This window comes from Rutidosis leptorrhynchoides, chromosome 10 (genome assembly GCF_046630445.1).
Source record: "Rutidosis leptorrhynchoides isolate AG116_Rl617_1_P2 chromosome 10, CSIRO_AGI_Rlap_v1, whole genome shotgun sequence".
Lineage (NCBI taxonomy): Eukaryota > Viridiplantae > Streptophyta > Magnoliopsida > Asterales > Asteraceae > Rutidosis > Rutidosis leptorrhynchoides.
In genome coordinates this window covers 17,596,208-17,668,296 of record NC_092342.1, presented here as the reverse complement: position 1 = coordinate 17,668,296, position 72,089 = coordinate 17,596,208, and the positions used below count along the sequence as shown (strand labels likewise).

The 72,089-nt window shown below is 34.4% G+C and overlaps 2 protein-coding genes across 5 annotated transcripts; one reads left to right on the top strand and one right to left on the bottom strand.

Moving 5' to 3' along the window:
• The first annotated feature begins 30,911 nt into the window (after window positions 1–30,911).
• On the top strand, window positions 30,912–41,621 carry LOC139872659 (uncharacterized). 3 transcript variants are annotated; one of them, XM_071860588.1, is made up of 13 exons: window positions 30,912–31,128; window positions 31,385–31,455; window positions 34,683–34,748; window positions 34,859–34,928; window positions 35,108–35,146; window positions 35,273–35,319; window positions 36,434–36,735; window positions 39,844–40,060; window positions 40,184–40,262; window positions 40,556–40,594; window positions 40,714–40,915; window positions 41,201–41,275; window positions 41,385–41,620. In XM_071860588.1, the coding sequence occupies exons 3-13, from the start codon at window positions 34,700–34,702 to the stop codon at window positions 41,436–41,438; spliced, it is 1,173 nt and encodes a 390-aa protein (XP_071716689.1). In that variant the 5' UTR covers window positions 30,912–31,128; window positions 31,385–31,455; window positions 34,683–34,699; the 3' UTR covers window positions 41,439–41,620. The 3 variants fall into 3 exon arrangements, with proteins under 3 accessions (XP_071716689.1, XP_071716687.1, XP_071716688.1); XM_071860586.1 differs by having other exon boundaries at window positions 34,596–34,748; XM_071860587.1 differs by lacking the exon at window positions 31,385–31,455 and having other exon boundaries at window positions 34,596–34,748; window positions 41,385–41,621.
• Window positions 41,622–51,436: 9,815 nt separating this feature from the next.
• Window positions 51,437–57,707, bottom strand: LOC139872025 (uncharacterized). Of its 2 annotated transcripts, none has more exons than XM_071859811.1 (4): window positions 57,386–57,707; window positions 57,119–57,208; window positions 52,125–52,486; window positions 51,437–51,817 (listed from the first exon to the last, which is right to left on the bottom strand). In XM_071859811.1, the coding sequence occupies exons 1-4, from the start codon at window positions 57,648–57,650 to the stop codon at window positions 51,629–51,631; spliced, it is 906 nt and encodes a 301-aa protein (XP_071715912.1). In that variant the 5' UTR covers window positions 57,651–57,707; the 3' UTR covers window positions 51,437–51,628. The 2 variants fall into 2 exon arrangements, with proteins under 2 accessions (XP_071715912.1, XP_071715913.1); XM_071859812.1 differs by having other exon boundaries at window positions 57,119–57,205.
• Between the last annotated feature and the right edge of the window lie 14,382 nt (window positions 57,708–72,089).

Here is a 72,089-nt window from a genome sequence, read left to right as displayed (position 1 = left end):
GATCAAGGGGGTCCGATGATGGTATGTAGGGAACAGGACGAGACTTTAGGTTTGCAGGTCTATCAAGGTGCAAAGGTATTGACTCGGAGATGCAATCAGGCAATACAATATCAGGGCAACCATTCACAGGTAGAAAGAGGTTCGGATGAGGAGATGGAGGAAGCGGATGACATTAGAGATGTCATTAGGGATAGTTATACTGATGTTTATCAGCATATGTATGAGGTAGAAATGAATAACCAGGCTAGGCATCATCAGTATGAACAGTGGCACGCCGAGAATGTGTACGAACATTCCAGGCAACGCCAGCATGATAGATGGACCTATCATCAGCACCAGATCATGAGCCAGCTATCATATCAGGTGCCACATAACTACGTCCAGACTCGACCTGCTTACTATCCACCACATCAGCTCGATATGCGACCACCCTTTACCCTGTATAACCCCAACCAAGCCTACCAGGACACCTATCACCAACCATGGAACCCGAGCAATGACATGAACTGAAACCCCTATCCAGATTGATACAATTCCGTTGGTGATTTTTATATTTTCATTATTTTCATTTACTTATGTTTAAACATATAATATTGTGATACTTTTATGTAATTTTTAACATTTTTATTATTTTGTTACTAATATTTCATTTATAATTTGAAAGTGGGATATTAAGTCCTATTTCAAATTGCCATGCATGTTTATATTTGTATGTATGTATATTGTCAATTGTACAAAACAGGGTAAAGTAGCGAATTTTCAAAGACTGACATTAAGTTCAGCAAAAGCTACTAATTTTGACGACAAAACGAAAAACAAATGTGATGTAACAGCAAGACAAAATGAACAAATGATGTGCACCATTTATCATTCAACAAACAAACACAAATATGTTTGGAAACTTTGGTAAAATTTAATCATTTTTCTACGCTAATCACCCTCAATAATTTAAATTGTTACTGATTTCTTGCAAATGAGGGCATTGCAAGATCTTAAGTGTGGAAAGGGGTTAAATTCTTTTGGTTTAAACATCTAATTAATACACTTAGTTAAATTGCCAAATTTTGTGAAAATTTGAAAAAAATTTCAACTAAATGAATTCAAAATCATGTTTATACATATTTATGAATGATAAAACTAGGTGTTAACACCGAAATTATTGTTACCTCGGAAAGGACATTAATTGAGAAACAACCTAAAACGCTTGAATTCATTTAAGAATGGAATAGAGGAGAATAAAAAGGCAAATAAAAATATAAATAAAAGCTAAGTGTGGGAAGTGTGACGACCCGGAAATTTTTGACCAAATTTAAACTTAACCTTTATAAGATCTTGACACGATAAGCAAAGTCTGTAATGTCGAATCTCGAAAATTTTTTGAAATTTATATTCATGTAATCAATTACTTTTGACTATGTCCGACGATTCACGAGCAATTGTGTGTAAATAAATATGCAAATGTACATATCAAAATAAATATAAGGGTTTATATATAACAAATTGAGATTTATAAAATGCACCTTAATCAATCGGATTTAAAAGTGTAAAATGATAAATAAAATAATTAAGTTACTATTAAAATGAAAATATATATAAACATATATGATTTATATTAATAATTATTATATTGAAATATACATAAAATATATATATAAAATAAGTATTCAAATATGTTATTATGTAAAATAGGTATTACATAAGTAATGAAATGTAAAGCTAATATATTATAAGTGATTACAGGATAATGTATAAATGATGTATTATGATCATTACTTTCATTATTCTAACTAATAGTAACATTAATATTGTATTATTAATAATATTGTCTAATATAAAATATATATATATATATATATATATATATATATATATATATATATATATATATATATATATATATGCAATTTGATATGTATAAATTGTTATATTATTATTATTATTGATATTAATATTATTTGTATTATTATGATTAGTATTAATATAACTAGTATTAATATTATAATTATCATTAATAATATTATTATTATCATTACTTTTATGCTTATTATTATTAGTATGAATTTTGATAAAATTATTATTTATACAATTATTATTATTATTAGTTCTATTATTAATAGTATTCTTATTAAAATTAATAAAATTAATAAAATTAATGGATGTTATTAATAAATCTATAATCAGTGATATATGTATGGAATTTAATACAACATATATATATATATATATATAAATATAGATATACTCCGTATATACATGAACATATAGAAATACTCCGTATATAAATACATATAATTAGGTATTCAGTTGATGTCATAATCTTTCTATACAATTTGTCTAACTAGCTGATATAATGTCGATTTAAATTCACCATCAGGATCCAAAGATTTGTTATAAGTCTTTATCTCCTTTATTCTGCTTTTGTTTGTTTTCTCCTGGAATCAATTCGGACGACACATTATTCTACATGCCAGCTGTGATTGAATTACAGATGCTACAACAACCAATCAGTTATTCACATAAATTTCTCTGCTTCCATCGACACTACAAAACAATCTTGAAACATTATTGATTGTTACATCATCATTCAATTAATGATACAAAGTTTCTGCTGACTGCTATTCGGAAAAAGAGAAACAGAAAAGTTAAAAAGAAATAAAACTAACTAGTTATTCAAAGACTCAAACCCAAACTCTCACCACCATCGACCTCTTTTTTTTAACCTGCTGTTTTCACATACAATACTATCAAACAAACTTCCAACCTCTCACACAAACACCATCGAATTTTTTTTTTTTACAATAAACAAATCGGATCTGTTTACAAATCATCAAAAGAAAGAAAAATACTCCAATCTTTCATATATGAACCAATTACTACTCTAATCTTTCTATTGATTCGGTATCGATGATGATGATGATGATGATGAATCGATGACTTACAATATATTAATAAATGTTACCTGATCGATCTATTGACTAACAAATCGAAGAGACCTTGATCTATGATAATCTCTGCGTTTGATTTACTGCTATGATCGACCCACTTTTGGAGCCGACAACAGAAAAAATACGGAGTACAAAAGAACCTGTTTTCCCAGCCGCCCTTTATTTTAATCTAAATGGATCGAATTTTTCTTTTTCTTTCTATTGGGCCACGCAAGTGTTATTAGTTGGACTAAGATCTAACTTGGGCCGTTAACCAAACATCTTAGTTGGGCTGCTGTCTTCCTTTGTTTAGTCGAGCTGATATCGGGCAAAAAGTCACGTTTTTACCCCCTAAATCAGGCCCTAAAACAATAAAGATTAAAACTTTGCCGGCAAAATTATCATTTTTTTATTTGATTTTGTAGATTAAGTAATCACAAAGGCGATGCAAAAAGAATCAAGTAAAACGGAGCTAAAACGAAGATTCTAGAGCGAAAACGGTGAAAAACAAGAAATCAAGTTACGAACCAGTGAATCAGGCCCTGATCAGCAAGCCATACGGCCTGCCACTATGGAAATGGCCTGCCATATACGTGCCAACACATGAGCCACCAAACGGCTTGCCAAGTATACGGCCTGCCAAATACGGCCTGCCGTACGGCCTGCCAAACGGCCTGCCAGGCGTATTTGGCAAATTCTCAAGTCTATTTAAAGGGCCTTTCTCCATCCATTCCAACACACACTCAACTTGCAATTCAATTTATATTTTCAATATTTTAGGTAGTTTTTAGTAGTAGTTAGCTTAGCTTTTATTTTTCGGAGGATATCCCGGCGAGTCCCTGCGATCCCGGGCAGATTAGTTCGGCTTTTTCAGGTTTTATTCGAAACACTTGTCTTTAGTATTAAACATGTATTCTTATCTTTTATATTTAATATTGCATTCCGATATTGCCATGATAGCTTAATTTATCTGTATGTTGCCATGATAGAAGTTTGGGTTAGCGTAATTATGTTAATTTAGTACGATTACTGTTATAATACTGAATTAGGAAGTCTGATAGATTTATATGCTAGCATCTTAAGGATTGACCAACTTAGGTTGTGATCAGGACTTGTCCACCTATATGAAATTAGCTACTTCATAGGATTAAGACCCCTGGTTATACTGTATCTGTAGATTCTGTGAACTCGGTATGGCTGGAGTTCCCGAGAGGCATCTAATGCACTTTTAGGACACGGAACCTAGGAATTGAGACATGAATGACCTAGTATGCCTATTGACTGTTCCGAAGAGACCTCTTAGGAACTGTTAAGATCTAGTTAGTGCCTTCAATGTATGATCCAAGCCTATTGCATGTTCTTGTCTTATTGTTGCCCTATGTCTTAGTCATATCAACTGTTTAGGTACTTATTAGGTTTCTATCTTCTTTACTATCAGTATATTAACTATAATGCTGTATAATGTTTGATTTGTTGTGATCTCACTAGTATGATGAAATGGTTGTTAGTTTTCATTTAAGGTTTTGCCAACTTAAACCGACGGACTCCTTCCGTTTGTGATCAGTGTTCAATCAACACGGCACGTTGTTATTCAGTTATCTAAACTGATAACGAGGGTTAGGATTAGAGCTTAACTCACTAATAAACCTAGTACTCTACTGAGGATAACCTCCGAGGTATTGTTACACTTCAGTTATACGACCAAGTGACATACTTCTCACTGCTCAAAGAGAACTCCGAGAGTTCAGAGATAAGTAGGTCTGTGTAATTGGCTCATCCAACCAGATCAACATCAATCCAAGCATAGTCTTAACATAAGCATAATTACCTTTCCCTAACCCAATACTGATATCTTGGTCAACATTTCCTTGATTTGCATACTCCGGATATCCTCCCACTTTATTTACTTATTCTGCATTTAGGACCTTTAGCTAAAATCAACTACTATCTTTTATCCAGGTAATTTAACTAAAAGACAATTATCCACTTGATCTTCAATTCGTTAATCAGCATAAAATTCGACACTAGGTTAACTTACACCTTCTACACCTTAGAAAGTAAAGTAAATTTAGGCCCCGCAAAATATAAATAAACGAAGACGCTATGTGCTACCGAATCAGACACCGTGCGACCTAACGACACCGCACAAAATAAAAACCGTTCGTTAGTGGCATATCAGTAGTAACACTTCTTCTTTGGCACCGCTGCCGGGGATCGAATATTTTGATCGAGAAAGATTTTAAGTAGACAAAGTATTGTTTGGTGGTGTCTAAGAAAGACAATTATACACGGACTTGGTTATTGGATTTTCCGAACAGTCTCCAATTATATTGGAACCAAAAGGATCCTACCTCTCCGTAGTCGGCCTGGCCACCTCGATACAAGTAATCTGTGAGAAGTCCTATCAGTTAAGATATCCAAACTGGTTAGCGACCGAATTTCAAGAATAATTGTTTTTTATTAAATTATCGATCCTTTTAGTAAATTAATACTTTCTAAAAGTTACTTTTAAGTCTTTTTACTAATAGAAAATTAGAAAAAAAAATGGAACAACAAGACGCCCTTGCTTCTATGCATAAGTCATGCTTAGAGGAAAGAGGAGGACCAATCACCTTAGGAACCGAAGGAATTCCTGAAATCAGTTCACACATGATTAAACTAGTCAGTATGATCTGTAAATTTCAAGGATTACCGACTGACGACCCTAATTTTCATATAAACAAATTTATCAGTCTGGTTGACTCTTTTAAGAAGGAATCAAACGAGAAAAACATTTTAAAACTTCACCTTTTTCAATATTCACTTTCTAAACACGCTTCACCATGGTTTGACGCACTTAACCCGAATTCAATTCAGTCATGGGAGGATTTAGCCACTAAATTTCTAAACAAATATTATCCACCCTCCCTACAAACCTGTTTAAGAAATGACATCACTAACTTTCCCCCAAAAAGAGAATGAGTCATTGTGTCTAGCATGGAATAGAGTAAAGATGATGCTTAAAAGATGTCCGAATCATTTGTTAAGTCGGGCAGACATAGTCTGTACGCTTTACAATAGTTTAACCAAGGATGATAAGTCTCTCCTAGACATGGCCTCGCAAGGAAATTTTATGTCTCGAACAACAGATGAAGTATGGGATCTCTTGGACACAATAGCTGCACAACAGGAAGAGTGGAACAATGAAGCTGCTGAGAACGATGATGTCTTCGCTCATACGCTAAAAATGCTGGAAACCAGGTTACAAAATCTCACCCTCACTCTTCAAAGTTTACAAATTCCTAAGAACTCCGATGCTACTAGAACCAATCTAAGGTATCCTTACCCTAGATGGGTACACAAACAGCAAAATAGCTCAGATCATAATATAATTTTTCCATTGCACAAACCTACTCTCCACTCTAAGGAAATTTTAACTGAATTTATGAAGAAGCAATACATGATAAACCTTCAAGTCATAGAATGCCAGAATAAGTTCGACACGTTGATAAAGACTTTTGAAGAATTAATCACTAATTTTCAGCTTACGCTTAAACGTTTAACCACTAAAATTGATATAGAGTGTAGTGAGTTTGATGCCCTAGTAATTACTAGAGGAGGAAAAGAAACAACTATTAATATACCCATACAAGATTTTTCCGATAAGGAACCTGTGCCAATTGACCTAGTCGTCAATCCACCGGAACCTATCTCTCCTAAAGCCTCGAAAATCATTCTGCGCGCCCGCATACCTTTCCCAGGTAGGCTTAGGAAGGAAAAACAAGAAGCATAATTTGCTAAGTATTGGGATATTATTAAGAATTTGCATTTGAATGTACGTCTAGTAGATGCTTTAGTAGAAATGCCCAACTGCGCTAAATTTTTCAAAGAACTGCTTTCAAACAAAGAGAGATTAAGAGAGATAGTTAGCTTGCCCTTAAGTGAAGAATGCTCGTTAGTGTTACAGCATGGAATTCCCCCTAAGTTAGGAGATACAGGAAGATTTAAAGTACCTTGCTACTTGCAAGATGTCCAAATTAGTAATGCGTTAGCAGACTTAGGAGCCAGTGTAAACCTAATGCCCTATTCATTATTCAAGAAGCTAGGATTAAATAACTTAAGGCCAACCAGAATGACTATCCAACTCACAGACAGATCAGTTAAAATCCCTAGGGGAATAGCTGAAGATGTCCTAGTTAGAGTGGATTAGTTCGCATTTCCCGTTGATTTTGTCATTATGGATATTGAGGAAGACACGAAGGTCCCACTCATTCTTGGCAGACCATTCCTAAATACTGCTAAGGCCGTAATTGACGTTCACGAGAAATCATTAAAGTTAAGGGTTGGAGGAGAAGAAATCACATTCAATATTGATCGCCTCATGAACCATCCTAAGGAAGAGGATGTGAATCTCTCTGATTCTTTTCAAGAACTCGTCAACGAATACCTTGAAGAGACTATGGCTATTTGTGGTCAAGATTAAATTTCTAAGGATCTGTTCTTTACACCTCCTGAAGGAAATCTCGAAAACCATTCAGCCATAGACCTTGGTCATCCCATATCTCCCCTCTCTGAAAGTAACCTTCTTGGCCATACTATTCAAATAGCACCGCTATGACAAGGCATTCCTTTACCTCTACTAAGGAGAAGACCGAATGAAGAAACGGATTTCATTCTGGTATATCAGGAACCCCAGTCAAGGGAAGACTGTGAGGAGTTTCCTGAACCTACCTTCGAAACTAAAGAAGACGTTTCTGAAGAGGAAGCATTAAGGAGGACAATTTCCAGAAATGAAGAACAGATAGCATCAGTGACTGCTACTGAAGAATCAGAATTCCAGGAGAAGTACGACTCGTTAGACCGTAAGGAGATAGCTAGGATGAAGCCATCTATCGAGGAGCCTCCGGAATTGGAATTGAAGAAGTTACCCGATAATCTGGAGTATGCATTCTTAGAAGGAGAATCGCAACTCCCTGTAATCGTATCGAAAGACCTCACGTCAAGAGAAGGCGAAATTGATTCAAGTGCTGAAATCACATAAGAAGGCAATTTCTTGGAAGATCTCCGACATCAAAGGGATCAGCCCCAACTATTACACCCATAAGATCTTCATGGAAGACGATTTCAAGCCATCAGTTCAGAGGCAAAGAAGGGTCAACCCTATGATTTAAGAAGTCGTCAAGAAAGAAGTAATCAAACTTCTGGAAACCGGTCTGATCTATCCCATCTCTGATTCACCATGGGTCAGTCCTGTTCAAGTGGTACCCAAAAAGGGAGGGACGACCGTAATTCGAAATGAGAATAATGAACTTATTCCAACTCGGGAAGTTACCGGTTGGAGGGTTTGCATAGATTATCGTAAACTAAACGATGCAACCCGGAAGGATCATTTTCCATTACCTTTCATTGATCAAATGTTGGAACGTCTATCAGGAAATGAGTACTACTGTTTCCTAGATGGTTTTTTCGGCTACTTTCAAATTCCCCTCGATCCAAAGGACCAAGAGAAAACAACCTTCACCTGTCCTTATGGAACATTTGCCTATCGACGTATGCCCTTTGGGTTATGCAATGCACCAGCTACATTTCAGCGATGCATGGTAGTAATATTCCATGACATGATTGAACGTTGTACGGAAGTCTTCATGGATAACTTCTTAGTCTTTGGCAGTACCTTTGATTCGTGCCTATTAAACCTTGACAAGATGCTCACTCAGTGTGAAGAGTCAAATTTAGTTCTTAATTGGGAAAAATGTCACTTCATGGTAAAAGAAGGGATAGTTTTAGGACATAAGATCTCTAAAGCAGGAATAAAAGTTGATAAGGCTAAGATTGAGACCATCACTAAACTTCCAGAACCTACCACGGTAAGAGTAATAAGGAGTTTCCTAGGACACGCCAGTTTTTACCGACGCTTCATTAAGGATTTTTCAAAGGTCACACGACCTCTCACTCATCTCTTAGGAAAGGAAGTCCCGTTTGTCTTCACTGAAGAATGTTGAAAAGCATTCAACTATCTGGAAGAACCGCTAACACATGCACCGATCATGATAGCTCCTGATTGGAGTCTACCATTTGAGATCATGTGTGATGCGAGCGATTTCGCAGTTGGATCAGTGCTTGGACAACGGGTAGATAAACACTTTCATCCAATCTATTACGCAAGTAAAACCTTAACCGGAGCTCAAGAGAATTACACTACCACGAAAAAGGAGCTGCTAGCAGTAGTATTCACCTTCGACAAATTTCGTTCCTATCTTATCTTGTCCAAGACTACGGTCTATACAGATCATTCAGCCCTCAAATATATATTCACTAAGCAAGATGCGAAACCAAGACTCCTACGATGGATCTTACTCCTTCAAGAATTCGACATCGAGATTAAAGACAAGAAAGGAGCAGAGAACGTCGTAGCAGATCATCTTAGTCATTTGGAGAACCCAACGATGGAAAAACTTGCAGAACAAGATATCAGAGATAAATTCCCGGAAGAACAGCTTATGAGTTTAGGACAAACTCACATAGGATCACAGTTTAATGACACTCCTTGGTATGCCGACATGGCTAACTACCTAGTTGCCGGAGTAGTACAAAAGGGTATGAGTACCTCCCGAAGAAGGAAGTTCTTCAGGGATGCCAAGTACTACTACTGGGAAGATCCTTACCTGTTTAGAATTTGCCCTGATCAGATAATCAGGAGGTGCGTAGATGAGAAGCAAGCAGCAGGGATTCTTCACCAATGTCACCATGGACCAACTGGAGGTCATCATGGAGCAAATTTAACCACAAGGAAAGTCTACGAATCAGGATTCTACTGGCCATCTATATTTCGAGATGCGCAAGAGCTTGTAAAGCGTTGCGACACATGCCAAAGACAAGGCAATATCTCTATGAAGAACGAGATACCTAGGACTAATATCCAAGCTTACGAGATCTTCGATATATGGGGATTAGACTTCATGGGCCCATTCCCAAAGTCTAACGGGAAAGAATATGTCCTCGTAGCAGTAGATTACGTCTCCAGATGGGTCGAAGCTCAATCATTTCCAACTAATGATGCCAAATTCGTCACAAATTTCCTGAAGAGACTATTCTGCAGATTTGGAGCTCCCCGTGCGATAATAAGTGATAGAGGCACACACTTCTGTAACATTCAGTTTATGAAGGTGATGCAACAATACGAAGTTACCCACAGGATGTCCACTGCCTATCATCCGCAGACCAATGGACAAGCAGAGGTCACGAACAGAGCACTCAAAAGAATCTTAGAACGCACTGTCGGCCATCATGGAAATAAATGGGCCGAGGCATTCCGGACTGCTTACAAGAATCCTCTAGGAACTATACCCTACCAAATGATTTATGGAAAAGCTTGTCACCTTCCGTTAGAACTCGAATACAAAGCTCTATGGGCACTGAAGACCTGCAACCTCGATCCTTCAGTTACCGGAAGACATAGAAAAATGCAATTGAACAAACTCGCCGAATTGAGAGACCAAGCATATGAAACGTCATACATCTACAAGGAATGAATGAAACTTACGCATGATACAAAATTAATCCCTACAAAGTTCGCCCCTGGAGATAAAGTTCTTCTCTTCAATTCTCGGTTCAAGAAGTTCGCTGGAAAATTTAGATCAAGATGGAGTGGCCCATACAAAGTTGTACACGCTTTTCCACACAGAGCCGTGGAATTGGAAGGACCTACTGGTAATTTCAATGTCAATGGCCACCGGTTGAAAGCCTATTTAGAAGACCACGATAAGGAGGAGGACCTTTTCTCCTTTGATCCATTCTGAAGATCTGACAAGGAAAAGTCGAGCTCTAACGACTTGATAAACAAAACGCTCTTGGGAGGCACCCCTTGCTTATCCTTTTTATTATTTATTTTCATTTTAATTATTTTCAGTCTTAAGATATTATTTCTGTACTAACAACTAAGCGCCATACTTTCGCTTAGTGCTTACAAGTTTGTTGAATATGTTTAGGTGCAATGCCAAGTTCAGGCGCATCAGCTTACATTCCCATTCGCAGGAGGAGAACTCCTGTAGTTTACTCATCCGGAAGCAGTACTAATCAGAACAGGCCATCAACAGGGCAATTAGGCCCAAAGAGATTAGTATTAGAGAGCGTTGAGGAAGACATCGGCACAGCACCGCCATCTCCTCCCATCCGACGATCTAGACGTCTAGCCAGGAGACCGGTCGAGCACATACATTTGCCAGATACACATGATCCACAGATGGTGATCCATTACGGAGCTACTTTGAGTGACCCTGATGTTGCATGGGCACTACTCAGAGATCAGCAGAGCCTTTACAAAGCTCTGAGAGCATACCTCCGTCGTGAGGGGATGCCACGCACTCTGGGCCCATCTTCATTTAGGCTAGCACGCCGTGTTCAGCTGACACGACAGTCTACGCCCGGGCATTCCACACCAGCTTCAGTTCACTCTGTTGCCATGCCTGCACACGCTACTCCTACTCCCATCGTGCCACCTGCCCCAGCTACAGAGCCAGTTCCAGTTACTGTGTTGCCAGAGGATTGTCAATTAGTCACTATTCCTATTTCAGTGGAGCCGCCAACGGCCCAGGCATTTGAGATCACTGGGAGCATGCCTGACGAGGAGCTTTTCCCAGACTTATCCCACCTGGAGATACCGTCAGACTTATGTCTAGAGTCTTTACTAGGCCCTAAGATGCATATAGGGCAACCTTTCGAGCACATGCCGAACTTGGAGGATGACGTTTTCAGATACTTTGCAGAGCCGACACACATTGACCAGGATAGTATCCCATAGACTACTTTATCTTTATTTTATGTTTTAGTTTTTATCTTTTTGAAGCATTGTATAAAAAGTTATATATAGTGGAAATGCTGCCTTTCTCTTTTTGTTCTTCATGCAGAAATATTATTAAAAGAGACTGGTATGTAGGAGATGGACCGTAGGAAGGCCCAGCACTAGGAAAGTTAACACGACCATAGGGAAGTAATCCTTCCTCAAACCTATTTCAATTATAACGCACTAAAATCTCTAAGTGTGGGGTAACCCCCGCAACCAACTTAGAATTTTAGAAGTCATGTCCTTAATTTATATAGCATAAATATTCTTTCTAGAGAACATTAGGGACAATGTTCTTCTAAGTGTGGGGTAATGGGTAAGGTTTTTAAGGTCGAAAGTTTTAAGTCAAGTAACCATAAAACGCCAGGTTTTGAAAAATTCTTTTGTCCAAAAGTAATTAAGCAATGGATATTGGGTAATTTTGAAAAATTCTTACTTTGTTTTTGCCCAAAAGATCTAATAAAATTTCTAGAAATCGGTTTTCGGAACATTTATTAGAACGGAACGATTAAGCTGAAACTAATGTTTTATGTCAAAAGATTTCTTTTAAGAAAATATGTAAAAGGCTACGCATGATCAAGCACAACCCCTACTCTAAAAAGTGAGGAATATTGGACCCAAAGTATCTGTATGACCCATCAAATCTACAGTACTTTGTTATTTCAATTAATGAGCGTGCCGGTGTACGGTTCAAGTTAGAACTTGGTTCAGTCATACGTTTCAAGGCCAATGGTTAGTGAGCGCCATACGTGGTGCAGGTGCGATACTCCTTCTGAAATCATTCCGAATAGAGAAGACAAAAAGCCATCCGTTTTCGTTTCCACTCCACGTATTTCAACCCGACCAACTCACATAAAGAGTTGATGAATTAGAAATATTCACCCCAAATTCACTCCCAAAATACACCATTCACATTTCATTCCCCTTTCCATTTACCAAAGATCCATAGATCAATGAAGAGATAGATCGATCAAATTCGCTTTAAAAGCACTAGTCGAAAGATTCCGAACCTCTGATTGTTTTTGATAGGTCAAAGACCTATTTTCAGTGGATTATCACTTCCTCTCTGAGCACCAGGAATGAAAGACATGAAGAAAGGGTATGCCAAATATATATATATATATATATATATATATATATATATATATATATATATATATATATATATATATATATATATATATATATATATATATATATATATATGATGAAAGAGCAAAGTCTCTAATAAGGCAAAAAGAAACCCAAGGAGATGCCCTGAAGAAGAATGAAGGAAGAGCAAAAGAAAATTCTAGACAAAGTATTAGCAAAGTCCGCCTCTTCTGAAGAAAACCTTTACGGAATTCTCAGCCATTATCTATCCAAAATGGGTACTCTGAAGAATCAAAGTCTATCAATTCTCTCAAAATCAAAAGATCTGGATACCTTTTCCACCGAATTTCATAAATTTCCAACCAAACCCTATAACCCGTCTTCCTCTTGAAAGAATGCTTAGGAAGAAGATCAGTGCCGTCCTTACTTAACCGGTGGAGATATCGATGCTTTACCAAGCCTATGATGAGAACTGTTACACGACTGGCTTCTGAGCGACAATACAATTAGAATAGGAAACCCTAAACACTTGAGTGATATGAGTAATCCGTCAGTGAGGAGACTGATTATGTATACTCTACATCTGAGAGTTGGAAAGTACGCCTTTTTCCACTATGGACGCAATTGAAATCTAGCGACCAAATCATCGAAGTTCGAAACTTTTTCTAATACTTTCGAAAGATGAACCGACTTCTGATGAAGGCATAATAAAAAGATCTACGGGTGGGCAAGTAAGAATCTATTAGAAAGATCTCAATATTCCCGCTTTCTTGCTTGAGGACAAGCAAAGCTAAGTATGGGGTATATGATATCGGGCAAAAAGTCACGTTTTTACCCCCTAAATCAGGCCCTAAAACAATAAAGATTAAAACTTTGTCGGCAAAATTATCGTTTTTTCGGTTGATGTTGTAGATTAAGTAATTACAAAGGCGATGCAAAAAGAATCAAGTAAAACGGAGCTAAAACGAAGATTCTAGAGCGAAAACGGTGAAAAACAAGAAATCAAGTTACGATCCAGTGAATCAGGCCCTGATCAGCAAGCCATACGGCCTGCCATACAACCTGTCACTATGGAAACGGCCTGCCATATACGTGCCACCACACGAGCCACCAAACGGCTTTCCAAGCATACGGCCTTCCAAATACGGCCTGCCAAACGGACTGCCAGGCGTATTTGGCAAATTCCCAAGTCTATTTAAAGGGCCTTTCTCCATCCATTCCAACACACACTCAACTTGCAATTCAATTTATATTTTCAATATTTTTAGGTAGTTTTTAGTAGTAGTTAGCTTAGCTTTTATTTTCCGGAGGATATCCCGGCGAGTCCCTGCGATCCCGGGCAGATTAGTTTGGCTTTTTTAGGTTTTATTCGAAACGCTTGTCTTTTGTATTAAACATGTATTCTTATCTTTTATGTTTAATAATGTGTTCCGATATTGCCACGATAGCTTAATTTATCTGTATGTTGCCATGATAGAAGTTTGGGTTAGCGTAATTATGTTAATTTAGTACGATTACTGTCATAATACTGAATTAGGAAGTCTGATAGATTTGTATGCTAGCATCTTAAGGATTGTCCAACTTAGGTTGTGATCAGGACTTGTCCACCTATATGAAATTAGCTACTTCATAGGATTAAAATCCCTGGTTATACTGTATCTGTAGATTCTATGAACTCGGTATGGCCGGAGTTCCCGAGAGGCATCTAATGCACTTTTAGGACACGGAACCTAGGAATTGAGACATGAATGACCTAGTATGCCTATTGACTGTTCCGAAGAGACCTCTTAGGAACTGTTAAGATCTAGTTAGTGCCTTCACTATATTACCCAAGCCTATTGCATGTTCTTGTCTGATTGTTGCCCTAGGTCTTAGTCATATCAACTGTTTAGGTACTTATTAGGTTTCTATCTTCTTTACTATCAGTATATTAACTATAATGCTGTATAATGCTTGATTTGTTGTGATCTCACTAGTATGATGAAATGGTTGTTAGTTTTCATTTAAGGTTTTGCCAACTTAAACCGACGGACTCCTTCCGTTTGTGATCAGTGTTTAATCAACACGGCACGTTGTTATTCAGTTATCTAAACTGATAACGAGGGTTAGGATTAGAGGATTAGAGCTTAACTCACTAATAAACCTAGTACTCTACTGAGGATAACCTCCGAGGTATTGTTACACTTCAGTTATACGATCAAGTGACATACTTCTCACTGCTGAAAGAGAACTCCGAGAGTTCAAAGATAAGTAGGTCTGTGTAATCGGCTCATCCAACCAGATCAACATCAATCCAAGCATAGTCTTAACATAAGCATAATTACCTTTCCCTAACCCAATACTGATATCTTGGTTAACATTTCCTTGATCTGCATACTCCGGATATCCTCCCACTTTATTTACTTTTTCTGCATTTAGGACCTTTAGCTAAAATCAACTACTATCTTTTATCCAGGTAATTTAACTAAAAGACAATTATCCACTTGATCTTCAATTCTTTAATCAGCATAAAATTCGACACTAGGTTAACTTACACCTTCTACACCTTAGAAAGTAAAGTAAATTAAGGCCCCACAAAATATAAATAAACGAAGACGCTGTGTGCTACTGAATCGGACACCGTGCGACCTAACGACACCGCACAAAATAAAAACCGTCCGTTAGTGGCATATCACGAGCCACACTCATAAACTAGCACATTTCTTGATGACGATGGGTTAAAACAATTAAGAGTCAAATTAAGACAGAAAAGCGTAGACGGAATAGAAGGTTAGGCATGTGGTCAGGGAACGAGAGGTTGCGGGTTCGATCCCGGGCTGGGGCAAACATTTTCTTTTTAACCTTTGAGGTAGTTATTCTATTATTATTATTATTATTATTATTATTATTATTATTATTATTATTATTATTATTAATTATTATTATTATTATTATTATTAATTATTATTATAAACATATTAAAGTTTATGACATTAAAGTAAATATGATGATAAAATAAGCATTTATATGATCTTAGAACTTAAAGTAATAAAAGAGATAATTAATAAAATTACAATTACAATTTAATTATGAAGTTAGTATGAAAACAAGAATGTATACAAGTTGTTTAAGGATTTTAAAACATGATTTTTAAAACATACATATACATGAAGGTTAGTATTATTAAAATGGTTAAATGGTATATTAGATAAATAGGAATTCGATAAGAGCTGTAAACCTTAATGATAATAACTGTATTATGATAAAATATGGCAAAGATTAAAATTAAATATATAAGACTATAGATAAGCCATGATCTACATAAAATATTATGATTATTATTGTTATAAGTATTATTATTATTATTATTAGTATTAACATGATTTTAAAATGATAATTATTATTATTAATTACATTTACTATTAGTATTATTATAGAATAATTCAACTTTTTATTTAAAATTATTTTATCAAGTAACTATTAGATATATAAAACTATACGTAATACTGATGTCGTGCGAGGTGTACGTGAAATACTATATATTTTTTATACGAAAAGCGATACAAATTACACAAGTTTTAATTATTTATTTACAGATGGGATATACCTAAGCCTTGCTACAACACTATAGGCAGTGTACCTAATCGTAGAGTAGTATAGTTTTTAGTAAGTTCGGTTCGTTCCACAGGGAGCTGGCTTATTTCACACTATATTTTAATTAACTATATTTGTACAAAATATATATAATTATATATAATAATATATAAAAGGGGGGTTTACCGTTTAATGACCGGTTTGTCGATTTTATATTTTAAGCGAAGCGTAAAGTAAATGACGATATTTAACTAACAATATAAAATAAATAACAATAATTAAAATGACAATAAATAAAAGTACGAGGAAATATGAAATAAAATATATTATGCTTATTTAAACTTCCGTAACCATGATGTTTGACGTTTTGATTATTTATTACCCTGGGTTAATTGTCCTTTGTCCTGGATGTATTTGAAACCTATCTGGTTTTTGTCCATAACAGTCCATCAGTCATAAATATAAAGTGCGAGTATCCTTGTCAAATTATCCTTATACCCGAAGTCAAATATTCCAACTAATTGGGGACTTAAACTGTAACAAGGTTTTAATACTTTGTTTAATAATTACACCAGGATATCGACTGCGTGTAACCCAAGGTTTTAATACTTTGTTAACAATTACGCCAAGTGTCCTTGTACATAACTTCACCCCTGTTTTAATAATTCCATAGACTATTAATCCATTCCCGTGTCCGGTTAAACGAACGATTATTCGTACATATAAATACCCCGCCCATCGTGTCCGATCGAGTGTATATGGTTATTTATAGGTACGTCCAATTATAAATCTTTATATTAAAATTAACAAACTATCATTTAGTTAAACAAATATAAAGCCCATTAATAGCCCATAGTCTAATTTCCACAAGTGTCGTTCTTTTGTCCAAACCCCAATTATGGTACAAAGCCCAATTACCCAATTTTAATATTTAGCCCAACATCACGATTACTTCGGTATTAAATAAGCATAATAATAACTTAGCTACGAGACATTAAATTAAAAAGGTTGAACATGACTTACAATGATTAAAAATAGCGTAGCGTTACACGGACAAAGCTTCGACTTTAAAACCCGTAAAATAACCTTTGCATAACCCAAACTAATCTAATATAAAACTACCCTATACTATATATATATATATATATATATATATATATGTATATATATATATATTATATTTATTATCTATAACAGAGGGAGTAATATATTTATGTGTAAAAAACTCGGCAGAAGCTCGTTGTATTTATAGGAAATTTTGATCCTGGTGTGCTCCGCGATCGTGGAGGTTTAAGCCTTCACAGCTCCGCGAGTGCGGAGCTTCAGAATCCAGCTCACCAATTTTTGGCCATTTGCTTGTCGACGTTTTATTTAAATATATATAATATATAAATAATTTATATAATTATTTAAATATTATATTATATTCTTGTGCATAGTTGACTCATAATTTTTAGTCCGTTGCGTCGGGCATTGATAGTTGGCTCATGTCCCGGTTCCGGATTTTCGAACGTCCTTTTGTATAATTTAATATCTTGTACTTTGCGTTCCGCAATTTGTACTCTTGTCATTTTTAGACGTTTCTCATCAATAATTTGAACCACTTGGATTGTATCTTGTACATTTGAGCTTTTTGGACGTTTGCGTCATCAAATCTTTGTTTTCGCCTTTTGTCTTCGCACTTATTTATTTAAACGAATATTACTTGAAAATAGAACAATTGCAACTGAAAACTTTACATATCGGAAGGATATTGCTACTAAATATATGTTCATTTGGATCCTTTAGGAAATTGGATCTTTATGAAAATATTTGATCTTTTGAAAATTCAATCTAGCTTTTACCCTAGATAATTTTTTCGGAATAACCCTTCACCGGTGTTGCAAAATATTTTTGTGGGTTTTGTGAGTTTCAGATTTGAAAATTTTAGCTCAACACTTGCGGTTTTGTGTTACCTACTTGCTAACCTTGTATTTAGGAAAGCAACACGTCCAGTTTACTTGTCCCGTATATTACCTTTCGGCAAACTACCGTCCGGTTGTAAAGGAAAGCGATGAACAAGCAACTGTTAAGGCAATGTCTAATGACATGCATTTGATTATGGTCTAAAAACGTGTCGGATGCTATTACTATCCTTTGTAGGAGCAATAGTAAAGATCATCCTATGATTTTTTGGTCTGGCACAAGGTCCTGTCTTCGACCATGCTATGCAATCACCGTTCTTACGGTTGACACCCGAATTGGTTCAGGTGACCTAATGAATTCCAGGTGAATTCCTAGGATTTTACGTTCAATGGTAATGAACGCATTGAAAATGGGTTTTTAGAAAACAAATCGGTTTGTAATTTTGATCAAAATATTTTCTCGTTCAAGCTCGAGTTTAGATATCATCGAATTCCATGAGTTTGTAATTCTCAATCTTTAAGGTCAATCTCAAGGATTGAGTAATATCAGGCTTAAAAGCTGATTTTTAATCTTTTAAGGAGATTATCCTTTCTGGGGATCTGATTCATTAGTCTTATCCAGCTAATTTGCATGGCGTCCTCCCCATTTTACGAGACAGATCCTCTCATGGTTAGGATAAGTCTGACCACTTGGCGACCCTGTTTGATGCTGAGGTCCGTGGATTTCCTGCTGATTTTAGTGATGACTTTTCTAGATTTTTCATCAACCTACAGCTGGTCTGGACGACAACTTTTTGACCTAAATCAAGAAGCGCGTGTCTTTTTCTGGAAGACTTTACTTCCTCTTAATGATGGAATTGATTCATCGTGTAGATCCATCTTTTCTTTCAAATGTATTACAATAAACCGGGTAAAACAGTTAATTTAGTCCAAAACAAAAGCACCTGCAATAACTTTACAGAAACATGTGATAGATAGTTTTTAATTGAATAACTTGGTACATTCTCCCCACACTTGCCTTTTATTTATTTCTTTCTTTGCCTTTTTATTCTCCTCTTTTCCATTTTAAATGAATTCAAGCATTTTGGGTTGTTTCTCAATTTATGTCCTTTTCGAGGTAACGATAATTTCGGTATTAACACCTAGTTTTCATCGTTCATAAATATGTATAAACATGATTTTGAATTCATTTAGTTGAATTTTTTTTTAAAAAATTTTCATAAAATTTAGAAAATAAACCAAGTGCAAACCCGAGAGAATTTATAACCCTTTCCCACACTTGAGATCATGCAATGCCCTCATTTGCATAAAATCAGACTATAGTTATAAATTCATGAGGGTGATAAGTGTAGAAAAGTGATTAAAAATACCCAGTTTGTAATTACAAAGCTCGTCGAATGATAGATGGCGCGCCTCATCGTTCATTCCTTCCTGTTTTATCACACATGTTTTTCTTCAAAAACGGTTGCTTTTCTGAACTGTTATCTAATATTTGAAAATACGTCTTTTACCCTAACTCATCATGCATTTTTATTAACGAGTTATGCACTAACCCGAACCCCTAATTTAACGTTAAGTGGGGTTAGACTTCCCCACACTTAGCTGACGACATGTGAAGTCGGTAGAATAAGTTCCACGAATTAAAATAGTGAGCCAGTTATTTACATCTCGGGTGGTGTATAATATATCAATGGGTTTAAAGTTTAGAATCACCCGATTGTCACTACTTAATTCTTTTTTAAGTGTAGCTTTTAGTAAATGGATATGTCTCTTTTCTGGTTCTTGGTAAAATGGATCGATATACACCGACATACATATTATAGGGTGGACAATTCCTAACATTTCCTTCCTTTTATTCTCAGGATTAAAGGTTTCACCTCTATTACCCAATTGGGTGAAATCCGAGGTGTCATTATCTATTACAGCTTGTAGTTCATCTTCGATAGATGACTCATCTATTGAGAATATTGGGTTGGAAGGTTGTGGAATGGTGAATTTCGGGATCGAAGTAGATTCTTCTTCATTAACGGTACTTATCGGTCCCACCACTTTGGTCTTGGGGGTAAAATTTTCAACGTTATCGTTTTTCCAAGAGTACAAATTTGTCTCCCTTACTTCTTCTTCATCCATAGATGGATCGATGATTTCGTCGGTTGAGGCTAATGTGTCGATATATTGTGAAATTGGTAAATCTGAATAAAAAGTATCATCGGGATAGTTAGTGATTTCGGAGCTCTCGAATTCATCAAAATTCAATGATATGAGATTTTCTTGCACAATACTCCTCAGATCAACAGGTGTGTAATCTAATAGAGTTTCAGCTTGCAGATTTACAAACTCTCTCATTTGTTAATTTTGAGAATCAAGTTCTTCGAGTTTGATTTTCATATAATCTAAAGAATTTTTAGGCACATAATTTTCCTCGTCTTTTGGTTGTTGAGTTTGGATATATTCTTGGAAATAATCCCAATTAGAATTGTATTCCTTATAATCATTCCATTCAGGTTCCATGGGTGCATAATTTTCCATAGGAACGTAATAATAACATTCCCATGTTGAGTGATAATCTCCACAGATTTCACAACCAGTTATTGTTTCGTCATTCGTGATCCAAGATTGACCGAACGAATTATCATCAACACCCGTTTGAGAGTATTGATTAAATTGATTTCGGATGTCATAAAGAGTTTCCAAAATATTCTCGAGATTTTTCATAATGTGCTTATTACCAAATTTTAGCTACAATGTGGTGCATTTACTTAATTATCCTATTAGTTATAAAAATAAAAATCATATAAGTTATCAAATTAATAGACTTTTCTGCTTTTGCCCACGTTTCGAATAGCCAATAGATGCAGCAGGGAGCCAGAACCCTTTAAATCGGAAGCTCATAACTCAGCCACTAACAAATCCAACTATTACTACGAACCAGAAAATTTGGATGTCTATCAATTTAACCGCTTAAAATAATTTTTCGTTTTTGAAATTTTAGAGAAGAAATAGAAAATTCTATGTCCTAAAAACTAGATCGTCGAGAAATAAGAAAGAAAAAGAGTGCGCGTCGAAAAACGTCGAAAAATAAAAATAAGAAAGAAAAGCGTCGAAACTTAAAAGTCTAAAAATTAAATCTAAAAAGTTGCGCCTAAAGGTATTAAAGCTTAAAGGAATTCTATATCCAAAACGGCAATAACTTAATTAGGCACTAAAATCTAAAAACTGCGTCGCAAAATTCTAAAGCACCTAAATTTTAATCTAAAGAAAAAGCACTTAAGGGCTTTTACGGCAAAGCCTAAAAATCTAGAAATAAAAATAAACTACGGCAAAAACTAAAACTTAAAACTAGTTACGAACGATAAAAATACAAATATTACGAATAAATGATTAAAAAGTTACGAAATATAAAAATATATAAAAAGTGATAAAATTATTTATTTAAAAAAAATTATTATTTTTATTTATTTTATAAAAGTATTAATTTTTATATATTAATAAAATTAATTAAAACTAATTATAACTAATTAATAAAAAAAATTAAACTAAATTATAATAATAATAAATTAATTAGGGTTTAAATAAATAATAATAATTAATACTCCGTAATTAATGCTGAATTAGGTTGATCAGGCGTGTCAGGCCAAACTCCGCGAGTGCGGATCCAAGCTGGCAACAAACTCCGCGAGTCGCGGGGAATGCAAAACGTTTTTTTTCTTTTTTTATATTGTTTTTCTAAAAATAATATACAAATATGTTTATACAAATATATATTAAAATTATAGCATTTCGCCGAGTCCCCGGCAGCGGCGCCAAAAACTTGATGTCGTGCGAGGTGTAAGTGAAATACTATATATTTTTGATACGAAAAGCGATACAAATTACACAAGTTTTAATTATTTATTTACAGATGGGATATACCTAAACCTTGCTACAACACTATAGGCAGTGTACCTAATCGTAGAGTAGTATAGTTTTTAGTAAGTCCGGTTCGTTCCACAGGGAGCTGGCTTATTTCACACTATATTTTAATTAACTATATTTGTACAAAATATATATAATTATATATAATAATATATAAAAGGGGGGTTTACCGTTTAATGACCGGTTTGTCGATTTTATATTTTAAGCGAAGCGTAAAGTAAATGACGATATTTAACTAACAATATAAAATAAATAACAATAATTAAAATGACAATAAATAAAAGTACGAGGAAATATGAAATAAAATATATTATGCTTATTTAAACTTCCGTAACCATGATGTTTGACGTTTTGATTATTTATTACCCTGGGTTAATTGTCCTTTGTCCTGGATGTATTTGAAACCTATCTGGTTTTTGTCCATAATAGTCCATCAGTCATAAATATAAAGTGCGAGTATTCTTGTCAAATTATCCTTATACCCGAAGTCAGATATTCCAACTAATTGGGGACTTAAACTGTAACAAGGTTTTAATACTTTGTTTAATAATTACACCAGGATATCGACTGCGTGTAACCCAAGGTTTTAATACTTTGTTAACAATTACGCCAAGTGTCCTTGTACATAATTTTGCCCCTGTTTTAATAATTCCATAGACTATTAATCCATTCCCGTGTCCGGTTAAATGAACGATTATTCGTACATATAAATACCCCACCCATCGTATCCGATCGAGTGTATATGTTATTTATAGGTACGTCCAATTGTAAATCTTTATATTAAAATTAACAAACTATCATTTAGTTAAACAAATATAAAGCCCATTAATAGCCCATAGTCTAATTTCCACAAGTGTCGTTCTTTTATCCAAACCCCAATTATGGTACAAAGCCCAATTACCCAATTTTAATATTTAGCCCAACATCACAATTACTTCGGTATTAAATAAGTATAATAATAACTTAGCTACAAGACATTAAATTAAAAAGGTTGAACATGACTTACAATGATTAAAAATAGCGTAGCGTTACACGGACAGAGCTTCGACTTTAAAACCCGTAAAATAACCTTTGCATAACCCAAACTAATCTAATATAAAACTACCCTATACTATATATATATATATTATATATATTTATTATCTATAACAGAGGGAGTAATATATTTATGTGTAAAAAACTCGGCAGAAGCTCGTTGTATTTATAGGAAATTTTGATCCTGGTGTGCTCCGCGATCGTGGAGGTTTAAGCCTTCACAGCTCCGCGAGTGCGGAGTTTCAGAATCCAGCTCACCAATTTTTGGCCATTTGCTTGTCGACGTTTTATTTAAATATATATAATATATAAATAATTTATATAATTATTTAAATATTATATTATATTCTTGTGCATAGTTGACTCATAATTTTTAGTCCGTTGCGTCGGGCGTTGATAGTTGGCTCGTGTCCCGGTTCCACATTTTCGAACGTCCTTTCGTATAATTTAATATCTTGTACTTTGTGTTCCGCAATTTGTACTCTTGTCATTTTTAGACGTTTCTCATCAATAATTTGAACCACTTGGATTGTATCTTGTATATTTGAGCTTTTTGGACGTTTGCGTCTTTAAATCTTTGTTTTCGCCTTTTGTCTTCGCACTTATTTATTTAAACGAATATTACTTGAAAATAGAACAATTGCAACTGAAAACTTTACATATCGGAAGGATATTGCTACTAAATATATGTTCATTTGGAGCACTATCAAATACATATAACTTAAACAATATTAATGTTTTATATAAAATTAAAATAGTTATTTTATTAAGGAATATAGCTATTTTATTAAGGAAACATATAAGTTATTATTATAATGTTTATATCATTAATAAATAAATATATATATATATATATAAATTTGATCGATTTCAACTATATGTGTTAATATATATGCAACTGATATAGGTTCGTGAATCCGAGGCCAACCCTACATTGTTCAATATAGTCATATGTGTATTTTTACTACAAAATACATTATGTGAGTTTCATTACTCCCTTTTTAAATGCTTTTGCAATATATTTTTTAGGACTGAGAATACATGCGCAACTTTTATAAATGTTTGACGGACTAGACACAAGTACTTAAAAACATTCTACGAATGAGTTATTATGACGTACACCGGATATCACCCATTTAAGTCTGGTAATCTAAGAATTAGGGAACAGACACCCTAATTGACGCGAATCCTAAAGATAGATCTATGGGCACTAACCAGCTCCAGTCAGAGAATTTGAACTGCTTTAGTACTTCGAAATAGGTATACAACCGCCAGCTTTAAAAGATATGATCAGTTTGTGAGGTGTACACAACCATCATATTTAAAAGAGTGGCCTGATTGTATGTCTTTACAAAACCGTGCGAAATGCCGGTATACGGGGGATATTCTATATACATCTTGTTAAGGTCGATTACCAGGTGAATTGTAGTTCGTATGAATGACTGTTAATTTGCGGGTTACACGTATTATTTTGTACTCGGGTTACGGGTACAATTACAATTATTAGAAATTGCGAGGCAACCTACGGGGGAGAAAAGGAAACGAACCTACTCTGCTAAGCATTATGAAAAATGGTTTCGTACACGAGAAAGGTATACTGTATTTAAAAGATATCGCATGTACATTACAAGTGGGTATAGGATTCGGGTTCATTTGTACCATGCACAGTTAAATCTTGTGGTCTATTAAAATGATGAATTTTATTGTTTACGATAAACCTATGAACTCACCAACCTTTTGGTTGACAATTTTAAGCATGTTTATTCTCAGGTATGAAAGAAACCTTCCGCTGTGCATTTGCTCATTTACATGGAGTCATTTATGGCATATAGAAGCCTGTTCATCGCAATGGTACCAGATGTTATTGTATTCATTCTGAAGATTTTGGACGGGGTATGACAGGAAGAATTTACCAAGTTCTTTAAAACATATATCACATATATGTACAAGCTTATTGTAGGTACTTTTACTTTGGATAATACTAATAAGTTTTACCTGGTTTACTATAATATATTTGAAAGAAAAGATGGATCTACACGATGAATCAATTCCATCATTAAAAGGAAGTAAAGTCTTCCGAAAAAGAAACACGCTTCTTGATTTAGGTCATGAAGTTGTCGTTCAGACCAGCTGTAGGTTGATGAAAAATCTAGAAAAGTCATCACTAAAATCAGCAGGAAATCCACGGACCTCAGCATCAAACAGGGTCGCCATGTGGCCAGATTTATCCTAACCATGAGAAGGATTTATCTCGTAAAATGGGAAGGGCGTCGTGCAAATTAGCTTGATAAGACTAATGAATCAGACCCCCAGAAAAGGATAATCTCCTTAAAGATCAAAAATCAGCTTTTAAGCCTGATATTACTCAATCCTTGAGATTGACCTTAAAAGATTGAGAATTACAAACTCATGGAATTCGATGATATCTAAACTCGAGCTTGAACGAGAAAATATTTTGATCAAAATTACAAACCGATTTGTTTTCTGAAACCCTATTTTCAATGTGTTCATTACCATTGAACGTAAAATCCTAGGAATTCACCTGGAATTCATTAGGTCGCCTGAACCAAATCGGGTGTCAACCGTAAGAACGGTGGTTGCATAGCATGGTCGAAGACAGGACTTTGTGCCAGACCGAAAAACTATAGGGTGATCTTTACTATTGCTCCTACAAAGGATAGTAATTGCATCCGATACATTATAGACCATGAACATCTGCATGTCATTAGACAGTGCCTTAACAGTTTCTTGTTCATCGCTTTCCTTTATAACCGGACGGTAGTTTATCGAAAGGTAATATACGGAACAAGTAAACTGGGCGTGTTGCTTTCCTAATACAAGGTTAGCAAGTGGGTGACACAAAACCATAAGTTTTGAGCTAAAATTTTCAAATCTGAAACCCACAAAACCCACAAAAACATTTCGCAAACACCGGTGAAGGGTTATTCTGGAAAGCTTATCTAGGGTAAAAGCTAGAATGTATTTTCAAAATATCAAATGTTTTCATAAAGATCCAATTTTCTAAAGGATCTAAATTTTCATAGTCATGTGGGACTGTAAACCACAACGTTACTATCATTGTTCATACCGTCGTATTAAAATCACTGATGTACAAAGTGTGAAGAATAAAGAAGTGATTCAAGTATGTTTTTATTCAAGTTCTATATTGCTTGAGGACAAGCAACGCTCAAGTGTAGGAATATTTGATAATGCTAAAAACGAACATATATTTCATAGCATTATCCTTCAAGAAAGACAAGCTTTTAGTTGCAGTTGTTCTATTTACAAGTGATATTCGTTTAAATAATACTCCGTAAAAGGTGAAGACAAAAGACAGATTCGACGATTTGAAGATGCAAACGACCAAAAAGCTAAAAAGTACAAAGTACAATCCAAGTGGTTCAATTTATTGATAAGAAACGTCTAAAAATTACAAGAGTACAAGCCGCAAAACGCAAAGTACAAGATATTAAATCGTACGAAAGGACGTTCGAAAATCCGGAATCGGGACCTGAGCCAACTATCAACGCGCGACGCAACGGAGCTAAAATTACAAGTCAACTATGCACATGAATATAATATAATATATATATAATTATATAAAAATTATATATATTATATATATATTTATAAGTGTCGGCAGACTAGCAAACAAATCATTGTGACCAGGAAAAGACGGCCATGCAATCGCATGGCCAGGAAGGCCAAAAGCCATGCGATCGCATGACTTACTGTAGCGAGCCAAGTTCTATAAATTCAGCATTTTTCGGACGAGTTTAACACATCTTTTTCTATCTATATCTCTCTCAATTTATATTTATATTTTAATTATAATTTTAATTTAAGTTAATAATAATAAGGTTATAGTGGCGAATGTTTTAAGTTTGTAAGTCGAAATTCTGTGTAACGCTACGCGATTAATACTCATTGTAAGTTATGTTCAATTTTATTTTTAAATTAATGTCTCGTAGCTAAGTTATTATTATGCTTATTTAAACCGAAGTAATCGTGATGTTGGGCTAAATATTAAGATTGGGTAATTGGGCTATGTACCATAATTGGGGTTTGGACAAAAGAACGACACTTGTGGAAATTAGACTATGGGCTATTAATGGGCTTTATATTTGTTTAACTGAATAATAGTTCGTTAATTTAATATAAAGATTTACAATTGGACGTACCTATAAATAACCACATACACTCAATCGGACACGATGGGCGGGATATTTATAAGTACTAATAATCGTTCATTTAACCGGACACGAAAATGAATTAATAGTCAATGGACTCATTAAAACAGGGGTGAATTATATACAAGGACACTTGGTATAATTGTTAACAATGTATTAAAACCTTGGGTTACACGCAGTCGATATCCTGGTGTGATCATTAACAAAGTATTAAGACCTCATTACAGTTTAAGTCCCCAATTAGTTGGAATATTTGACTTCGGGTATAAGGGTAATTTGACGAGGACACTCGCACTTTATATTTATGACCGATGGACTATTATGGACAAAAACCATATGGACGTATCGAATAATCCAGGACAAAGGACAATTAACCCATGGTAATAAAATAAAATCAACACGCCAAACATCATGATTACGGAAGTTTAAATAAGCATAATTCCTTTATTTTATATCTCATCGCACTTTTATTTACTGTCATTTTATTTATCGTACTTTAAATTATCTCACTTTTAATTATCGTTATTTACTTTACGCTTTAAATTAAGTTATTTTTATTTTTAATATTTTGCATTAGGTTTTAATTGCGACTTAAGTTTTAAAATTGACAAACCGGTCACTAAATGATAAAACCCTCCTTTATAATAATAATAATATTACTACATATATATATTTGCAAATATAGTTTAAAATAAATATAGCGTTAAACTAAGTTGATCCCTGTGGAACGAACCGGAATTACTAAAAATTATACTACTGTACGATTAGGTACACTGCCTATAAGTGTTGTAGCAAGGTTTAGGTATATCCATTCAATAAATAAATAAATAACTTGTGTAAAATTGTATCGTATTTAATAGTATTTCGTAGTAAATTTATAACTATTTTGTACACCGCCTCGCACACATTATTATTCCAAAATGTCCTCCAACTAATGAAGTACAAGTTTATTTATAAGGGAACAAGCACAATCATAATAGGACGGAAACTCATAAACTATATCTGACGAGTTTATCAAAAAGGAAATAACAATAAATAAATAAAGATAGATCGCCTCCTGTATTATTTGACCGAGGGGTTTATTTCATTCGGCCCAACGGACCACTTGGGTCCACATCCACATCCAACCCATTCATTGTATCTAGTCCTGCGTCAGACTCTCCCACTTGAAAAAATTCGCCCTCGAGTTATTCGGGTACCGAGGACCTTCAGATGCATGATAGGGAGATAAGTCTGCATCATTGAAAGTAGATATCCGAAAGAAACGGAGGACTTCATTCAGTGACCCCGCATACATGGAAGCAAGAAGGTCGATCACATATGCATTATCATTGATTTATGCAGGATATTGTATGGCACATACTTCGTTGGTTGCAACTTTCTATATTGACCCACCGAAAAACATCATGACGTAAAAACACCATTACCATATCTCCAAATTTAAAGACCTTTGCTCGACGGTGTTTAACGGTTGCCATTTTAAACTTCCCTGTTTGTTTCCTCCAATTTGTGTTTAACCTCCTCCAATTATGGGAGCATGCGAAGTATTAATTGTTTGCATCGGAGGGAAAGTGATAGTTTTCGCTTCCCACTCCTCCAATTGCTTGGCCTTGTGCCTCTGACCATAATGCCATGCATGCACCATATTTATCGTTTTATCATAATTTTTGTCGCTGCCTTTCTTTTGGTTCGGCGCAGCTTTCTCTGACTGGTTGCTCTGTGACGCAACTCCTTGTTTTTTTATTGGTTTTAGCTGATTAAGCTCACCCTTTCTTAGACATTTGATCTCCTTTTCGATAAAGGATTTGCATCGATCAATTTCATGTCCATAATCATTATGGAATTCACAAAATTTTGACTTGTCTCTCCTAGCGTATTCTGACATTTTGGCAGGAGCCACAAATGTCAAACAGATCGGTTCAGTCACTAGGATCTCCTTCGGTGTTTTGGTCAATTCGCTCATGATTGCAAAATTCTGACTTGGGAAGTGACCCTTCCCCTGATCAGAGTTGCTTGACTTTTCAAACTTGTTATTGTATTTTGATGACGTGGAGCCCTAGCTATAATTGTCACTCTTGCGTTTTGATCCCCCTGTTTGTCCGCGATAAGATTCGTCATCTTCGTTACCTCTGCTATCGGAATTTTTACCACTATTTCGAGTAATATCTTATCTCGCACGCATATGCTCGTGCGCTTCTTTGATGGCCTCTGCTAGGGTATCGGGGACCTTCATGCGCAGGCATTGCCACAGGGCGAGGTGTCGATCTTTACACAACCCATGTACAAAACCAGATACCTTTTGGCTTTCGGGAAGTCCAACCATCTTTGCGACTTCCTTGGTATATCGATCAATGAACTGCCGAAGGGACTCTCTTACCCCCTGTCTGATGTCATGACATTCGACATGCGTCCTTTTTTGTGCGCGCATGTTGTGTAAGTTTAACAAGAAACGTGCTCGAAGATCGTTATAGGAAGTAACGAGCGGTAGTGGCAAATTGCTAAACCACTCCCTCGCGACTCCCTGTAGCAAGGTTTGAAATTCAAGGCACTTGGTTTCATCATTCCAAGCCTGGGCGCGCGCAGTTCCTTCATACCTTTGTAAGAAATCATCCAGATCTGTCGTGCCATCGTAACATCCCATAGTCAAAGGAATGATAGGAGGAGATTCAGGCACATAGTTAGCAATATGAGGTGAAAACTTTTCAATATCTGGCGTAACTTCCATGAAAGGTTTACCTTTCGCCCCATTATTCCTACATAAAAGTTATCTAACACCTCTCCGCCTTTGTCTGGCACCGTGAATGCCTGCGCGTATTTATTCGGCTCAGCCTGGGGTAGTATGGCAAGTAAATCTTCCTGACTCTGTTTCTTGCTTTCCCCAGCAGAATCGGTAGTGCGCCCCGAGGGCGTACTTGGGAACAGCAAAGATGACAACCTCAGAATAGGCGAAGGCAAGCGCTTTCTTCGTACATTATCTAAGGGGGTACGATCATTAGTTGGACAACCAACATCAATGTTCTGACCCGCTAAATACTCGCATGCGCTTGCAGGTGTCATTATTCGCCTGGTATGAACCGTTGACTTTGGCGGTGGTCAAAGATGGTGGCGGCAGTGGTGGTTGAAAGGATGAAGATGAAGTTAGGTAAGAAAGAAAAGGCACAAAAGACTCAAATACCCTCACATGCCTGGCACATGACTTGATTTAACGTCTAAAATTAACAGTAGTTGGACGGAAGGACGTGGAATGTATATAGTAAATACATTAGGGATGAGGAATGCAAAAAAAAAAGTATAAGGACGAGGAGTGTTATTTGTGTTAAACCACAGGGACGAGTAACGTAAAAAAGTCCCATAAAAACGTCCAAAAATTTTTATTGGTGGTGGATGTTTTTTTTTTTTCTTTTCTTGACAAAAAACATGAAATTAAATTAGAATAGATCAGGATGTGTTACAATAGATCAGAGCTTACAGAATCTGATTTGAAGAGGATCTAATAATTTCTAACAAACAATTGCTTGGAGTACTAACAAGCATCCTTCCAAAAACTTTTATTGGTGGTGGATGGTAGTAATAGTTAGGGTTTCCTTTTTATTTCATTTACAGCCGCGGCTTCTTAGATTATCACAGCCACGACATCTACTTGTCATCTCAAGAAAGCAAAGCTGCTTCTCAAGGTTTGATTTCTTTTCAATTTCAGTTTTAATTAAACTCTTTCTCAGTTCTACGGCAGGCACACCTTTCACCCACTTTAATTGGTCTCACGCACAAACTTACTTCTCATTCAGCCGATTTTAATTATCTAATTCGGTTTCAATTATAAAATTCGATTTCAGTTATCGAATTCGATTTCATATTACTTCGATTTCATTTCAGTCCTCATTCACAGATTTTTAAGCTTCTATTTATCCAGTTTTGGTTTTTGAATTTTAGTTAATCATTTGGCCACGGAGGGCTGTGCGTGCTACGGAACCGGACTGAAAAGCTCGGTTCAGTTCTTTCAGGTTAGCAAATTGTAGGACCGAGGACCAGACCAATTATTAGCTGTTTGGTTTGGTTTCATAATGGTTTGGTTCGGGCAAAAGTAACGATCCGTTTCTTGAAAACATAAAAATATAGAGGTAAGGGATATTAATTTGTAGTCTATCAGGAAAAAAGCACAACCGAAAAATAAATGTAATATGTTATTTCCTAACCCATTGCAATAAATAAATAAATAAATAAATGCAGTCTGTTATTTCCTAAAGTAAAAATCAATATCTTTCCAACAACAAATTTTGAACTTCAACAAACGTGAAACAAATATTGAATATGAACAAACAGTAGCTACTTTTTTTTTTTTTTTTTTTTTTTTTTCTCTTCAGGTATCCAATATATATTTCGGTCTTTTTTGGTGTTCGGTTCTGTCCCGTTCCGAATCCCGTAAATTTGTTAAAAGCATGGACCATGGACCGTACCACTCTGTTTCCGTTCCCGTTCGGCCTAGTATGGTCTTCAAGTTTTTTTCGTTTTTCTCGTACCATGCACACCCTTATTGACTAGCTGTATATTTATTCCCAACTTTATAATATATCATTACCGAATCCCAAAAATTTGTGAAAGTATGGACCATGGACGGTACCAAAAAATCTTCGGGATTGTGCTAGGCTTCGGTTCAGACCTTATAAAATCTTCGAGAATGCTTGGTACCAAAAACACGAATTAGAGCTCGAATGAAGTTAACAAGTTCATTTTTACCACTAACCCACCACCCATAACACATAAAATCTAAAAAATCAACATGTGAATTTAACAATCAACACATATCTCACATACCTTAAGTTTTAGGGTTTATACAAAACCACATCTCTTTCAATTTAAGAAGAAAATAATCTAAGAAGAAGATGAGATTGAAGATGAAAAGTAGGTAAGGATGATAGATGATTGATTCATAGTAATGATTCTTGAATTGCATATGAAATGGTGTACCGTACCGAATATTTACGTTGTGGTACAGTCCATAGTCCTTAATTTTCATATTTTTCGGTCTTCGGTATGGGACGGTTGTTTCTTTCTTTATTTTGAAAAACAAGATAAATTTTCTTCATATAACCACAACGTTACATGTACAATAATGATCCATAGCTTTTGTCATGCTCAACAAACTGAACAAACCGAACAGTGGGTGTTGCAGTCAATACCCTCATACACACAATATATGCAATATGGCAATATGGCACGACATGTAGCGCAATAGTGGGTGTTGCAGTTAATCCCCTCATTAAATTTGTAAATAGAAATGGGTGAGAAATAACTGAAGGGACGAAAATACCCCTAAGTTAAAGGTCTTCTTAACAGCTGTTGGAGGCAGGGACTACCTACGTAACATTTGTAAATCACAGGGACCGTCCAAGTCAAAATAGAAACACAAGGACTCCATGTGAAATTTGGTGTAAAACACAGACCCTCTAAGTAATTTTTTCAATAATTTAACTTTTTCAATAATTTATAAGTTAAAGTAAATTATTATCCTTATATACTAAAACTCGTGGGATTGAGGGTCGTTCAAGACAATTTTTTTGTCGTTTCACAAATTGGTTACACACTACAAATTTTCACCACACCCCCCAGAGGCGAAGCTAGAATTTACAGATGCGGGTGGCTTACTCGATAATCAGATAAGTATATAAAATTAAACTTGGATTTTGAGGGAGGCTTACAATTATTTGCGCATAATAATACAAATGAAACTTGGGTCTAGATTGGGCATTGGGGAGGCTTAGCACCCCTCAGTCCCCCCTTGTCTCCGCCCCTGACACCCCCCTCAACAACTCAATTAAAACATAAATATCAAGGGTTGAAAATGTAAATTTAATTTTTTATTTAAATCAAAAACCAACACCCACGATAAACTTCAACGGGCGTTATCCTCCTACTCGTCGCGAGTTAATTTTCAACGCTACCACCATTAAACTTGAAATAATTTTACGAACAAAACGAGACCAAGGTTTAAAAAAACGGAAACGTGCCTCGAGGCGTTCCCCCTCCGTGAGGCGAGGCGTACGCCTCGAGGCGAACCGAGGCGTACGTTCGAGGCGGAGTTAAAAAAATACATAAAAAAATTAACAGGGGATGTTAATGTCATTTAATTGAAAGTTTAAGAGTTCATATCTAATTTGTTCTTGGTATTAAAGTTTGGTAAAAGTTGAGGGGCTATTATTATTGTTCTTTTATAAAAGAAAAAAATAAATAAATACAACGTACTTAAAATATCTACAGACAACAGTAATCTAGAAAGATCACTTGTTTCCTTCTTTTCTCTTTCTTTATAATACATATCATCATCATCATTATCATTATTATGATTGATCTAAAAAGATCATTCTCATTCTTTTCTCTTCCATTGATATTACGAGTACCAGACAAGTACCTCAAAGAATTCATTAAAATATGTCTGATTTTGGGATGCTTCAATAACCCATGCCTAACGAAATATTCTTCCAAGAACAAAAGCCCCAACTCCGGTCACCGAATTTTACAGGTTTCAATTTTTTTTCTTCCTATCTTCTCTTCTATTTGATTTTCGTGTTCTTCTTCCTCATCTTTAATCGATTCCGGCAACATCTAAGTTTTTCGACACCGTTAAACGCTGTTTGACCGCCGTTGACCGGCTGTGAACATGAGGCGTACGTTTTTCACTTACCTGTGAGGTGTACCAAAATCGAACCGCCTCTCCCATTTGAGGCGTACGTTTTAATTGGCCTTTGAGGCAGACGTTTCAAAACGGAATATTTGAAAATCGCATTGAGGCGCGCCTCAAGGCGTACGAGGCGACCGTTTTTTTAAACCATGAACGAGACCAACTACGTTCGAAACGGACACTTTTTCAAAAACGATGACCAAACCTGCATGACTGCATCTACAACGGATCTTAACACATGGCCCGTTTCCGCCTCTATATATACACAACGCTACGTTAAATATGAATATGCAGGCCGAAAGCCCCTGCCGCATCGCGCGGGCCGATCGGGACTAGTTATGAATTATTAACTGTAAATTATTATTATTTTCTTATTTTGGTATTCATGTAATCAATCTCTATTGATTAAAGGAGGTTTAAGAATTCATTACTTTTGTATTATTAACACTTGATTGATTGTAACAGAAAACTTCATGATGCTAAAAAGTTGTAAGGTTTTTCTCTCTTCGGGTTACCTGAGAGGGCGATTAATCCAACCTTATACTCTCGCAGCTCAGCGGGATTACTCCATGGTTGTTTCCCACCCTAATGATGATTCAGTTACACGAGTCTTGAGAGGTACGTAATGGCATATACTTATTTTTCTCTCTCCTCCAATAATCAATAAAATTAACTTCAGTTGTTGATTTTTTATTCCGGTTCATAACAACTTGATTGATTGATTGTAGGCAATAATTGGGATCCAGATTTATTAAAATCGGCATTCTCTCAGTTTAAAACTCTATCCCATGGCAAAAAGTGAGTTTACTATACTATTATTATTATTTAATTATTAATTAAATATAAAATTAATGTACTCTTTTGGTACTTTGTTATGGTTACTATTTTAATTACAATACATACGTATGTACATTAAAACCCTTCTTGCCTTCTGCGTGCCTAATTTTGTTATCCTTTTGAATAAAAAAATATTGCAGACATCTATGGCTAGCAGCACATTTTATCCTAAGAAAACGGTGAGTCTTCTTTTTCTTTCTAGTTTTATCATGTTTCCTTTTCTTTTTTTAGTTATCTAATTCCGCGTTTTCTTATATTTTCTATACTTACTTTTTTCTCTATCGACGGCGACATTTTCATTGTAGCCGAACCGTCACCGAGATATGGTCTTCAAACTCAGACTCAGAAACAGGTTCTTCGATTTTCTTTTGGCACTAATCAGTTTAATTACATGTTTGAATTGTGGGTCATATCGTTAACACTATTTGTTTGTAGTAATTGAAATTGATGTGCAAACCATTTGTGATAACTAATAAGCTTAATGAGAAACAGATCGACGTATTTTCTTTCGATTATATGCTAACTATTTATATGGTATGATAAATGTGGTTAAAGAAAAAAAGATGTAAAAAAATGCTGAAAAGTTGTAAAAAAAGTTGTCTTCTGTATTATATATATATATATATATATATATATATATATATATATATATATATATATATATATATATATATATATATATATATATATATATATGTGGCTCTAAGTGAGTCAATAGCAAGCGTCGAATCATTGGTGACTTGCCTGTCGCTTAGGAGCCTAAATTGAATTCCGGGATTTAAAACCCATGAAAAGTTGATTATACCATTTTCATGGCGTCTATTGTTATTACTACGTATTATTATTGTCGTCGTCGCCGCCGCCGCGCCAATTGCAACTGCAATTCTTGCCATCCATGCCAAATGCAACTTTATACAATAAATTTCATATTTTCTAAGGGCAAGAAGTGTGAAATGACAGCGTAACAATCCCTTTTCCTTTTTATTATATTGATAATGATAATAATGATAATTATTATTATTATTATTATTATTATTATTATCGTCGTCGTCGCCATCGTCGTCCTCGTCCTCGTCATAACGCCAATTGCAACTGCAATTCTTGCCATCCATGCCAAATGCAACTTTATACAATAAATTTCATATTTTCTAAGGGCAAGAAGTGTGAAATGACAGCGTAACAATCCCTTTTCCTTTTTATTATATTGATAATGATAAATAATAATGATAATGATAATTATGAAGAATAATGTCCAGCTCATGCGGAAGCTCATCAGAACATAAACATTGAAATCTCATATTTTTAGTGTATAGGGTTAATATATAAGTAAATTATTATTATTCTCTTCTTGTTCTTTAATTAATTAATTAATTAATCTCAATTGATTAAAGGAGGTTTAAGAGTTTATTATTCTTTTATTATTATTACAACATGACTTATTGATTTAATTGATTGGTTGATTGTAGAAGCTGAAGATGAAAACAAATGCGAAATCATGAATATTGTTTGTTCGGACAAGATATGTATTGACGCCAAGCCTTTTATGAGGGAGTCTCTAGCTGTCCAAGGCTCTTACGAGTGGGACTCTGACGTCATAAAAGTCAAAATCAATAGCGAAATCATTAAGAAGGTTCAATTGTTATGTGCGGAACGTGCGTTGATCCAGGATGATCATGCCAATAATGATGACCTCCAGCATAAGAAGTTGAATGATTTGAATTCCAAATTTCGCCAAGAAAATCGGATCTATGCTCTCGATCTTATGATTGTACGCCTCTTTTTTCTTCTTCTTTTCTAGTAATACGTGCTATACTGTTGTTCGATTTATTACTCCATAACGTTCGAAATTAGTCATTATATTTAATAATAATAATAATCACATTATAATAAGAAGCTTGTTCCGAATTTGTACCTCTTTTCATCTTCTTCTCAATTGCCTCAACAATCTTAACCTTAAAAACGGGTAAAAAACAATGGTCAATGATCAAAAAACGGTCAATAACGATTAAAAAAAGGTCAAAAACCTAAAAAACGGTCTAGATGGGGCTGAGACGGATGTTGACCAACGTTGACTTTTTATATGTATATGTCAAATATAAACATTTCAAATATGAATATTTCTAATTAATGTAAATATATATACAACAATTATCGTGTTTTTCGAGCGTATGTTGAGGTTTTAGCTATTGGGGTTTAGATACTAGGGTTTAGATATTAGGGTTTATAGGGTTTAGATATTAGGGTTTAGAAATTTAGGGTTTAGATTTAGGATTTAGATTGAGTTTTTAACACGAACGGTTTAGAGTTTAGGGTTTAGGGTTTGGTGTTTTGGGTTTATATCTAAATCGGGCTAAATTTTACTTCACAAAACATGAAGAAAAAAAAAACGTTCATATTCTTCACGAACAATATTATCTTGAATGTTATTTTTGTCGATCGTTTTCCCGCCTAAATAATAACATTCATCACGAAGTGTCTCTTCTAAATGTTCATATTTTCGTGTGATCTTGATGCCGGAAAAAAAAAACGAAAAAAAAAAATTTTTTGCTTCCCCCCGCTTCCCCCCGATTGGTTACTTCCCCATTGATCCTGCCCCTATATATATATATATATATATATATATATATATATATATATATATATATATATTGAAAGAGAGATAGAGATTTAATCAAGAGGGAAACACTTTTTTGGGGGAAGTAAGTTTTTTTTCGTTTTTTTTGAATTTTTTTTTCCAGGGATCAAGATCACATGAAAATATGAACATTTAAAAAAGACACTTTGTGATGAATGTTATTATTTTGGCGGTAAAATGCTCGAAGAAAAAAAAGAAAACATTCAATGCATTGAATGTTTTGATTCCGAGTTTTTTTAAGGGGTTTGAAATTAGGGTTTAGAAATTAGGGGGTTAAAATTAGGGTTTAGCTATTAGGGTTTAGAAATTAGGGTTTTGGGTTTAGAAATTTGGGTTTAGATTGAATATATTAACACGAACGGTTTAGAGTTTAGGGTTTAGGGTTTTGGGTTTAGGAACACTAAACCCTAAACTCTAAATCGGGCTAAATTTCGAAAAAAACACGTCACACAATATGAAAACAAAATGATGCAAATAAACTCAGAATCAAAACATTCAATGCATTGAATATTATCATTTATTTCTTCGAGCGATTTATCCCCAAAATAATAATATTCGTCACAAAGTGTCTTTTTTAAATGTTCATATTTTTACCTAATTTTGATGTCTGAAAAAAAAAAAAAATTTAGGAAAAAACCAAAATTTAAAAAGAAAAATTACTTCCCCCAAAAAAGTGTTTCCCTCTTGATGATGACCCTATATATATATATATATATATATATATATATATATATATATATATATATATATATATATATATATATATATAGTCAAAAGTTCAAACGAGAACTACAAAAAGGGCGAGAACTGCGAGAACTTTTAAATTGCAAAGAATTTAACATGTGAGTAGATTGAATCACCTATAAATGTTAGTGGGGAGTAAAAAGAACATAAAATAGTTTGAAAAAACTTATATTTTACGTATAAAATCATATATAAAGTTTTTCGTTCACATGTGTATATGTATTTGTGTAACATGTGAACATTTTATATAATTAACAATTTAACATATAATTTGTGGTAATGAACATATGTTTATTAATAATATGGACATTAATTAACATGTGCATGTAATTTGTTGCATTTAAATGCATAAAAACCATGAAATTCAAAAGTTCTCGCAGTTCTCGCCTTTTTGTGGTTCTCGTTTGAACCGGGCCCCTATATATATATATATATATATATAATATATATATATATATATATATATATATATATATATATATATATATATATATATATATAGGGGAGGGATCCACCGAGAACTCACTAAGAGTGAGAACCTGAGAACTCAAATGCGAACAAAAAATGACGCGGCCGAACAATTATGTGGTTAGTCGAACAAAAAGATTAGATGCATGAAAATCACATGTTCTACAATTTTGTTTGGTTCTATAAAATTTGGTTCGGTTCTACAAAATTGTAGAACGAAAATTAGTTCGAATTGGGTAATTTTTGTTCGGCCGCTTGAATTTTGGTTCGGTTCTACAAAATTTTGGTTCGGTTCTACAAAATTGTAGAACTAAAATTGGTTCGAATTACTCATTTTTGTTCGAATTACTTCTGTTCAGTTTTTTTTTTTTTTTTTTTTTTTTTTTTTTTTAGCCCGATTTAGAGTTTAGGGTTTAGGGTTTTCGGAAACTCTAAACCGTTCGTGTAAAAAACTCATTCTAAACCCTAAATCTAAACCCTAAACCCTAAAATCTAAACCCTAAACCCTAAAATCTAAACCCTAACTTAATTTGATGAAAATTGATGTAGAACAAGTGTAGAACAACATGTTCTACATAAAAATGTAGAACCAAGCAAACAATGCATCTAATAGACAAAATAAAAATTGCTCGACTAGAACAATTTTTGTTCGGCCGTGCCCAAATTTTTGCTCGAATACTGTAGTTCTCAGAGTTCTCATTCTAAAAATGTTCTCATTTGATCCCTCTACTATATATATATATATATATATATATATATATATATATATATATATATATATATATATATATATATATAGTGATTTATATATATTTTTATATATAGTGATTTATATAGTTACTATAATCGTTAATAAACATAAACTAGATTTTGCCAAAGTTAATATTGTTATGTTACCAAAGAAAAAACTCTGTATGTTGAATCGTTTACAGCTTGACAAACACTTTACTTGTTTTATTCCGTACTGTATTCTTGATAATTTTATCATTTTTAACTAATTTGCTTTATAATTTTCTATTTTGATTTCAGGCTGCTCTCGAATTGGAGATAAAATTTCTACTAGACCTGATGATTGAGGACATTGATGACATGTTCACGAAAATGACTAGTGATGATGAGGCTTACAAAATCTTATCCGTGAATTTGAGAGGGGAGTATCCACGTGGTAAATTTGAACTCATGAAACACAAACTCCAGTCTTACAGCTGGGCTTTTGATGCTGATTCACATAAACCAGGCTTGAGAGGTAATAAATAAATTATTTTCCCTCCTTCATTTAGTTGATAAATAAATTAATCCCAATTGTTAAATGTTTTTTTTTTTATTTTTTTTTTATTTATAACCATAACAATTGATTGATTGATTGTAGCCAAAGAGAACATGAATTGGGATCCCGAGTTATTAAAAGTGTCGTTCTATCAGTACAAAACCCTACCCCACGAACAAAGGTGATTTACTACCATATAGTATTACTCTACTCTTTTGGTACTTTTTTATACCGTTACTATTTAAATTACTTTTTTATTAAAAGTGTCGTTCTATCAGTATAAAACCCTACCCTATGAACAAAGGTGATTAACTAGTGTTTAATATTACTCTACTCTTTTGGTACTCTTTTACAGTATAGTGTATTGTGTTATTATTTAAATTTAAATTACATTTATTTATACTACATATAAATATAAATATAAAACCCCTGCTGGCCTAATTGTGTTATTCTTTCGAATTTAATATATTGTAGACGACAATGGCTAATAGCACATTTCCTTTTAAGACAACCGTGAGTATTCTTTCTTTCTATTTATCAGTTTTTATCTTTATCCAATTCTACTTTTTCTTATATATTCCCCATCATACTTACTTTTTTGTTTATTGATGACGGTGGCCATTTCATTGTAGTTCTGATGCATTTATAATTCAAAATTATCGTATACTAACCGAGGAAGAAAAACGTAAGCTTCGGTTGGAATTCCCTAATACGCGCTTCTTCGAAGAGGAGTGTAAAGAAGAAGAAGTAAAACTTGAAAGTGATAGGGAGCTGGCTGCCGCAAGACAAAATATAGAAGAGCTTGAAGCATTGGCTGCTAATCGGCAAAAAGAGGCATAATTTTTTAATTGTTTCCCCTTTTTTTACTTTTCAGTCTTCATGTCTTTTGTCTTATATGGATTTGTACCGTTAGATATTCGCGCTAAATGCAAAAATTAGCTATTTCGGGGATCATGACTCATGATGTGCTTCGTGATTTGTTGGGCACTAAGTTGGATATGACTGCTTATTCTTTAAAGCTATATATAACTTATAACTTGTTTATATAAAGAATTTCATTCATAAAATAATTTGAAGTATGTTGGTTTTCTCTAATGGTTTGATTGTGTTTAATGGCAGTCCTTGGTGGATGGCCACCAAATCGAGGAAATAACTGAAGAGGATCGGGCATGGAATGCTGGACTGCAGTTTAAGGTATGATACGGTTTATTACAACATTTTACATTTTCATCGTTTGAGTCTTATATGTTTGAAGTGACAATTGATTTAAAAGTTTCTGAATTATCTTTCGTTCTTGTTGCAGAAAGCGCAGGTTACAAAGTTCAAAAAACAACTAAAAGAGCTGGTCATGGAGTGAGAAAGATCAAATATTCTACTTTAATGTTGATTGCTTGCTTGCTTGTTTCTAGTATTCTATTTATCATGATGATGATTAAGTGCCATGGACATGTTCACTTTTTATATTTTTTCCTTATGTGATGATGTTCAATGAATACTTCAAATAAAATGGTTTAGTTGTATCTAATTTTAATGAATGTTTAAATTAAAATGGTTTGGTGGTGTCTCATATTTATATTTATACATGTTTGCTGACTTACATACGTGTTATTAATTTTAAACTGCAGCCAACTAAGATAATCCGGGGCAAATAAAGATCAAATATTTCCTTTAGAAAAGACTTGTAGTAGTGTCTCATGTCTGTAAGCATGTATGTTGACTTTTGAGATCATATGAACAAAATAGAGCACCTAATCATGACTTTTGGTAGTATCCTGTATTTTTTATGGGTCCCGGTCCAAACAGCCCTTTTAATCGACATCCTGCAGCACCTGTTTCTGCTGTATTTTTTCGAACCACAACAGCCCAACAACCTGCTATTATTCTGCTGCAAATCGTGACCCAAACAGCCCTCCAAGTCGACTTGTTGTTGCTGAGTTTCTTGCTGTTCTTGCGAGCCAAAACAGACCCAAGAAACCCTTTGTTTGGGTCGAGTTTCTTGCTGGAATTCTGCTCCTGTTTCGGTTCCAAATCAACACCCTCTTCTTGATCTTAATCTCCTAAGGTATACCTAAACCCTAATGTTAATCATATTTATAATTTTGTTGTAGTTATTATGTTTTAATTATGAATGATGCATGTTAAAGTATAAAGATATGAACTAGTAATATAATCAAGTATGGATATAAGTTATGATCATGATATTGGATTAGTTAATTATTATGGATAAAGTGTTATGAATATAAACTATAAATAATTATGATGATCATAAAACTAGATTAATAAGTTAAATTAGTGGTGGGATTTCTCTTGTTGGCCTGAGGGACGTATGTGTTGGTTGAAAATTAGTGGTGTGCCAGTGCCGTGTTGGTCCGACAAAACATTCTCCTCAATAGCAGAGTGGTGGGGGGTGATATACGATTTGGATAATTGCTCTTTGACAGGCAACCAAGACCTCCTATATGGTAGAGTCTGTGTGAAATTGCACGAACCTGATTTTGTCAAAGATTCTATCAAACTCACATTTAGGTCTAAATCCTACTTCATTTACGTTGAAGAAGAGAAACGTGAATGTCCTGTCAAAACTAAACAAGGTGATTCAAGCTCGGAGTCCGATTCAATATACTCGGGTTACAGTACGGATGTGATCGATTCAGAAGATATGTATAGTAGCGATTTTGACATTCACTCGACTGATGTTGAAGGGGATAATCCAGCTATGGATGAAGATAACCATGTGGTGAGGGATTCTGGCAACCAGACACCGCCGGAAAAAAGTGCTGGAGAGAAGGTGGAAGACCAAGGATCGACTCACATTGGGTTAAGAGAATTTTTTAAGAACCAAGAGGATGTTGAGGTGGTGTCAGAGACAAGAGAGGAACATAATTATTGCTACCCTAGTTCCAAAAAAGAAAATACGCGTGATAAAAGTAATTATTATACCTATATCTAAAAGGTAAAGTGCCAATGAATAGCACTATTCATTTTTTCACTTTACGCAAACTTAACCCCCTAACTTTCATTACAATGCAAATCGAACCCTCCACTTTATACGTATATTTTTTCCCCAAATTTCACAAGCTTAACCCCCTAACTTTTACTAAAATACAAATCGAACCCCCACTTTACTAATTTTTTTTTTTTTTACTAATATTCAATTTTCACAAACTTAACCCCCTAACTTTTATTAAAATACAAATCGAACCCCCAATTTATACGTAAAGTTTTTTCAAATTTCACAAACTTAACCCACTAACTTTTATTAAAATACAAATCGAATCCCCACTTTACTAATTTTTTTTTAAAATAAAACCCGAACGCTAAAAGAAGCAACTTTCACAAAAGGAACAACCCTTCAATGTTATGTCAAAAAAAATTCTTTTTTACAAAATAGATCAAGACTTTTTTTTAACTCGCATTCAAAACGGAGCCCCCGGCGCGAAGCGAGGGCTCCACAACTGGTTCAAATAAATTCGTTGACAAATCTTCTGATTCTAGTGTTTCGAATTCAAATTCACACAATGGATGGAATGAGGTTACGAGTGGGCCCAAGAGGAGTAAACAAAAAATTAGAAGGGTGAACATAAATGGGCCTGGAGGAAGTAAGGAAGGTTTAGGCGGGCCTGGGTCATTTACAAAAGTAGCAGATGGTTTTAGAGATGGCCCGTCTGATAGTCTGGCAGCTGAATCGGGTTCAAAGGTTGGGCTTGGGCCTGAAGCAAATGGGGAAGTTAACCCAAATGTGGTGATACATAATATCCCTTCTGGTAGCTGTGAGAATGACCCGGTAGCTGAAGACACAAATAAAACAAATCGAAGGAAAGGTGCTTCTTCAAAGGGTTCCAAATTCGTTGAGGTATCTTGATGTAACGACTGTTGCTGGAACACAATGGGCAACTGGCGTGCTTCATCCCGCATCAGACGCATCAAAAAGGTTGCTAGATATGGTTCCAATTGTAACAGAGATCAAATCAGGAAGTGCAAGTCTTGTGGCAAAAAATCGAAAATTAGGGGGGTTAAGGGTTTGAGGAATTCACATCAGATGTCGGGGGATAGTGTCGAATTAAGGAGGAAACAAAATGTAAACAAGTTGTTGATCAGTAGGTTCGTTCTCTTTGGGGGAATGACGACTTTGGATATATCCAAAAAGAGGCTGTGGGAAGTTCGGGTGGGTTGCTATTAATCTGGGACACTTCAAGTATCGAGACAGTTAATGCGGTTGGGAATGATTTCTTTTTAGCTATCAAAGGTAAATGGAAGGCTTCGGGTATGGAGTCAATTATCGTAAACGTCTATGGGCCCCATAATGACCAAAATAAGAAACTTTTTTGGAGCTCTCTTGATTCGGTCATGAGTGGGGTTGATGCGGCGTGGTTATTATGTGGAGATTTCAACGAGGTGAGATGTGCTGATGATAGATTCAATAGTCAATTCCATCAAAACCGTGCCACTGTGTTCAATGAGTTCATAATGAGAAATAAATTATTTGAGATTCCAATTAGCGGGAAAAAGTTCACTCGTATTAGTGATGATGGGACAAAGTTTAGCAAAATTGATAGATTTCTTGTCAATGATAAATTCTCGCAAATATGGGAGGATCTTTCTATTATCGCGTTGGATAGAAATTTGTCGGATCACTGTCCACTAGTTCTTCGAGACAAAGTCATTGACTACGGGCCAAAACCCTTTAAAGTCTTTGATGAATGGTTAGATAAAGAAGGTGTGGAGGACAAAATTCGTGAAGCGTGGCAGATTTCGGTTCGAGGGAGCAAAAAAGATTGCATTTTTAGGGATAAATTGAAAAATGTCAAAAGCATGTTGAGGACTTGGAGTACCATCTCATTCGGTAAACTAGATGCAGAAATTATTGATCTCAAAAAGGCAGCCACTGATTGGGAAGTAAGGGCTGAAATGAGGATGCTAAGTGAAGATGAAAGAAAGGAATGGTTAGAGTGTAGAAGGAAATGGATGGAAAAAGAAAAAGTAAAGTCAAATATGCTCAAACAAAAGGCGCGAATTAAATGGACTCTCGAAGGTGACGAAAACTCCAAATACTTTCATGCCTCGATACGTCGGCGTTATAATAAGAGTAATATCAGAGGGCTAAACATAAACGGGCAATGGTGTGAAAATCCGGTAGAAGTCAAGCAAGCAGTGCTCACGCATTTCGAAAATATTTTTAAGCCGAAAAATGTAAACAGACCATCCATTGCGGCCTGGTCAGCTGCTGACTTACGGTTTGGTCAGCTTGGTCAGGAGGAAAACACCCAGCTCGAGGCACCTTTCAGTGAAGAAGAAATATGGTCGGCAATAAAAGGTTGTGGTAGCTCGAAAGCGCCCGGTCCGGACGGTTTCAACTTACGTTTTTTCAAAAAGTTTTGGGGGATTATAAAACCCGAATCAACTGAGGCAATCACAAAATTTTGGATAGACGGGAAAATTTCAAGCGGGTGCAATGCCTCTTTCATTACTATTGTCCCGAAAAAATTAGAACTACTAAGCCTCAACGACTACCGTCCGATTAGTTTAATCGGGAGCTTTTACAAGATTGTGGCAAAGATACTCTCGAACCGGCTTAGAAAAATTACCCCGAAGCTTGTAGGACATGAACAAAGCGCATTTTTAAAGGGTAGGAACATCGTTGACGGGGTGTTAATTGCAAACGAAACGGTGGTTTTTCTAAAACAAAAGCGTTTGAAAAGTTTCGTGTTCAAAGTAGACTTCGAGAAAGCTTTCGATTGTCTGAGTTGGGAATTTCTAATGGAAATAATGGGAATTATGGGATTTGGTGAGAAATGGAAGAGTTGGATCATTTCGTGTCTTCAATCGGCTAGCATATCCGTCCTCGTAAATGGATCTCCTACAAAAGAGTTCAAATTAGGACGGGGCGTGCGTCAAGGTGACCCACTTTCTCCCTTTCTTTTCATTCTTGCGGCGGAAGGGCTAAATATATTAACAAAAGCCACGGTTAGAAGTTGTCTTTATGATGGTGTTCGGGTTGGTAAAGATAATGTGCACATTTCCCATCTACAATACGCGGATGATACGATGTTCTTCGGGTCTTGGAGTGTAGGAAACATTGAAAACCTCATGTCTCTTCTTAAGTGCTTTGAACTTACATCGGGGTTGAAGGTAAACTATAACAAAAGTAAGTTATTTGGCATTGGTGTAGACGAAAATATTGTTGAGACTACGGCTAGTCTATTCGGGTGCAATGTCGGGTCACTTCCTTTTGAATATCTCGGGCTTCCTATCGGTGCTAAAATGAGTAAATATAGTAGTTGGAAACCGGTAATTGATAAATTTGAGAAAAGGTTATCGGATTGGAAAGCACGTACGGTTTCGTTTGGTGGTCGTTTGACTCTTGTTAACTCGGTTCTTAATAGCTTGCCTTTGTACTTCTTCTCGCTCTTCCGTGCTCCATCGAGTGTGATAAAAAAATTAGAGTGCGTGAGACGTTCTTTTTTTTGGGGCGGGACGGGGAGTGAGTCTAAAATTGCATGGGTCAAATGGGATGAGGTCATCCTTCCTTTCGAGGAAGGAGGGCTAAACGTGGGGTCTTTAAAAAATAAAAACTTAGCTTTGCTCGGCAAGTGGTGGTGGAGGTTTATAACCGAATTCGCTTCCTTGTGGGTCAAAGTTATTTCGAGTATTTATGGGACATCGGGGCATTTAGGGTTGGGTGGGACACATCTTTCATGTCTGTATAACTCTACTTGGAACACAATTGTTAACGCGGGAGAATACATAGACTCCCTTGGTATTAATTTCAGGAATTCATTCACGAAGACAATTGGGGACGGTTGCTCCACCTCCTTTTGGAGCGACCCGTGGCTAATTGATGGAGCACTAAAGGACAAATATAAGAGGCTATCAAGGTTGGACTCAAATATTGAAGCTACTGTCGAATCTCGTACAAAGTGGGATGGTAGGCAAATCGTGGGAAAATGGGAATGGATTCGGCAGCCTAGTGGTCGTGTAGCTAACGAGCTGCTGCAACTCGAAGGCCTGCTGCTACAGCATCATCGTGGCAATGGGAAGATTGATTCATGGGTTTGGAGGCTTGCAAATAATGGTACTTTTTCCACTAAGGCTCTCACTATTATTATTAATTCTCATACCCTTCAAGTTAGTAATAATAGTTTGGAGACTTTGAGGAACAATTTTGTGCCAAAAACAGTTGAGATTTTAGTGTGGAGAGCGAGACGTAGACGTATCCCGGTCTTAGAGGAATTGGACAAAAGAGGAATCGACTTAAATTCCGTTCGTTGCCCAATTTGCAATGGCGGGATTGAATCGGTTGATCACTCTCTCGTCCTATGTCCGTTAAGCCTTGTGATTTGGTCTAAGATTCATGATTGGTGGGGATTTGGTGGAGTGACAAAGTTGAGCATCAACGAGTTATTCAAAGGTCATGCAAATCGTGCAATGTCAACATTAGGGGCAAAGATTTGGCAAGCGGTTGAGTGGACGTGTGGTTGCCTAATTTGGAAAAATCGAAATCACAAAGTTTTTAGAAATAATTGTTGGACGAGTCCGGTGGCACTAAGTGAGATACAAGTCATGAGCTATGAATGGATCGCGAAAAGATGTAAATCGAGGCAAATTGATTGGCATACTTGGTTGCACAATCCTTCTAGTCTTCTTGTGTAATAGTGTCAATGGTTACTACCTTAGCAACAATGACTACTGTATGTATATATTGAGACTAAAGTTGAGATAGGCATGTAAACTATAGTCTACTGTGTGTACTCTTGTGTTATATTAATAAAATTCTGCTTTAAAAAAAAAAAAAAATTGAATATGAATAATTGTTATGAATAATGATTATGAGATAGGTTATGAGTTAAACTAGATAATTAAAGGATAATGCTTATGATTAAAGAGATTAAATTATTGAATATGATTAAGTATAGCAGTTAAAAAGATTATAAACTTGAATATGTTTAGTATATAAAAAGTTATGATTTATGAATAATGGTTAGTAATATTTGAAAGTGGATTAGTAAATAATAATGATAATAATACACGTGCATGCATACATGCATGCGTACGTATGTACATGTGTATGTTTTAGATATATTCGTGTGTATATATGTATATATATACATGCGTGTATATGTATGTGTATGTATGTATGTATATGTACGTGCGTGTGTGTATGTATGAGCATGTGTATATGTATCGTGTATATGTTATAGGTACATATAAAAGTTGATAAGTAATAGTATGTGTATATATATATATATATATATATATCACCTTTTTATTTATATATATGTAACACTTACATAAGATATATACATATATATTATAGTTATGAACTTGTATGTGCTATTATAATAAAGAGTATATGTATATGTATCATGTAGGTGTATATATATATGTAACACATATATAAGTATAGGTATGTATAAAGCATGATAAGATCACATTAAGGTTGATTAATTAAAAGTAATTAGAGTAATAATAATATTACTATAACTTGTAAACTTATCTATATGGTAACACCTTAATTACACTAAGTTATATTATCACATATATAATTATTAAGTACATTAATAATTCGTTGTGTGTATACACATATAACGTGAAAGTTATAATCGAAAGATAACGTGCACTTTATACGAACCTCACCGCTACTTACGGCCTAGGGTGGTCCTTGTTGCCATTATGGGACTTGCTTGTGGACAGTGGCGGATCCAGAAAAAATTTTCACCGGGGGCGAATTTTTTTTAAAACGTAGGAAATTTTTTTTTGTGTGCAAAATATAGATGTTTTGGGGTAAAATATAGAGTTTTTTGAGCAAAATTTGAAGGTTTTTGGGCAAAATACGAAGGTTTTAGGGCAAAATATGAAGATTTTGAGGCAAAATATGAAGGGTTTGGGGCAAAAAAAAAAATTTCACCGGGGGCAAAATCGAAAAACCGAAAAAATTTGCACTAAAATTTTGAAATCCACCGGGGGCGGGTGCCCCCCCTCTTAATACACTGGATCCGCCAGTGCTTGTGGATCTCGAATGCCAAGACTTAGATTCTGGTCAAGAGTCCTGGGCGCCCGGTAACAACAGATCATCAGAGTGACTTACCTGATAGCAACAAGGTTTGAGTAAAGTTGTACAACGTCTTGCTAAAGATTAAAACCCGAACTTTTCTAAATTAGGAACTTACTATAAGTGGAAGCTTTCCATAAATAGTAGGTTTTCAAAAATAGAAACTTTTGAGAAATAGGAACTTTTTTCGAAAACCGTCACTTTTAATATAGTTGCTATATTAATAAACAAACTTTATGTCTGTTAGACATCAACTAATCAAAGGTTATATCTCTAGATTGAGATCTCCGATTAAATACTCCGTTCATACTTCTTGCGTGGAATAACTTACTTGCTACTAAGGGAACTTCATAGCCCCACTTTTTAACTTTCTCTATTTACTTATTTTAAACTTTGGGGTGAGACACATGTTTGCTTTTAAAACTGTTTTACGCTTAGACACAAGTACTCGAAAACTGTTTAACTGTGCTGCCATGCTTTGTTTCATGCTAAATCCCTACCATGATATCGTTAATTGCTTAGTGTAACGCAAACTTAGTTAATGTGAGTAGGCCTATTGAGAGCGACGTCTCTATCTAGTTAACCGTTGGTCAATAGATACATGTTAATGATTCAACGACACTGACAGTTCAAGGTGTCATAGGGTAACTTATGTTTAGTTCGATATCATAACTTCAGCACTACTTTTGAACGATGTTGCTACATCAAACTTGATAACTAAATCTTGTGGTCTAAAACCTATGTTGTTCACTCAACCATTTTTGGTTGACACTTTAAGCATGTTTTGTCTCAGGTGAAGATTGTTAGAGATTGTTTGCTACTTGGACTTTACTGCTTTTGGAGTACGCATTTTTATATCATTGCATTAAAACATTTATGTTTATATTTACATTTACATTTTGGGATTTCATTTGTAATGACTATTTAATTCCGCTGCTTTAAACTTGTGTAATGACTATTGGTTTCAATAAAAACGTCTCATTTAGAGTCGTTCTCGCTTTACACTTGTGTTATGATATTGGTTAGTCACATATGACCCCCGATCCCATTTAGGGGGTGTGACAGTAGAGGTGGTTGGTGGTTGGTGGTGTTGGGTGGTGGTGGTTGGTGGGTGGTGGTGGTGGGGTGGTGGTGGTAGTGGTAGTGGTGGTGGGTGGTGGTGGTGGTGGGTGGTGGGGGGTGGTGGTGATGGGTGGTGAGTGGTGGTGTTTTTGGTGGTGGGTGGTGGTGATGGGTGGTAGTGGTTGATGGTGGTGGGTGGTGGTGATGAAGGTGGTAAAATATATGTTAACTTTTGTATATTTAATTTTTATTAATTATAATTATTAAAATTACTTTTTACCCTTTCATGCATTTTAAGATAGAATGAAGTTTTATGATATTTTGTGGTCCACATTTGCTTATCCGATTTGTACTCGTTTTAAGCTTAGCCACGGATCGTGCCCTATATATATATATATATATATATATATATATATATATATATATATATATATATATATATATATATATATATATATATATATATATATATATATATATATATATATATATATATATCAAGAGGGAAGTAACCAATCGGGAGGAAGCGGGGGAAGCAATTTTTTTTTTTTCGTTTTTTGAAAAAACTTTGTTCACAAACATTATAGATAGGATGAAAATATGAACATTTAATAAAGACACTTTGTGATAAATGTTTTTATTTTGGAGCGAAAATGCTCGAAAAATTAATATATAACAATAATCGTGTTTTTGAAGCGTATGTTGAGGTTTTAGATATTAGGGTTTAAAAATTTAGGGTTTAGGGTTTAGATTTAGGATTTAGATTGAGTTTTTAAAACGAACGGTTTATAGTTTAGGGTTTAGTGTTTTGAGTTTATGGAATAAACTCAAAACCCAAAACCGTTCGTGTTAAAAACTCAATCTAAATCCTAAATCTAAACCCCAAATCTAAACCCTAAACCCTAAATTTCTAAACCCTAATATCTAAACCCTATAAACCCTAATATCTAAACCCTAATGTCTAAAACCTCAACATACGCTCGAAAAACACGATAATTGTTATATATTACTTCTTCGAGCGTTTTCCCGCCAAAATAAAAACATTTATCATAAAGTGTCTTTATTAAATGTTTATATTTTCACCCAATCTATAATGTTCGTGAACAAAATTTTTTCAAAAAACGAAAAAAAAAAAAATTGCTTCCCCCTGCTTGGTTACTTCCCTCTTGATCCTACCACTATATATATATATATATATATATATATATATATATATATATATATATATATATGAGACGCACCACGAAACCATTTTATATTAAACATTCATCAAATCAAATACAGCCAAACCATTTTATTTTAAGTATTCATCAAACACCACAAGAAGAAGAAGAATAAAACAAGTAAACACATCCAATGGCATTCGCACGTAATAAGTTACAACAAAGACAAAGGAGGCAGCAGCAGCAGCAGCAGCAACAATAAGCCGTACATATTCATTCAAAAGCCCACTTATGATACATGACACGCTTATTAAACTTCTTAAATACTTTATGACTATACTCATCTCTCAGATTCACCGGTAAGACTTTGTAAGCCTCATCTTCAGTCATTTTGAGAAAAATGTCAATAACATCATCCATCATTAGGTCCACGAGGCTTCTTATCTCCAACTCAAAAGCAGCCTGATATGAAAACAGAAAAGTATGAAGCAAATTAATTATCCATAAATAATAATAAAAAGGGGGTAAAGTGTTGTGTCCAGGTCTCTGAGATATAAAGGTAGGCAGTTGTGTTTAAGGTTAGGGTTGTTAAGGAATATGAGAAGGAAAAAAAGAAAGTCCAAATTTGGAACAAGCTTCTTCTTTTAAGGTGATTATTATGACTGATTCCTAACCACCACCTTATATAATAATAAATCAAACAACAACATGTCTTGTAACAGGAGAGAGGGAAGAAATTAAAAAAGAAGAACAAAAGAGAAAGGCGTACAATCATAAGATCAAGAGCATGTTTCTGATTGGCTTGGCGAAAATAAGAATTGAACTCATTCAACTTCTGTCGGATGAGGGTTTTATCATTAGCAAAATCATCCTGGATCTTGGCACGTTCCGCACAGTAAAATTGAACCTTCAGAAGGAGTTCACTATCGCCTTCGCGAATATCTACGCAGTCAGAGCCGTACTCGTAAGTGTCTTGGACCACTAAAGACTCCCTTTTAAAGGGCTCGCCGTCAATCTCTATCTCGTCCGAACAATAAATCTTCATCTTTCTAATGATTTTGCTATTATTATTGCTTTCGACTTCTTCATCAGTCTCTGCTGCTGCTACTTGTTTATCCTGCTGCATGTTTTCTGCTACAATCAATCAATTAGTTAATCAAGTCAAGTTGTTAATAATATATAACAAGAAATAACGACGACCGCCGCCGCTGGCCGTCCCGTCCGTCGCCGAATAATAATAGAAAAGTCAAGTTGTTATTTTTGAAAGGCAAGTATTTGGAATCACTGACACGGGAATAACCCACCCACCCGATCATTTATGTTATGTTATTGTTGGTATTAAAATTATTTAAAACATAATTTATAGGTCATGGGTTTTCATTTGGTCAAAATTTCTCTCTCTGGTGTGGTTGTACAATCTTCCAATTTCACCAATTCATCTTTTTTTAGTCTTGTTTTCTTGGTGAAATTCCGGCTCTAGTTATTAGTTATTGAGTCGACAACAAGCGTCGATTTATTGGCGACTTGACTGACTCTTAGAGCCTAAATTAAATTTAAGTCAGAATTTAAAACCCATGGAAATTTGATTTTACCATTTTCATGGCGTCTCAATTTATTTTTAATTTAATTTTATTTTTTTACAAAAAATTTCCTACTTATTGGCCGGAGGTCCACCCTGAAGCAATCTCTCTACTTGTCGAATAGAGAGAGGGATGACTTTCTCTACTTTTGAGAGTGTTTTTACTCTGGGTGGATAAATGACTTGTCTTTTATTTTCGGATAGGGGGAGGATTGTCTACATCTCACCTCCCCATACACCACTTATGTGGTATTGGGTTTTGTTGTTGTTTTCTTGGTGAAATTCATCAACTATCAGGGGTTAAGCATTCAAACCGTCCTCCTTATAGCGATTATCATGTAGATCCTGAGGAGATAAATTGATTATGAATATAATTTAAAAAAAAAAAATTGAATCTGAAATTCTGAGTTCCCAATATCTCGCTTGTGAAAATCAACAATCGAATGACAAAAATGGTGTGCAGGTTTCTAATCCTTCGAATTCTCTTCTTGAATCTAGAATTCCACAACAGTTACATACGCAACCTTCTAATACTGGATTAAGATCTGAGCAAAAACCAAAATCTACAGAATCGAACCCTAAAAAACATAAGGGATGAATCGCTTGCAATTGGTAGTATTTCTAGTATGAAAAGGAGGAGGAGGAAGAAGAAGAATGAAGAGCATATGAGATTGAGTATATAAGATTAACTAGGAAGGAAGATGAAGAGAAAGGGTTAGGTACTAATCAGTGGAGTGGAGTCCTTCTTCTTCAAGTAATGAAATGAAGATATCACTGAACTAGAATGTGATGATCCTCTTGTTTGTTGTGTTGTGGTTTCTATCTAATCTATGTATAAAGTTACAAAATCTGCTGATGTAAGTAGAGTATCCAAATGTTTCTGGTTCAGTAAGTATATGATGAGGTGGTGGATTGTGTTGAAACAAAATTAATGATTTAGAAGGTGGGAGAATGTATATTTATTATTGTCCTATTGTGGGTTGGAGGTGGATGATAGTAATGTTAGAATAAAAAAGTTTTCAAATGAAGAAATTGAGCTATGAAGGATGGCATATTATGCTCTGTAGTACAACTCTATGGGTGGTGGGTATTTTGTTGGCATAAATGTAGTGCCATTTCCAGTTGTACAGAAAAATTTCTGATATATTTCCAGTTGTATTAAAATAGATTATTATACGTAAGGAACAAGTACAGATGAACATCCCCAACACTCACTGCGACTGCTTCACCAATTTTACTCGTATTGTATAAATTTTTTGTAGGTGAATCGAAGTCTTATTGTATGAAGTTTCATACTCTTTTGTCACGTAGTAAGTTAAATGAAATTAGGTGTTTGATGCTTGTTTTGGGATTTAAGACCTGTATTTGTTGATGAACTATAATTGTTTTGCACTCTAACCATTTGATTCAATGCTTCAATAAAAACCAACAATCTCAATCGTGAATATGGATGATTCAATGTATCGTTTACAAATTTGTGAGTTGTCTTTCTAATCGTAGTATCATATCTACTGCTTGATACATTAAAAATACGACCTGATCTTATCTACTGATGGTTAGATTGGGTCATTAGGGTAGTTGTGCTCTTAGTGGATGATAGTTTTAACATCAATGAATTTAACATCCTATAATATAACTCCAACCCAATAGTTACATGAAATGATAGTTATTAAAATTTTTATTTGCAAAATGACCATTAAAATCTTTACTCCAATCCAAGGTGGTCTAATTATTAATTCAAGGTGGTCTAATTATTAATTCTCCGATAATCAAAGCCACTAGTTTTATTTATTTATTTATTTATTTATTTATTTAGATTTGAGATCTTTAAATGAAGATTATATCCACCCGAAGTTGTATCTGAAGAAAAGTTAAGGTAACAAATTGGCACTGAGCATGGACAAGTAGAGTATAATCTAAAATCTAAAATAGCAAATAAGATCTAGCATCGTTCCATGAGTCATGTGTCAATAAGACGATGCCCTGGCCTGAACCCATGGTAAGTGCACCATAGGATGTTTTGGTAATACATGTAGTACATGTTTATTTGCTTCAGATTAAACACTGTTTTTGTTTTCTGGTCAATGGCTTTTTATGGTCAGACTGGATATTGGGATAATAATCATAATATAGAATTTGGAGGTTTTTGAGACTGATTAGAGCATTTTTTTGTTGTTGTTTTCAAGTTATTTAATGTTCTTTTATAAAGTAATTTATATCTTACACTTATGGGTGGTTATATGTTAAGAGTATTATCTCTTCTTTTTTTTTTTTTTTTTTTTTTTTTTTCATATCTTTGATTTATCTGTAAGACCATTCGTATCGCCATACATCCAACGCATGTGGGATCTGACCTGGCCGAAATCCCACGCCCCTCAAACCACCTATCGCAGCGTTGCTTTTCGAAAATGGAAGGCGTGTGATGGATTCCAACGTAATAAGCAACTGCTTCTCTGGCCACGCGGCACGATTTCATTGGTTGCTTTATTTTTACGTTTTCCTTTTTGACCTGAATTAATTATAATATAAATATTGTAACAGTTTATATAGGAAAAGCGATGGATGAAGGAACTTCTAGGACCCAAAAAGCGTGGTCGCAAAAAGAGATTTTGTGGTTGGCGGGATGATTTTGTGATACTTCGGAGAATCCAATAGTTGGCCGATCGCAAAAGAAGCCTAGTTTCTGGGGTTCGGTAATGGAAAAGTTTAATGAATATGGATGGGTACGCAAGGAAGATTCGCTATCTTCAAAACGGCGAGATGTGCACAAGGCATGTATGGAGTTTGCGCCGATCTATAAGGATATAAAGGATCATTGGCGTAGTGGAGTAAATGACAATAACATTTACAAGTCTGCGTTGCAATCATATTTATAATCAATATGAGAAACACTTTATTCACAAGGAAGCCTTTTTTTTCGTGAGTCAACATCCAAAGTGGATGGTACATAATGATCCGGTTGCAAGAGTTCAAGAAGATTATGTGGATGTTGACGCTGTTAGTGAAACTCAAGGAGACCCGGTACGACTCTCTCAAGACTTTGAGACGGAGTTGTTTAGGACGTGCTGATGCCACGTCCAAAGGGACGTGATAGAGCAAAGAAAGCCCAAAAAAGTCGGTTTCTTCGGACGCATGAGCGTCTTCTCGTGGTAAGAGTTCGAGTTCCTCAAGGGTGGATGAATTTATGGACCAAATGACTAATGTGGCCTCGAAAAAGACTAGTGCGATTGATAATTTCAATGAGTATGTTAGTATGCAAAAAGCTCTAACTGGTATTGATTTGTTAGGGAGATCGTCCTCTCATATGGTATGGAGGACCGGAAGATGTGATACGTCTTCAAAATCTTATAAAAAAGATGGTTCGTCGAAAGTTGAAAGATGACTTGAATATTGACAACATCGTTATACCGGATGATGAGGATTAGATTATCTTTTAACATCTTTTATTTTATGAATTTAAATTATGTAATTTTTTTTTTAGGATTTAATATTATGTATTTTTTTTAATTATCAATAGTATTAATTAAATGTCTTTTTATTTATTTCAAAATATGTGACATTTTTTATTATTAAGTTTTTATTACATAAAAAATAAAAAACAAATTAATATGACACAAAAAAAAAGCCACATCAACATTCCACTAACAACCCACACCACTATTACTCCACACCAAAAGCCCACACATCATAGTCGTCAAAAAAGTGCAAAAAAAAACTCAAACCACCAAGTCACGCCCCTCCCAATTACAAATGGTCTAAGAGTGGTCAACTAAATAAGCAAAAATTTACTGTGTAAGTTCAAAAGGGTTAAGTTACACCAAGTCCACTGAATGTTGGATAATAAAGCAACCAGTGATGAATTTGATGATATTCTTTCAACTTCCTATTGAAAAGGGGGTGAATGACATGCTTATGTCACTTTTGCTTATTTGTCTAATTCTAAACTTTCAAATTCCAATCGAAAAGGGGGTTAATTTGATAGAAATTGAACTGAATACCAGTTTTAAGACGATGGCTTTAGGCAAAGTCAAGTAACTCCTACAGAGTATACTATATCATTCCACAATTATCCTTCAAGAAACCCGTAGAACCGTGGTTCCCGGGTCCTTCAACTGGTAAATTCAAAAACCTTCTTCAATCCAATTCAGTTGGGATTATTATCTAACTGAAGAAGAAGAACATACCTGTCAAGACTACTGGTTTATATGAATCAGCATCACCAGTCTCACTATCAGTCTCAGTCGCTGCTATTTGTTTATCCAGCATGTTTTCTGCTACAATCAATCAATTAAGTTAAGTTGTTAATAACAGAAAAGTAACAAGTAAAAAAATAAAAATAATAATATAATAATAAAATTATAGAAAAAAATAATATATATATATATATATATATATATATATATATATATATATATATATATATATATATATATATATATATATATACATACCAAGAGTATCATATGGAGATTTTTCATCGGTCCAATTAGCAGCTAACATCCTTCTTTGATGATTTCTAGATCCACCCCATGATAAAGTTTCCATCTTTTTAACATTTGATGAATCAATCAATCGAGGCTTTAAAGAATTAGGATGTTGTATTGAATTAAAAAGGCTAACAATCAATCGAGGTCGACATCTAGCTCTATTGTAACAGCATGTGGACGATGAATATACCGCATGATTAAGCCTAAAAATCGCCCTCAAATTGCTCATCTTTTGATTTCGGTGAACAAACCCTAGTTCCCAATTTAGTTCCCAATTTAATTTAATCAGTTATCAGTTACAGTTATTTAAATTTAAATTTAATTTAATCATTTATTTATGAGAACGAGAATAAGATGTGGATCAGGATTTGATTAGATTTCTTTTGACTAAATTGCGCCGCTGGTCCTTATGGTTTGCACAAAATTACATGGTTTGGATAAAAGTTTGTTTTCGACTTCGTTGGTCCGTATGGTTTGAAAATTGAACCCGATTGGTCCCCGTAATAAACATCTGTTAAATATGAATCGTTAAGTCACCCATGTGCCACGCACATGAGGGTATCTTCGTCTTTTTAACCATTCTTTTATCAAGTATCCCCTTTTTCTCTTTCCCTTCGTCAAAACCTACAAAAACCCTAATTTGTTTAAACCAAAAATTCACCCTCATCAAAATCAGATATAAACGCACCCTTTTTCAAGATCTGATACAAAGGCACCCTATTATCAAAAAATCAAACGCACCTCAATTGTCGTCGTTTTTATACCACTTTCGTTAAAAGCATATAAACCAACAAATCCTTTAAGTCATCGCCACTTTTATTCCACTTTCAATTTCGAAAAAAGCCAAAAAAAAAAGAAAAAAAAGAAAGCAGACGAAGGTTGCCAGATGAAGGTTGAAAACAGCCAACCTAAACAAATCAAAATCTGAAAAATCCATATAAGAATCAAAGGTTGTAAAAAGTTGTACCGTTTCGTCATCATCGATTCATCTTCATCGATTCATCATCATCGTTCATCTCCGTTGTCTTTAACCACCACCACTGTCGTCGTCTTCAACCACCACCGTCGTCTTTAACGCCATCACCACCGCTACCGGAAATAGATCTGGTATGTGTGCTATTAGAAATAAAAATCGTTTGAGGGATTACAGGGATTACTCGTTTCTTTATTTTTCCTAAAATTATGAAAAGATTGGATCTTTAATATTTAGATTTTGTGGGCTTGTTTTGGATTATGGGTTTTGTTGTTGATCAAAAATTTTGTCAATATTATTAACTTCTTCATGTTTTGATACAGGTACTGAAGTTTGAAGAGTTTTTTTAGTTAAAAAAAAGTAGATGTGCTGTTCTAGATTCATGTGTATCTGTGCAGTGGCGGAACCAGCATGGGGCAGGGGGGGGGGCAGATGCCCCCAGTCGATTTGCAATTTTTAGTGTAAAAATTTTGGGTTTTTCGATTTTGCCCCCAGTGAAAAAAAAATTTGCCCCAAAACCACCATATTTTGCCCCAAAACCTCCGTATTTTGCCCCAAAACCTTCATATTTTGGCTAAAAACCTCCACATTTTGCTCAAAAATCACCATATTTTTTCCCAAAACCTCTATATTTTACCAAAAAAAATTGATACGCTTTAAAAAAAATTTCGCCCCGGGTGAAAAAAATTCCTGTTTTCGCCACTGTATCTGTGTAAATAATGAATATTTGGTCCATGTGTATATGTATAAATATATACTATGTAACTTATGTATCTATATTTTGGTTAGATTTTTAGATTTAATTTTGATTAGGGGTTGGGTTTTTAATTTAGACAAATTAAGGTTTGAAGGTTGTTGAAGATGAAGGGAAAGAGGGAAAGGTGAGAGGAAAGAGGAGCGGAAAATGAAGGTGATACGCGGTTGGTCCCTAATTGATTAAATGGACGAAAATACCCTCATGTGCCACGCACATGGGTAAGTTAACGGTTCAATTTTAACAGACATTTGGGAAGAGGACCAATCGGGTTCAATTTTCAAACCACACGGACCAACGAAGTCGAAAACAAATTTTTGTCCAAACCATGCAATTTTGTGCAAACCATAAGGACCAACGGTGCAATTTAATCTTTTCTTTTTTCAAAACTATAAAGTTGGTCCCCAACATTTGCTAAAAATATCACAATAGCCATTTATGTTCTTTTTTTTTTTAAACGTGAATGGTCATCCACGTATGCACTAGTTACACGGGTGGTTCCAATCTTAACGTTCGTTAATGAAATCTCGTTAAGTGATAATATGTGTGTGACACATGAGGGTGAATTTGTCCATTTACTTTCTTTTTCTCTTTCACTTTCTTCACTCTCTATGACCAAATTACTCCTATATACTATTTAAAAAAGTTACTACTGCTCCTGAGAGAGTTACTGTTTGATTTGTCCAGGGTTGTCTTTATACCTTCTTCATTTTTTTTAGTTACAACAAGAGCCAATCAAAAGGTAACACTAACCTATGGAAAATAAAAATTGATAGTATTGTCCATACTATCCATATTCAGTTATATACTATTTGAAAAAATTACTAATGCTCTTGGGAAAGTTACTGTTTGGTTTGTCTTGAGTTGTCATTATACCTTCTTCCTCTTATTTTATTTACAACTAGTCTGGGCCAGCCCGCGCGATGCGGTGGGGGCTTTCGACCGGTGTATTCATATTTAACGCAGTTTTATTTACAGAAGGGAAAACGCCTCATGTGTTATGCGTCGTTGTTGGTGTCGACATCTTTAGTGTTTTTTAAAATCTGTCCGTTTCGAACTAGCTAGTATCGTTTTGTTCATAAAATTATATCGAGCCTGACGGTGCTTTCGGAAAAATTTAACTCGCGGCGAGCGGGAAGATACGGGATGTCGTTGTGTTTAGCGTTTTTTAAAAAGTGTTCGTTTCGAACGGTTTTTTTTCGTTTTGTTCCTAAAATTATTTCGAGAATGACGCTGTTGTCGAAAAAATTTAACTCGCGGCGAGCGGGAAGATACGGACTGTCATTGTGTTTAGCGTTTTTTAAAAGTTGTACGTTTCGAACGTAGTTAGTTTCCTTTTGTTCATAAAAATATTTCGGGTTTAACGGTGTGGTCGGTGAAATTTAATTCGGACCGAGGAGGAAGATACAGGTTGTCGAAGTGTTTGGGTGGAGTTTTATTTTAATTGAGAGAATTAACGTTTTAACTCCCTGAAGTTTGGTGTAGTTTTTGTAAGGTGATTAAAGTTGAGGGGGAGAAATGTAAAAGCAAGTGTGAAAATGCCTTGCAACTGTTGTAGTTTTGGCAGTGAACAAACGACCAACAAATCCATCTTTTTAGTATGTATAATAATAATAATAATAAAATAATAATAATAATAAAATAATAATAATAAAATAATAATAATAATAATAATAATAATAATAATAATAATAATAATAATAAAAATAATAAAAATAAATAAACAAGAGCCAACCCATGGAAAATAAAAATTGACAGTATTTTACATATACCCCTTTTGTTTTTCTTCTTTATTAAGTTGAATAGCCTGAAAAAAATTAAGTGGCTAACAAATAATTATTGTCTGTTTTTTTTGACTTAATAATAGTCTAAATAATTATATTTACTAAATTAAACTTATACGTGGGTAGCTTAAATAGCAGTTATTAAAAATTTAAGAACTTAAATGAAAATTCATAATTATTTTGAATTTTTTTTATTAAGACACGTTTTATTTGTTAAGTTAAAAACAAACGCCTTTTAATAACTTTTCATATTAAGTTCCATTGTATTAAGTCAATTAAGTGCAAAACAAATATGACCATATTCGGTTGTTTATCTCCTATCTTCCAGACACATCACACCTTCGAATCCACCTAACTAACCGCGATTCAGAGCGAAAGGCTTTCTGTTGAATGTTCGTTTATATGTTGGGTGTGTCATGATTTTATTTGGAAACCCTAATTTGATGACGGCTACTCCCCTGCAATTCAGAGCGATTGTTGCAGAAAATCACCTGTTGGTACGTAATTTGTTCAAGATTTTTTTTTATTTTTCGAGTTTCCTCGGTGTTCCATTGTATGGTGGTGAAGTTGTTGATGACAGTTGTATCGACGGTAGTAACTTTCGAATCCAATAACGTGGTTCTTCCAGATTGTCCTTATATGTTTGATGACGAGTATAATCTATCTGTACATGTGTATATAAGCTTCCCTTGAGAAAACTGTTTTTCCACTTTTTTGATGGCTAACTCGTAGTTATGACATTCGTCAGGATCGCCAACTCATAGTTTTGCACATCACACCACTATTTTCACTTATTTTTATGACTAACTCGTAGTTTTTCCATTCGACCACTCTTTTCTGTTTGTTAGAACCGCCAACTCGTAGTTTTGCGCATCTCAAAATTTTTCCAATTTCATTACATATAAGATGTCAAAAAAACAGTAAGTTTAGTAACCATTAATTTCACGAAAACACACGATTGCAACAATCACAATTCAATAAACACTTTTATTAATGAATCACAATATAAAGCATTTAAAATCACTATGAATAAACAATTTATAAAACGAGTGCAATTTAGTTTAAAATTCACGTGAAACTCACCTTATGAAGTCCAATTATCTTTTCACTTTTTGCTCTCAAAATCAAAAGATCCTTCAATAATCAACAACGGCTAACTAAAATAGTATAATATTATAACTATCTCAACAACTAATTTCAATGTCCTCACTTAAATGTTACTTTTTTTTTGGCAAAAAACTAGAACTTATATAAAAATTCGAGGACATTCATCGAAAAGATGAAGCCTCGAAACAATTACAACCGACAAACATCACATCCATACAAAGAACAAACGACCTAAATTATATAAAAATCACAAAACCAAACCACCCACAAAACTAAACTCAAATGTAACAAAAAGAACCTAATACAGCACATAAAAACCTAGAGCCGAGAACATTCAAAACATTATCACAAAAATCAAAAGAGAACCACCACAACTAATCAAATACCCTCAACGTTAAAGTTCCTCAACTCTTCTCCATGAACCTTACGAACCTTATGTTTTTTCCTCTGTTTTTGCGAGAGCTTTGGAGCCGCCCTCGAGCTAAGCAATCTCCCTTCAACTCAAACATCTTTGAGGTCTCTCCTAGCCTCTTCGAAAACATAGGCATATTTGCTTGACGAAGTATGTGACACCGCTATTTTTTTTTTTAAATACGTGGCGGAAGCATTTATTTATTAATTACCAAATACACCTTAACAGTGTCACGTGATCACATAACAAAATACATGTTTTAAACGGAAAAGACGTAATTACATTCGGTTTACAAAAGAACACAATTCATATGATAAAAGACTTCATCAGAGTTTAACACTGTCAAACATAACATTGTCATGCCCGTCTTCTTCCAAAAGCAATATCTACAAAAGCTAACAACCTGCAGGGAGGAGATGGAGGGGAATTAGCATGAAGCTAAGTGAGACAATAGTATACAGGATGTGATGACCCGGAAATTTCCGATCAAATTTAAACTTAATCTTCATATGATTTCGATACGATAAGCAAAGTCTGTAATGTTAAGGTCTCAAAAACTTTAAACTGTGTTCATATATTCATTTACCTTTGACCGTGCCCGATGATTCAAGAACAATTAATTGTAAATAGATATGTGTGTATGTATATATAAATAATAATTTGAAATATAACTTGTAGTACTATATGTTGTGGTTATTAAAAATTAATAAAATAAAAATAGAATATTATAATAATTATTATTTAAAAATATATCTATATATATAAATAAAGTATATTAAAAATAAATATTTAATGATTGTAATACTACTTTGGTGTTCCGATTGACATTAGAGAAGTTTAGTTCGAACTTATATGATTTTAAAATAAACGGTGATACGAAATGAGTTCTATAAATTTTAGGCTTATCAAAAATGGATTTAGGAACTATTTGTTAAGTTTTAACGCTTTTTATATTTTACCCATTAATGAGAGGGACGACTGATGTAATTTTTATTTATTAAATTACTGATCGAATTTTATACTATAATGAGCAATATAAATAAATATAGTTAATTTTAGAATTTTTCTGAAGACTTGTATCCGACATTAACTATTAACGGAGCATGATACAGTATCCGAATTAAACAGAAAAATCTAAAATCATGGTTGCTTACTGTTTTCAATTCAATTTACACATTTGAATTCTTATAATAACTTATAATATATTATCGTTATTATATTTATTATTCTAATATATATCTATATATAATATCTATATAAGTATACATATATGAGATACATATGATCCGTGATTTAAAAAGTAAGTTACAGTGTTTTACTTTCTTGACTTAAGTAACCATTATAGTATATAATTATATTTGAGCATAATAGACCACATCACCTTGCAAGATCCACCTAAACTTGTCGTTTGTTAACTGTCCATATTTTGAAAGAAATCACAATGTTACTGTTTTTGTTTGTAACAATCACCCATATATTTTTATATATACATATAGGTAGATTTACATATACAACACATACATCACCACCTCTAATATTACTTCTTGCTACTCAATCCCCACCCTCAAACGTACACCATTTAAACCGCCATCCTAACTCCACCATGAACCACCCCTGACTTCCACAACTACCATTACCTCACCACTTTTTACAACCGAACACCATCGACCCATTTGATTTATCAAAGTTGTAAATATCAGAAATCATCAAACCCACTTCACAACCTTGGTAAAACATCACGAACAACCACCTCTGGCACCCACTTCATGGCACCCAACACCACCGGTTACCCCTGCAACCATCACTAACCATCACCTCACTCTCTCTCTCTCTCTCTCTCTCTCTCTCTCTCATTCTCACTCATTTCTGTTACCGGGTTCTATTTCGAACAAACCATCAACCAAGTATCATCTCCATCAACCTTTTTATCATTACGGCTGCTGCTACTCCCTTCCTATTCCTATTCGAACACAACAAGAACCAAACACAAATTATTGAATGTTTATTACTACGGTTGCTGCCTATTTTGTTCGAACAAATAAAGCATCAAGAACACCTATTACATATGAATGAACAACCACAATCACCCTCATTAAAACCCACCAAGAATAACCCAAAACCACCTCTACGATTTACTGCGTTATTTTTCTGTATACATCCAACATCAAACTGTTGCACTTGCATACCTGTTTCTGTTCTATTCGTGTTCACAAAACTGAACCACCATCGAAACCCATCACAATTTCATTTATTTAATTTTTTTTTCTTCTTTCTTTCATTTGTGAACTGATCCATAAGAGCTGTAACTATAAACGAAGAAGGAGACAAACAGTAACGTGATAATGGAATGATGAATGACGTGTTGATGATAATAAAGATAGAAGAAGATAAAGTATGATGAATGGGGATTACAAAGATTTCTTCTCGATATGTAGACTATATTGCTACTTCTGTTTTGAATTCAAAGATGGGATGATTTAACGAGAAACTTGTGTTACTTTTGTTGATGATAGTGGCGGCTGTCGAATATCAAGAAGACAGAAGTCCACCGATATTTTTTTTATGTGATAATTAAATGCAACTTGGATTGGATTAATCAAATGGTACTTTTGGTGTCGGGCTACCTCTTGGGCCGTTAATGGCTATGTGGGCCGAGATGTAAATGGTTATTGGACCGTGACCCAACTCCAGTTTGCTGTTAGACTGAAACAGCTAAGGATAAGTAAGATTGGGTTACGAGTTATTTCAGAAAGATACATGGTAGAAGAAGGGTTTGGAGTGTTTGTGGGTTAGCGAGAGGTCGGGGGTTCGAGCCTTAGCGCAAGCAGTTTATTTAAGTATTTTGAAGTTTTTCCTTTTAAGGTAGCATTTCATTATTTATTATTATTATTATTATTATTATTATTATTATTATTATTATTATTATTATTATTATTATTATTATTATTATTATTATTGTTATTGTTATTATGTTAACATTAATAGTATGACTAATATTATTACCATTTTTATTATTAAGTAACATCATTAAGTATTATTATGATTAGGACTATTATTATTATCGTTATTATGAAAATAACACAAAGTATTATCACTACCATTAATATTAGTATTTGTATCATTTTACAACTATTAGTATTATATTTATTATTTTTATTATTATCATAAGTACTAGTATTATTATTAGTAGTACTATTATTATAATTAAACACAACTTTTATTACTACTATTGATATTAGGGTACCAAATAAACATTTCGTATAAAAAAAATGTACTTTTAGTAATATTACAAATAAGTACGTAGTAATCACATTTATATTTTTATATAGATATTCATATATAACAAATTAAGTATTTTAATATAATATTAACCAAATATATATTAATATAACTATATAAATATTAGTCATTATAAATGTATATACACAAATTAAATTAAATATATATAGTATATAAAACAAGTTATAATATATGAAATTGTTCAAATACGATTATAGGTATTAATAAATATACAAATGATATAGGTTCGTGAATCCGAGGCCAATCCTGCATTGTTCAATATAGTCATATGTATTTTTACTACAAAATACATTAGGTGAGTTCATTTGCTCCCTTTTACTCTTTACATTTTTGGGACTGAGAATACATGCGCTATTTTTACAACTGCTTTATTAAATGCTTTTGAAATACATTTTGAACTGCGAATACATGCAAATGCTTTATTAACTGTTTTACAATATTTATATGTGTGAGTTTCATTTGCCTTTTTACCCTTTATATTTTTGGGCTGAGAATACATGCGCAATTTTTATAAATGTTTTATGAAATAGACACAAGTAATCGAAACTACATTATATGGTTGAATTATCGAAATCGAATATGCCCCTTTTTATTAAGTCTGGTAATCTAAGAATTAGGGAACAGACACCCTAATTGACGCGAATTCTAAAGATAGATCTATCGGGCCCAACAAGTCCCATCCAAAGTACCGGATGCTTTAGTACTTCGAAATTTATATCATGTCCGAAGGAGGATCCCGGAATGATGGGGATATTCTTATATGTATATTGTGAATGTCGGTTACCAGGTGTTCAATCCATATGAATGATATTTTTGTCTCTATGCATGGGACGTATGTTTATGAGAAATGGAAATATGAAATCTTGTGGTCTATTAAAATGATGGAAACGATTGTTTAAGTTAAACTAATGAACTCACCAACCTTTTGGTTGACACTTTAAAGCATGTTTATTCTCAGGTATGAAAGAAGTCTTCCGCTGTGAAATTGCTCATTTAAAAGATATTAATTGGAGTCCTTCATGACATATTTCAAAAGACGTTGCATTCGAGTCATTGAGTTCATCAAGATTATTATTAAGTCAATTATAATTAGATATATTATGAAATGATTTGCATGTCATCAATTTTCGATATAAAGCAAGTTTGTCTTTTAAAAACGAATGCAAGGTTTGTAAAATGTATCTTATAGAGGTCAAGTACCTCGCGATGTAATCAACTATTGTGAATCGTTTGTAATCGATATGGACTTTGTCCGGATGGATTAGGACGGGTCATTTCACAGGAACTGTCATACTAATCATGTCACAAAATCTAACACATAAACATCACCCAAGTGCCATCTACAGAGACTCTGGCGTCTCGGCCAAACCATTAACCACCAGCTGATCGGACTGGGGCTTACCAGAAGTTTCTCTACCACCGTGTGTATATATATAATCCACACTCGACGGACGCGTCATTCACATATATATACACCTCGGTTGTCTTGGATACCACATGAGGAACCCAACCCGCGGGTTGATCTCTCCTACCGAGGCTACCACGCAATAGGGATGCACTGGGCTCCAACATACAAGCATAAACTAACATGCAGTCATCACAACGTACTAACTAACCACAATAATAAGTATATCTAACAAGCAAGGCAATCATAATATAACATGCTACTCTATAATATGTTCTTCAGTTAGTCCCACTCACCAAATACCAGCAACCAGCTCTGATAATCTACTACTGAGTGGCTTCCTTATCCTTATCACCTGAACATAAGGCAAATCAAGTTAGTTAATGTCCGTTAACACCAAATAACACAGTACAGAAATTTTTGTCAAAAAAAGTGTCCTCTAAACATCAAAATACAAACGGGCAGCATAACGGCTAAAAATCAACACTTAGTAAAATATTTCACTGCCAAGACACTTGGTCGACTGTCAGAGACAGTCGGTCGACTGTCTACACTCACTCGTCCGAGTGTCTAGTCACTCGGCCGATGGTCTCTCACAGACACACTCAGCCGTGGGTCTTACACACTCGGTCGATGGTCGAGTCGGTCGGTCGAGTGTCAGGAGACACTCGGCTGACTGTGTTTATCTGCAGAAGCTGAAGAACAAAGTGACGGGTTTCACCCAAAATCGAACAATTCTTGCTCTAGAGCTCGATTATGACCTAAAAACTAACCAAATCGAAGATACTAACCATGTAGAAACATAAACCCATCAAATTTAGACTAAAACAACATCAAATCTAACCATTTTGACCCAAATTACTCACTTTGTAAAACCTAACACAAAAACCCAATTTTCTCAAAGATTAGAGCATGAAATGTTTTGATTCTTACCTTGAAAGAATCAGCAAATCACAAAGAACACAAAGATGTAAATGATTTGAGCTCTAAAAAAAGAATCAAAGATTAGGGTTTGGTAGTTGGAAGGGATGAGAGTACGGAGTGTTTGAGAAAAATCTAGAAATGGGAAGAAGAACACAACACTAGTCATCTAAAGTGGGTTAAATTCCCACACTGTGCAACACACGGGTATTTATCAGTTATCTGATATCTTTCGTACATAATTTGGCAATCCAAACGAAGTCCAAATTAAATAAACAAACCTATTATGTGACCGTTGTCACAAACTGGTCCTAACCACAACATTATTTAATAGTAAATATTAAATAAAAATGAAAGCATATAATAACACAATACTAACTTAAGGGCAAACTAGTAATCTTACAGCTAGACCCGGTTGAGGATGTTACAAATCTACCCCCTTAAGAAGATTCCGTCCTCAAAATCTGGTCAAGGTCAAACAAATGGGGATAACACGCTGTGACGATCGCTCCAAATCCATATGGACGAACACGTCATTCATTGATTTCATTGCGAGGTATTTGACCTCTATATGATACGTTTTGTAAATATTGTATTCTTTTGAAAAGGCACACCATATATGAATATTTAAATTAAAGGTTTTCGACATCTGATGATTTCTACATATAAACAATCACCGTAAATAATAGTTTACAATAGTACTTCAGTTGACAATGCAGTCAAAATAAGATAGATGGTGATGATTTTGTGAATGCAACGTTTTCTTGAATAAATCATGTATGACTCCATGCACATGGCTTGTATAACATATAAGCAAACATCGGAAGACTTCTAGGAAACCTGAGAATAAACATGCTAACAAGTGTCAACACAAAGGTTGGTGAGTTCATAGTTTTAGTGTTATGCATAATCTGTTTATAAAGGCGGATCACAAGATTTCAGTTGTTTCATCCAAAAACATTTATCAAAATATTCTACGAAATTGAGCACCCTGGTAACTAAACTTAACGTATATATAATTTATACCCTTTGTATAATCATCTTAATAATACACGCAAACCAACGTGTACGCTTCTCAAATAGCATACGTCCGTTAAAAGGCTAGTGCTCTAGCTCGGACGGGGATATCAAGCCCTATGGATCCATATACTACTACTCGCGCCCACCAGTTCTTATAACTGGCAGTTACTAGTTACCAAAGCTAAGGGATTTTTGGTTCAAACTCAGTGTAGAATTTAGTATGTACTTGTATCCATTGTGTTTAAAATAAAGTGCATGTATTCTCAGCCCAAAAATATAGATTGCAAAAGCAATTAAAAAGGGATCAAATGAAACTCACCTTAGCAGCATATAAATTCGTTCACCAAAATGTGACCGAAACCCGAATTACCAAATAACCGTAGATCACAACCTAGAGAATATATGTTGGTCAATAAATGTCTATCAAGCTAGGTCAGGTCATAGTGTATCACAATCCTAATGCTCGAGATCGACATACAAAAGTTTATCAAAAGTCATTTCAAAAAGTCATTATGACTTTAGTTCAACAAAACGAGACATGCCTTATATAAGGATTCATTTACTCGGTTGGTAATATTTAAAAATCCATTTTATCAATCTCGTAAGCAAGTTGTTTAAATCTTAATTGTAGATTCAAAAGCAATTTCAATTAACGTCAATCATAATTCAGTTGCTTATATCTTTTAATCCGTTCATCGAAACTATTCGATATCTAAATGAAAAGTTATTGATTTTTCGCTAGCTTTCCAAAAACATGTATATCATATACCTTTTACCAGTAATATATGTATTTAATTCGTGATTCATTATAAACTGTTTAGCGACGAAATTTAGCATACAAGCATGTATAAATATATATATACTCGAGCACTAGACATGGATACACAATTATTATATAAAAGATAAAATATAAGTACTTACATATCAATATTGAGATTCAATATTGTAGGAAAGTACGTAGACATAACGGAGATGATAAACACCAGGTTTGATTCATAAATATATCCCCGAATATTACCCATAACCTCCTTGACAATAACCCATAGTTTCCTTAGTTATAATCGGTTTGTAACCCGAATTAAAATACTCGTGTATCACTTGTTACAGTACCATACTACTAATTTAAAATTTAAGCTAGGAAATATACAGAGTGATTTATTTATGTGAGTGTGTGCGTGTTTTTAAGTTCCTAATCACAAGTACTTCGTTCATATATATATATATATGTAAAATAATAATATAATAATATAATATATAATATAATTATAATAAACTGTGCCTAATTTAAGAAAAAGGTAAGCCGCCATCACTTTTTATGTCGACAAAATTTTTATGTCGACAAACATTACGAGTTTCGCGTAGATAGGTACATGTTCCGCGTATGGTGTCTTCATAAAAGTTGTAGATTTTTGAGTTACGGACGTCTGGACACCGGAATCACCCTTTTCGAGTTAGTATGATTTAGTTATGATTTTTCTCGTGAAAGTGCGCAGGTTTAGTGATTTCCATCATTTTAACTTGAAATCTTGAGATGAAATGTTGTAATCTTTTAGTGCTCATTAGAAACCTTTATTTTATCTTTATTTTCATTTTCATATCATTGAAAATCCATAAAAATATTTTAACAATCAAATTCTATTATATCGAAAAACGTGTCCATACTAAATCGAATAACTATAGTTCTCTAAAACTAATTACATTCACATCTTTTTATCGAAACGTTATAATAATTAAAAATCTATTATTTCGAAGAACACTTTCATATATTTGAACTAAATAGAATAAATATAATTTAGTTTTCCAGAATTAGTTATATTCAAAATCATTCTTTAAAAGGTTTCATCTATGTCGTAAACGTTTTCAATATTAAAAAAACTAAATAATTAACTTTATCAAGAGACACGAGACAATCATTGTGTTGAAAGTTAATCTCTACTAACCTTTGTCCAGTAATCGTTAATTGACATATTTGCTCTTACTTGTAGGTCACTTTACCATTTATTCCGAATATCGTTAAAATGGAAAGGTTTCCTAAATCAAAGTGGATCTCTCAATAGAGACTCACGATCATACAATGTATCTGATAAATCAATCATTTGATATTATCTTTTAATTCCGTTGATAATTATATTAAACCTATATCGAAACAAATACGTTCGTGTAAAGTATTATACGTCTAATACTTTGTTAACGTTTTCAAGTTATAATATATAAACATATACATATATAATCATGTCCGTTCATATAATGGTTCGTGAATCAATGGAATTTGGTCGAGGTTAAATGAATGTATGAACATAGTTTAAAATTCTTGAGATTCAACTTAACAAACTTTGCTTATCGTGTCGGAATAATATAAAGATTAAAGTTTAAATTTGTTCGAAAATTTCTGGGTCATCACAGTACCTACCCGTTAAAGAAATTTCGTCCTGAAATTTGAGTGAGGTCGTCATGGCTAACAATAAAAATGTTTTAATGATGAATATGAGTCGATAAATAAAGTTTTATCACCGCTGAATAATATGGATAAAACAATCCAATTACTCGAAGCGTATGAGGGAAGTTATTGAACTAAAGTGAAATAGAGAATAGAGATGCGTCTTATCTCTTGACGTAGTAACGATTGATTTCCGAAATTTAAGGAATAGAAAATCTTCATAATCTAAATAAGATTTGATTCTTCGGAATTTAAGGAAATTAAGATTTCCTTTGATTAAATGCGTAATCTGCCTCGATTGCTATGTCTGATATTTCGCTATAAATTGACCTCTTCCGTTTCATTTATTTTCACCACTCCTATAATCTTCTTCCTTATTTCAAACATCCCAATAGATTGTGAAAATGCTTAATCCAGTTCTGATTATTGATATTTTCCTGGCTATCATATCCTTCATTCTTCTTTTTCATCTGCCACCAGAGGAAGTTATTTTCTTCTACTATTATCTTGGAGTTATAGTGTTTTTCGTTCTCCTGTGTCTTTATATTGCTATAT

Bases quoted from the DNA above. Each gene is read 5' to 3' on its own strand.
- LOC139872659 (XM_071860587.1), top strand. From the start codon at position 34,604: ATGATGCTAAAAAGTTGTAAGGTTTTTCTCTCTTCGGGTTACCTGAGA. The intron at 35,320-36,433 runs GTTCTTCGATTT...GGTTGATTGTAG, and splicing joins AAACTCAGACTCAGAAACAG to AAGCTGAAGATGAAAACAAA. The intron at 40,061-40,183 runs GTAATAAATAAA...GATTGATTGTAG, and splicing joins ACATAAACCAGGCTTGAGAG to CCAAAGAGAACATGAATTGG.
- LOC139872025 (XM_071859811.1), bottom strand. From the start codon at position 57,650: ATGAGCAATTTGAGGGCGATTTTTAGGCTTAATCATGCGGTATATTCA. The intron at 52,487-57,118 runs GTATGTTCTTCT...TGATTGTAGCAG, and splicing joins TAAACCAGTAGTCTTGACAG to AAAACATGCAGCAGGATAAA. The intron at 51,818-52,124 runs GTACGCCTTTCT...TTTTCATATCAG, and splicing joins ATGCTCTTGATCTTATGATT to GCTGCTTTTGAGTTGGAGAT.